Source organism: Terrapene carolina, unplaced genomic scaffold, assembly GCF_002925995.2.
Source record: "Terrapene carolina triunguis isolate 2854851 unplaced genomic scaffold, T_m_triunguis-2.0 Scaffold130, whole genome shotgun sequence".
Lineage (NCBI taxonomy): Eukaryota > Metazoa > Chordata > Testudines > Emydidae > Terrapene > Terrapene triunguis.
In genome coordinates, this window is record NW_020664481.1 from 26,052,156 (window position 1) to 26,124,244 (window position 72,089).

The following is a 72,089-nucleotide window of genomic DNA, read 5'->3' on the forward strand; positions in this document are numbered from 1 at the left end:
AGGCTAGATAGCAGCGGCAAAGCCGCAGGCCCATGGCAGCGGAAGTGCAGAGGTGTTCATCCCAGCAGAGGTTCCTGCAGTGCCCGGGTGGGTCAGGTCAGTCCGCTCTGCTGGCTGGTGCAGAAAGGAATATGGGTAAGGCTTTGCCTTCACCCCCATCCTGCTTCCTGAGTAGGCTAACTCCACTGTCAGCACTTGCCTGGAGCAGCGCATGGGAATTCAGGAAATGCCAGATCAGTTTGATTGTGACTAAACCCCACCAGGGCACCTAGATGGGAAGGTTTCTTTGCTCCCTTACACTTCAGCCCCTGAACATGGCCTCGCTATAATTTAGCTCAGTGGAAATGAGCCATGTATGGTTGACCACAGAATAGATTTCAGGGATCATATTGATTGGTCGGGGATAATATATTTTTTTAATTTGTCAGCAATGCTACATAAAACTTATTGCTGCTCTGCTTTAATACAAACTCAGCTGTTTGCTGATCAGCAGTGACTATTTAAATTGACCAATCTACCTCTCACTGGCTCGAGATCAAGGGATCGGCACTTAATTTCATTCCTTGAATAAAGATTTTTTATATATATATCCGCATGGAAATATCAGAACATGAAAGGTTAAATCAATATGGAGTTTTACATTGCTTAAAGGGCATTTGCATCAAAGCAGCCATGAATGCAATTCACTTGTTTAATGAATTTTTTATGCTTATTTAATGAATTTCACAAAGGTTTGGTGTTTTTCATAAAATGGATAAGGACTTCCAGTTTTATGAAATAATAAAAATGGAACTGAAGTTATGAAATGAGCAATCTCATTAGTTAGGCATGATATATTCATATGAAAGTGTACATGTTTCTGAATTATTGCAGTGTGGTTCCCTTGCTATAACTGTAACTTGTTATAATAGTATTGCAAATATGCCTTTAGTTAAGATATCAAGAAGTGACAGAAGAAAATTAAATTTTTGATTGCTAATAATGATATAATTAATACTTACTGTATTTAACATAATTATAGGTGCATTGTTTCTTTAGAGGATGTGTGCTGGTACACTTTAACAGTAGTTGTTTAGTGAAGTAAAATGCTACTCCCTTTCACCTCCCTTTTCTTACAATTCTAGCTTAATTTTGTGCCTGGTGGCCTCTGTACCTTTCCAGTTTTATTATCTTGGTGAACAGAGGAAAATATTACATTCATCTGTCAATGCTAAGGACATGGCTTCTGTTATAACTTCCTTTGGTGCTTCTATAATTTAATTTACTCTTTCAGAATAGTCTTCGCACTGTTAAAAATTCTCCAAATTTGGTGACACTTCAGGAATGAAAAGAAGTTGTGTGAGCATCTCTTCAATTTAAGTAACTTTTCTGGGTCACTAGTTTCATTGTTGCAATGTCACTTGCTTGTGGGAAGTTCCGATCGGTTTCCTTGTTCTTTGACTTCTTGAGTCCATGTGCTGGCTCAGAGTTTAGGAACGTGTCTTTCTGCTCCTACACTGCTGTTTGCTCTTCCAGGAACAGCAGGAAGAAGGTTTTTTCTTTCCTGTTTAAAGGAAGGACATATGGATTCATTCACATAAACATACGTTTCTCTTTCTGACGTCGCACACAGGAATAGTCCCATTGGGTGCAGTGGCACTACTCTGCTTAAAGTTATCCATGTGTACGTGTGTGCAGGTGGCTCTGGATTGACTGCCCTTGACTTCTGTGAAGTTCTGCATGGTCATGAGGGACCATTATTGACTGGATCTTAAATTGACTGGTTTGAAAATGTACCAGTTATATTAATCAGCCAGATCATGGGGAACTTAATGAGAATTTTGACTGAGTAAAGGCTGTAGACCATACCCTATTTTATCCGCCCACTCCCTGCAATGTATTACAAACAAATCCACTTCTTTCCATTTCCTCTTAGACATTTTGGGGTGTTCTGTGACCACTATATTCAAAATACAAAATAGCTTTTAACACGTCATATCAAGAATGCTATAAATACTCTAAAATCAATAAAGCACCTCACAAAGGACCAAATTCATCTCATCTTCCCGACCCTGTTAGTTTACATTCTGCATGCTCTGCCAAGGCAGCATGTGATGATATTGCCGTAATAAAAGATAAAGTGGGACTTTCAAAATTAATGATCTCGCCTCATTAGGGAGCCACTGTGCTGTGCTTTTATAACTAATCTTGTTAAGTATACGCATTAAGATACAACAAGGCATGCAACATGGTGGGATAATGGTCCATCGCCAATGGTTATTAGAGGAAAAGAACACACTAAGGCCTTTTCACCTATGAAGTGTCACCGTCCCACTGTTAAATGTGCTCCGAAGCGTCCACTGTGATCATGAAATTACCCAAATATGATACATTATTTACAGAAACAAACAGGATTTGCAAAGACTGCTGATATATCGCCTCAGGGTGGATTCTAAAAACAGACATAAAAAGTGCATTGGGGTCATAATTATTAATTTATTTATCAATATATGTATTGACCAGGGATGAAATTGAGTCCAATGCAGAGGGCCCTTTGCAGCAATGCAACCCTAAAGGGTGCTTAGGGCCTTGTATAGTTTCTTTGCATTGGGAACAATTTTATTTTGGGTGAGCAGCAACCACAATAATGGGGTCTCAAGGAGTCTGAGTGTGTGGCCAGGGGGCTGCAGGGGCGGGTGGGGTGGACGAGAAATGGGGTAGGTACATGGCTATTTTGGACTATGGGGATCATGGGGTAGCTTGGAGACTAGAATTAATGTCATTGGCACTGAAGGATAACACCATGTTTGGCCACACAATTCCAGAGCTTACAGAGAACGGGCAATCTATTTTTTAGTGAGATTTGCTCATGTGAACCGATGCTGTTCTATTGAGTTCCCAGGCAGGATTATTTATTTATTGGCTTTCCCAGGGTGCTCTTTACCATGGTATCTGACCACCTCACACAGACCAATCGACACCCTTGTGAGGTCAGGTAGTATTGTTATTTCTATTTTACAGATAGAAAGTTGAGGCATAGAGAGATTGATTGACCCAGTGTCACATATGGAATCTGTGGAAAAGATGGGAAGAGAGCTCAGGTTTTCCGAGTCCCAGTCTTTTGAGACCCATGATTGCATGCATGATTGTGTGTGTAAATTGGGTAAATGCCCAGAAGGGGGCTACATACATGCACACAGATTGTGAGGTGCTTAGCATAAGCATTGTGCTAATTGCACCCACAATTGTCACACACATTTTTTGCCTGGAGACATCTGACTTTAAGTTTTGTAAATTTGATCCTGATTACGTAAGTCCCTTGTGAGCGAGAGAAGAATTTTGCAGAATAGGCAACTGAGGCATGGAAAAATTAAGTGATGTGCCTCCACTCACACAGCAATTTGTGAGCCAGATAAAGTACCAAGGACTCCTGAAGCTATAACAAATGACTGATGGACCAATGTTGGGGGTTAAGTTCAGATAAACATTCCAAAGTTTAGATGCTTATCCAGGCTTGAACCTCTGAACCCATGAGATAATCAGCATTTATTGTAGGTACTATGGCTATCTGAGATAGCTACTAACTGTCAGAATAGGTTTAATAACTAGCTGGTATTTAATTTGAAGTATAGAGTAACTGCCTTATTATATCTAGTATCAATATTTATTTGAGAGGTTCAAATGAAAATATTTGCCAGCCTTCAAAGCCTATCAATTCCTGATCCAGGTCTGACAAAGGAAGCTTTAAGTGATTAAATTCATTTCTAGAAATAAAATTGCAATTTTCAACACTAAGGGTACTGTGATTCCAAACACTTTTCCTTTTCCTTTTATTGTGTTTGACAGCAACTAGCCTCTCAAGGTAAGTGGTGGAATATACTCTTATGTAAAGGTAAGGCAAAAAATGAAAAGCGGAGGAAAGAAAAACATTTAAAGTAGGAAATTAGAACAGTTATTGAGTTCCACACCATGGTTAATGAGTGTGCAGAAAGAAAACATCTCCTTGGCCCAGTGAGCTGGAGCATTACAACTGTTGCAACACTTCTTCTGTTTTTGGAAGGAAATAAGTAATAACCTCGACACAGGGGAAGTCTTCAGTTTGCATTTTTTAATGCCTCAGGGGAGTGCAGTATTTCTGGTTTAAAATCTGTTAAAATTTTCTTTAAAAGGCTGGTTTTGTTCTGAAATAAAAACAAAAATTAACATATTAAGAATATAAGTAGGTCAGGAGTGTAATGGAGAGTGTTCAACTGCTTTACTGGGACATTTTTGAAGAGTTAGAGAGAAGGTGAAAATTACTGTCATCTACTGAACTGGGTTCATGTCAATCAGGATTTATGTTTTGTTGTCCTGGACATAATTAGAGCCAGGTTGTAAGTGCACAAGTGGGAAAGGATTACCCATAAGGAACTCTCCCCTGCCATTGAGCACCTACAATGGTGCTGGGCATGGTTATCCACCTTGTACTCTTGATATAAGGATTTAAGAGGGGCTAACACTGCTAATGGTGCAAGACTCTCCAGACGGCCATCACTCACCCCCTTTGTCCTGGCCAGCAGATCTGGTTTTGCTTGGTAAGGGAAGTATACACTACGTCCTCTTCAATGTGCACCTGAGGGTTTTCTGGAAGGCCTATGCCTGTTTTCCGATACCTGGGCCTGATTCATCACTGCATTCTCCAGTCTTAGCTGGTGACTGCAGTGAAGTTGCACCAGCATAAGACTGGAGTAATGCGAGAGTAACCTCCGCCTATGTTTATGGCCTGTAGAAATCACTCCATTTTAAAAATCAAATAGTTTCTTGGTGTGTATTGAATTTATTTATATAATGACTTTTAACACTAGTTTACAGTTTCCTTATGAATGAATAAAAATAGTCATCAAGAGAACAGTAGTAGTTACTTAGAGCTGAAAACCACAGCCTTGTATCCTGTGGTTCCTAACAGTAGACCAGCCAGCTAGCTAAGCTGAACTTGGGCCTGCAGTCCTTCTGCACTTTGACGTCCATGGGGGTTTGTGCATGGAATTACTGAAGGACAGGGCTGATATACACTTCACTAAAGAGACCATCTTCCACTGATTTCAATCTATAGCCAGCAAAGACCATGGATATTGATCTTGCTTCTGCAAATAGAAGGGGAAGGGGCATGTCTCGAACTCATTTGATGTGAGTTCTGGAATCCAGTTCAAGTTCCTTTTCTAAGTTACTGATGGGCATACTCTGTCACTAGTGCATACTGTGTTAACCAGGACATTTCACCTGCAAGCGTCAGTAGAGCATGTGTTGTAAAATGGTCTAGGACGAGCACTGAGACAAGGAGAGGAAAAGTATAATCAGGAGTCACCTCTTTATTATTTAGATGCTTCAGTAGTAGTACTTTAGATCCCTTGTCATGGGAAGATATAAGTATTTTCCTTTGAAATCAACCCCAGATGCATTTGGTAAGCAAGCTGACAAAGGGCACCTTCGAGTGAGTAGTTCCGGTTTTACTTTTGCTTGGATAAGCTCCATAGCATACTGCGGCTCCTCCATCACCCTGAAAAGTGTCAGTTCCAAATCCCTTTACAACCCAGTCTCTCCTATTAACTATATTCTGTTTTCCTGCTGTGTAGGCTATTCCAGACTAGGGTGATGAAACAGCAAATGTGAAAAATCGGAACGGGGGTGGGGGGTAATAGGCGCCTATATAAGAAAAAGACTCCAAAATCGGGACTGTCCCTATAAAATCAGGACATCTGGTCACCCTATTCCAGACAGTTCAAAAATATTGAAATAATTGTGCATATGTACAACCCTTGACAGCTCACAAACACCAAGGCTATTTTAAAGTTTACATCATTCTTGTTTCCAGGTTTAGCTTAAAGTTGAACAGTTCAAATCTGGATAGCATTTAAGTAACGTGAGTTTAGGTGATAGCCCCTGTGATGTCCGTAGGAAACACATCCTTGTGATTAACCTAATCAGCAGTTGCATGCTACTGCTGTTCCACACAATTCAGCTGAAACAGCATTTTTTCAGCAGTAGGAAATCTGAGTCCTAATAAGAGGTGGGCTGCATTTGAACTGCTCTTGAGAATGGTTTTAGCTCTGGTGTTTAGACAGATTTAAAACCAGAAGCCAGGTTTACTTTCATTCAACACTGAAAGAGAGCAGTAAAGTTGGTTACTATCCTGTACCATAATTTGTCAGTTTTTAAGTATTGTGAAGTTCCTTGATGCAGATCATATATAAGCGTGGCAATAAATGAAATAGCACAGAAAGAGCAAACCCACAAACATTAGTCAAAAACTGAAATCAAACCCATATGAAAGCTTTACCTCTTTTCAGGGAAGTTTGGTTAATTTTCTCTTTGTGTATCTCTGCACTTCCAGATTTCCAAACCACAGAGATCTGAGCATTTTCGATATGATTTAGATAAGCCCGTCTTTTGTGTTGTTTGTACAATGCCCAGCACAATGAGGTCCTGATCCAGGACCTACTTGCTATGGTAATACAATTAAATAAATATTCATCATCATCATAATTAATAAGCTGCCAAACTTCTGGATGTTTATTAAAAAATGAACGTCTGGAGGTTAACCCACAGGGAGCAAATTAAAAAAATGAAAAGTCAACACTCTGCCAAACGCTGCCCACAAACAAAACCTTGCCAACTCGAGACACAAAAACAATACCCACCACTCTCGGTAAATGGTGCAGATTTGCATATTGGGTCAGACTCTCCACTACTTCGCATCATTTTAACGGGAGTGTAATACCACTGACTGAAATAATGCAGTGGAGAATCAGTCCCATTGCCGTGCCCTTCTTCTTTCTTGTGTGCTTTGATCAGCAGTGACAGGATTAATAATACTGATAAATAAACTGTATGAGTATTAGGCTCCCAAAGGTACCCACCACGTTCACATGGACAAGGATAGGTCAAACCTTTCAGAACTGTTGTTTCAGGCTGCCTGCAGACTCAGGCAGATGTCACTGCCCTGGTTTACACTTAGTTCACATTTGTAAGATTATTTTTGTAACCACAAGGACTGGAAATGTTTTTTAGAAAACCTAAAATTTTAGATTCTTCTGTACAAGACAGCAGCACCCCTAAAACTACTGCTTGCCAAACTGTCACAGACTGACCCAGTTAGATTCTTGTTTACTCATCATTACTAATCATAATTAGCTATTGAAATTAGAAAAGGGCCTGTTCACCAAACTTAGCATCTGGATGTATCAATAATTCTACATAGTGCCCACAAATATCAGAGCCCTGAGCGATAAACAACCACCAAGAGCAGCAGCCACAAATATTAGACAAATGATACAAATTAACAGCAAATGAAGTGAGAAATTACCGTCTTGTTGGTTTAAATGCAAATAACATGAAGGAGTCAATTGCACAGATATTTGCAGGGAATGAGTTCAACTAAACTGGGGCAACATGAACAAGAAATCAATATTCAGAATTAGAGGATGACAAAATATGGGCATGTTAACAAAGGGCAAAAAGAAAAGAGAGAAGGGACAGGGACCCAAAACATATCCTGCTTGTGTGATATTCTAGTACAAACTCTTAGTCAGGAACCATCTTTTTGTGCCATTTTTGTACGGGGCCTAGTACAATGACATGTTTTCACATATAAACCTAAAAACTGCTGTGTCCTGCAGTAATGTGGTATGTTGCATGAACCCAAATGGAATTTGGGGGGGCAGGGTGGATTTTTAGTTCATGAAAATTTTTACATTTTTTGTCCCAATTCAAGACAGGAAAATATTTCAAAATCTGGAAAACTATCTTAGGATAGGAAAACTGTTTCCTGCCAAGCTCTAATTTTCTCTTTCCCTGTTCAGAGTGTGCAGAATAAGGCTCTGACTCCACACCCACGGAAGTCAATAAGAATCTTTCCATTGATTTCAGTAGGCATTCAGACTGTCAAGCTCTGAGGGCTGGTATGTGTTTGCTTGATGGTGGGGCCAATAGTTTGCAACGTTAGAATGTAAAATATAAAGGCATTTGGATGTCACATAACATTAGCTGTTTAAAGCATGAAATCTCAGGAAAGGCTTCATCTTAATCCCCAATATGAAGAAATCTGAAGTGAACTTGAAACTGGCTGTTCAGTTTGGATATTACATTACAGGGGTCAGATCATGAACTCAAAGGGAATTGTACCTACCTTCTAATTAGTTTAAACTACACTGTGATGGTACAAATTTTGAAAAATCAACTTTTGAGTTTTTGGTTTTTTTTCTAAACAAACCTATTAAACCTATAAAAAATGAAAGAAGAGAGAACATAACATAAGAACATAAGAGGACAAAGCTTATTCACATTTCTGTGCTCTTGCTGCTTTCCCTGAGACATCTTCTGCTCAGCAGCCAGACTGTTAGTTTAGCTTTATCAATCTGCTTGAATTTGCCTTTCCTCTTCCTGTAGACAGATGAGTAATGGGTAAAGCTAAGTTTAAAAGTAGATGGTGTAGTTGAATTCATGGGCCTTTGCCGCTGCATCTTGTCATATTTCACTCTGGGCAAAATAAAAGTTTAAAACATATTATTTTATAGATGGGGGAAATGTTTTAATATGTATGGTTTTTTTTCTGGGTGGTATTTTAGACTTTCTGCAATACTAAGTTATACGACAGAAGAAATGTACAGTAGATGAGGGTTAGCAGGCATGGCTCATTGATCCAGCCAAAGAAAACAGCTTTGTTGGCTGTTATCCCCAGTACAGATCTGTTTTCACATTCTCATTAGCTGATCCATAGAGAGACAGGAATTACATAGCGCTGTATGGAATAGAGTTTATTCAATTGAGACGTTAAAAGGTGCTTTTAAACTGTCAACTTTGCCTGCTTTATCCTTGAATTTGGTCTGTCAAAACTAAAGATGGTTTTAGTTCTTGTAATGCCAAACCCTTCCATACTGGTCTCTTCCTGTAGGTAGGCTAACGCCTTCTGATAGGACCTACTATTTCAAGATGTCATGCTAGTGGCTGGACTCTTGTCAAAAGTTCCAAATTCACTGATTTTCATGTTTGTTGGGTTTTAAATATCATAGTCCATATTCATCCCGAGTGTAACTCCAGAGGCGTCAAAACCAGGATTGATTTGCCTCTGACTTCTGACAGTGAGGGTTTGTGGAGGGATGGTTGGCTTGATGGCTAGAGAGAGTTGCATAAACGTCATCGACAGCTCCAAGTTAGCTCCTGGATGGCAGTCTCTGAGAATAAGAATTTGGTGACAATACTGGTGGTGAAAGCATACCCAATAATGGATTCCTCATGAGTGTTTAATTTAAATTAATGGAGGTGTTAGTAGTAAAAAGGCATGTATAAACACTGGAGGTCTGGGATGGGTTTTAAGAAGATCAGTTCAGCGGAGAACTGTTCCCTGGTGTCATAGCACATGCACCCATCTTTTTTTATTTGGTAGCAAAATGGAAAAATACTGGTTATTTAATTTACAAAAAATTCCAATGATTTCTGTCTCATTTCCATGACATTTCTGTGACTCTTTTCCTTTCCATTTTCAACATAATCACCTCGTGATGTTTCTCTAAAATTTGTTATGCAGGCAGTATATTCCTCCTCATGATGCATCAACTCTATTTGGGGCAGATAATAATTCTTTTGCTGGAAGATGATCCTGCTCTAAGGTTTTTAAGGGGGTTGACGGGGCACTAAGGGGTTTAACAGATGGTAAATCTGTCTTAGTAAAAGGAATTGGGACAAAACTCAGAGTTCTGATTCTGCCACACTTACTCAGGTTTGCTAGTACTTTACTCCTTGAGTTATCCCAGTGAAATCAGTGGAGCTACCTACAGATTAAGGTACTACTAATTGTGAAGAAGGGAGATGGAATCTGGCCCTTGAGTTGTACACTGTTCCTCCTTTACTCATGCTGAGTAAATCTTTAGTACAGAATAAAGTCCTATTCTGTGGAAGGGTGTCAAAATCTGTCCCATAATTAGTTAAATCTGTAAAAAGGCAACTCTATATCCTGTGATACCATTAATTGCTGTAAGTGATGTATAATGGAGGCAACTGTATGAATATTTAAACTTGCAAAACCAAGGGACGGGCAGGGGGATAAAGGCAACTATGGATTGTTAAGTGTGTGCCTCAAAAAATTTGTCAATCCCTTGTACAACATCTGCATGTTGTTTTGCTTCCTTCCCTGCCACTTTACTGAATGCCGGATCAGTGAAGGACAGATAGCTCAGTTCATAAAACAGCGCTTCTGTAAACTGTACACAGTTGGGGAATGTGCTTCTGGTGGAATTGTTCCATGAAATGCAAGGGAAGGATTCATGAGTACATAAAATAACAGCCTAATCAAAGAAATAAACAAGAACAAGTCTGTAATCTTCACAAAATTGGGGGAAAAAAGTGCTTCTGATGGACTTGCTCCTACTGTTTTCTTTGTAGCTGATTCCAGAGCTCAGACCATCTGTTCCTTGTTGTAGGTTGTTAAGTGAAATGTGCTGCCAATACAAATAGCTCCGCTTGATGTTTGTTTGCATAAATTGTTTTGAAAGCTTCATGACGAATTTTAAGTATTACTTGCAGGGGTAGGACTCTGTGGAGGAGGAAATATAAATTTGATGATGCATGTTGGAATCCATTAATTTGTTTGGAATTTATTATAAAAGAGAACACCCTATGCAATTGTTGAGGAAAAACAATTTCATCTTGAGCCCAGAAGGTCTTTAGGTTTTGGTGTTGATATGCTAACTTGGCCACGTCAGAGGAAAAAAGATAGCACTGCTAACTGTGATCAGTCTGCTTTCGCATTTTCTGAAGTTTAATTGCCTTTACTTATTCAACCAAACTAGGTTCAGTTACTTCAAAACCCATATATTTTCAAAGCAGTAATAGCCATTTGTTTTCTGCATGCATTAGGAGTACGAGAATCAGTTTCTTCCAGTCTGTAGGAAATGTAAGCATAGATGCTGGAACTAGGGGTGCTGCCACACCCCTTGACTTGAAGTGCTTTCCATCATATCCAGAGTTTACAGTTTGGTTCAATGACTCTCAGCACCCCCACTATACACCCCTGAATGTAAGACTACTGTATGCGAATATTGACCTTAATATTAATGACAGAGATAAGAAACTAGGTGACTGGAGTGTGATTAATACATGTAATAAATAAAAATGTTTCCAGTAATTTGTAGAAGCCCCAACTGAGATCAGGGCCCCACTGTGTTTGGCACGGTATAAATACACAGGTAGAAATAGTCCCTAGCCCAAATAACATACAATCTAAATGGACAAGACAGACAAGAGGTGGGAGGAGAAACGGAAGTACAGAGAGGTGAAGTGATTTGCCCAAGGTCATGCAGCAGGTCAGTGGCAGAGGCCAATCAAGTGCCCTATCTAGATCATACTGCCTCAAAGGTAAACTATTTGCAAATAGTGGATTTAATACAGCTTATACAGTGCCCTTGCTTCCCACTCCATTTTATGCAGAATGATATGTCAGCTTTGGGCACCATCCCCTGCCATTTTTTTTTGAGTGTGCTTAGTCATCTAGCCAAGCGATGGCATCTTCAGTGGCGTGATGCAGTTCTTCTAGGCCACCGCTGAACCTCGTCAGCAGGCATTCCTCGACAATGTGTGTCATCATCTGTGTCACGCCGCAGCTGCACAAAGGGCTGCCACGAAGGTCCCAGCGATACTGGTTGGCTGCACAGAGACCTTGCCCAGTCCAGAACCTGTTCAACAGGGACCATTGGCGATGGGGCAGGTCAAAACCAGGCAAATTGTGGGGTTGGTGACGACGGACTGGTTGGGGATTATAACAGATCCATTCCTCTCACCAGAGTGTTTTCACCCTAACATCCTGGCGTGGCGGATGAGACCATAATGGGCGACGTGACCTGCCATTGATCTAGTTCCGAAGGATACATGTGAAACCATCTTGTCTGAAAGGGACAAAGAAAGTTTGACTAAGCTAACAAAAGATGGTTAAGTGCCTTGCACATTCCCCTTTGTATAAACACTAGATTTCAAATGACCAACCATTCAGATGTTGCTCCCTTCTTGTCTTCTAGAATATGGATCTGTCTGTTTAATATATATATAAAAAAGCCTCAACACAATTGCTGATCATCATTGCTTAGCAGTGGTAATTCTTTGGTTTTAAGTGAATTGACCTGGCTGCTTTTATCTTCAGGTAATACAGCCCCTGTTTATAATTCAGACCAGGAGCTTATGGAGATTTAGAAAGAGGCCCAGAACTTTGCTTTACTGTGCCAGTTAAAGCATTTATACTGATGACAGTTAAATTGTTGAGGGCTCTGTTATTCATTTACATCACAGACACTAAGGTCCTCTGACGACCTAGTGCAAATGTAAGCCAGATGTACCTAAACATATCTATTGTACATTTTACTTCATTTCAAACACTTCTCCTGACTTTCAACTCAAACCTTCTGTCTGTCTTGTCATGCTACAGTGTTTAATGATATTTTATTGCTTTAGTTCACAAAACCCTTGAGTTTTTCAGTTGTCCTAAGCTAATGGACTGGATCTGTACCCATTTGCTAATACAAGATCTTTTTTAGTAGGTAGCAGAGCTATTAAACATAAATCAAGGTTTCCGATAAAATATTAGGTTTCACTGCATCTTATAAAAGGAGAGTCTGCAGTTTTACCTGATTATTATGTCTTACAAGCTATAGTTAAAGCTTGTTTGGGGATTTACTGCATTCCATACCTAGTCATTTCATACAAACCCGTAATGATCATTTTGTATGTTCCTTTCATTTAGCTCATAAAAGAAACCACAGAGTTTGCTAGCAGTAGGAACTGGAGCCCCCTCCTCCTATTCACTTTGGAAGGATACACCAGGATATACCAGAGGATGGTGGTTGTTGGGGGGGAATATCACAGTGATTCTTCATCATCTGACCTGTGAAACAAGAGTTGGATAAACTATAATAGGATATTATGGTGTAAAGGGACAACACACTATTGATTGGCTACAAACTTGCAAACAACATTCTGCAACCTACATTCAAACGTCCCTATCCTTTCGTGTGTGGGAGGAGGAAAAGCCAAAAATAATACTAAAAATCAGGTAGCATTAGGGCCCAATCCTGCATCAGTAAAGTAGATAATTTTCTGTTGACTTCAATGCAAGCAGAATAGAGGCCTTTCAGAACTAAAAATGGATAGTTTGTGTTTTGCATACAGTCTAATCCTAAATCAGGAAAACATCTCTATTTTGGGCAGAACTTAAGCACATACTTAAGTCCCATTGAAGTCAATATGACATCAGTCAGACATGCTTAAGGGCTGTCCTGAATAGGGATGGATTTAAGCATGTGCCTAAGTGCTTTCCTGAATAAGGGCCTAAAATGCCAGCCATGCTAACCATCAATTGGATAAGTCAGTATAATAATAGCATAAGAAATGATGAATAAGAATCCAATCTCAGTTACATTGATGTAAATCTGGAGAAACCCTATTAAAGTCAAATGGAAACTCAAATCAGAATTTGGCCCATGCTTTCCAAGACTGAATGTAAATATAATGGACAAGAGGCAGCTGGGAATTTTTTGACTAATTTTTTTTTCCATTGGAAAATACAGATTTGTTGAAACCAGATGTCTGTTTCACAGAAAGATGTCCCAGGTCCAGGATGGAATTTCTGGAGAAAGGGAAGGAGAGAGAGAGAGAGGCCCACCCACTCTGTAGTATACAAGAGCCTGGTGGGCAGGGTACTTACCTGGGATATGGGAGAGCCACGTTCAAGTTCATGCTCTGAATCATGACTTGGTTTTGTTCCACTGTGGAATGAAAGCAAACTTTGAAAGCAAACTTTGAAATATTTTGTGAAACAGAATTCTTGTTTTCTGGCCAGCCTTACAACTGACTCTGTGTTCTGAAGTAATCCTATCATCCTTGTAATTCTATTGCAGTATCTAGTGTACTCGTAAACAATGTGGTGTAGCTAAAATTAAAGCAATTCATAAAAAAAACACAACTATTTTATTAAACATGAGCAAGAATCTGTGTGTGAAAGTCAAGTACATTTTCAAGCAAGTTACGTGAACATTTTCTTGAAAATAGGCTCCGTGTTCTGTTGTGTAGATTAATGGAGTTATCATTAAGGAAATTCATATGTACGTCTACAGAGTGCATGGAGACATAATATGGTGATATCAGTTTCCTTTATGCTTGGTGATGACACAATATGACCTTAGAAAGAGCCTTATTTTCCAATGAAAACAAAGTTAATTGTTAACTGTTGTGGTTTACTGTAGATGATCAGTTGAAATACTATACTATCCAAACACATGGGATGTATCATCTTGTATCACTGAAGAAAGAGAAGCAAAGTATGGTATATTTGCTAATCAGTGGATACAAGTGGGTTATGTTTCAGCATGTCCTGAACTAAAAAACACATCTAGGCTTCACAAGTAAACCACCAGAAATAACAAGTGATCATTGTAATGAGAATTTAACAGGCAAAATAACTATGCTATAACCCCAGGTCATATGGTAACAACTTCATGGGCTCCTTTTTTTGAAGTTTGCTATTCTCTGAATGATAAAAAATAATAGTGTGTATTTATAATTCAAGGTATGTTCATGTTATTATCTATCTGACTACTGGAGCTCTTCTCTTTCAGTAGAAAAGCTTATATGGGATCAATTTCCTTGACTCTGTAAGGGGAATTCACCCCACTATTGACCCCAACTCACCACTGGATGGCAGTGTTCCACAGGAATGCAGCTGACAGAACATTTATCTGGCAGTAAGAAAAAAAGAAAAAGAAAAACCCTTGACTCTTAAAGAAAGCAGTTTAGAAATGACAGTTTTGTAATTGTTTAAATCAGCCTTAATTATAATGCGAACCTCGGCAGAAAGATTGTTTACAATGAAAGACATCGTACATGACTTCCAGTCTCACATGCCAAAAGAAGTTGGATTTAGTTTCAGAAAAAACAAATGAACATTCTTCACTCATCTCCCCATAGTCTAGGAAAGTGACTCAGTTTTTGTTTCTGACAGTTTTTCTTTTTCTAGTGGCCACAAAAAAATATTTTTTCAAATCAGCGAAAACATGAACATGTCACTAAATGATTGATTGCTTGCTGGGTTTCAGCCTTTGATAATTAAGCTTAACACAATGTCTCTTCTGCACTGGAAAATAATATTGTGCCAGATCCAAACGACACATGAAAAATTGAAATCAGAAAATAAAATCCTTTTTTAAAAACCAAATGCTCCCCTCTGCTGCTCAGTGAAGAGAAGAATGTAACAGTACCAAAAAACAAAAAAATAAAAAAAGTGCAGAGGGCCTGAAAACAAAGGGGGAGGAGGGAGTGGTGGGTTCCACAGCAAGCTACTCCTCCTCCTAAAGTCATGGAAACACCTTTGTGTAAACAGTGCGTCAAAACTTGATGGCCCTACTCAGTTTTTGTTCAAAGATAATGAATGGGGATCCCAGCACACGCACAGGTTTATTAGGTTCTAGCTGAGGACATGTTGGGCGTGGGGACGGGGAAGTTCTGGATTCACTTTTGGATGTGTGATGCTTCCCTTGCAAAGAGGCAGCTTTCCAAGTGGAAATCCACAAAGAGATTTTTGCTGCTCTTTTGTCCCCTCCATTGGGGACAGTGATTAACTACGAAGGAAGAACCAGTGAGAACAGGGTCTTGAAATGGGTCTGTCTGACCCGTACACTAATTAGATACCTTCCAGGATGGAGATGAGGGAGGGGGTCAGGGAGCAATACCGAGGAAGCAAGAACACCGCATGGATACTACAGGATAGAGTTGGGAACTGATTTCCCCACAGATTTCTAGAATTCCAAGCACGTACCTCTGCACACAGTGGGCTTGATTCACCATTGTGCTACTCCAGCTCTATACTGGTGTAACTTCTATTGATCTCAGTGAAGTTAATCACTCTGGAGAAACACAGTGGTGAATTGTGACTACAAACCCTCCCTTTGGGAGCTGCGTGTGTTCGGTTCTCAAACCAGTCACTGAGTGAGGAGCTCTGTTTCCTCTCCCACTAGTTTCTTCTGCAGGAGAGCAGAGCATTTGGGCCCTAACTAACCGCATTTGTATTGTATAGGATCATGTCACGAGAAAAAACCTCTGTATCTGAAATAGCCATAGAATTTTTTAATGTTTTTTTTTAAAAAAAGCCCTACAACAGGCAGATTTCAGGGGTTGTTACCCCCAAATAACTGAAATATCCTTTCTAGCCTATATTAAGTCTTTTCTCCCCATGAATGTGGGTTTAGGGTGTGATTTGAAGAGGTGCTGAGTGCTCTAAGCTCCCATGGATTTGAGCTGGAGTGCTGGGTGATCCACACCTCTGAAAATCAAACAGTTAATCTTTGGGCTTCTGTAGCTGTTTGATTACAAAAGGCCTCAACCTTGTCCAGTGTTATTGTTTTTAAATCTCTTATCTTAAGACTCCTGAAGGACTGAAACTGTGTCAGTTCTGTGTTTTCCCGCTATTCTAGATGCTACCCTATACTCTGCTGCTTGCAATACTGCTCTAACACAGCTGTGTGACTGCTGGCCCGCTGGAATCTGTCTCTCAAGCAAGCGTCTGTACTTGCAAGCAAAACTTTGAATAATTAAGGAAGTATTTCAGGCTGGTTTTGATCAAATAGATTAAAACAAGTTGCGCAAACGTGACCTATGAAGAATTTGACCAGAGCTCAAGGTGCTAAAACTAAGATCATAGCATACAAAATGGAGTTGCCGTCAGAGCAGGCAGACGATGCAGTTTGAACTGTATTAAGGAATGGGGAGCCCTAATAGACTCAGATAAGATGTGAAGTTGCTTGACTTTGTTCTTCTTAGGCTTCTGGGTAAATTTTCACCTGGAAGGAAAATAAAGCAATGAGCAAACAGCATAAAATACAAGAAGTGGAACACAAAGCCAGGGGTTGTCAAACTGACATCTAGGCAAATTATTCAGATTGTTAAAATATTTTCTGAGTTGGATACAACTGGGGAAACTGTCTGAAATGATGCTTCAAACTGAGCTATCCACATGTCTGTAGTCTAATGTGCTGAGAAAAACAAACGAACAAAGACAACACAACAACATTTTGGAGGTGTGAAATACCTGCACAGCTATGAACATGACAGATTCTGATCCCACTTAAATCAATGTAAACCAAGGTAACTGCATTTTAGTTACTGGTATCTAACAAAAATTGCAGGGCCAGATCCTCCATTGGTTAGTTTGCCATGGCTCCATTGTCTTCAACAGATCTATGCCAATTTCCACCAGCTGAGGATCTGGTCCAAAGTGAATAGTCACTTCAGATTTATACCAGTGTAAGTGAGATCAGAATCTGACCTTTTATTTTCAGCATCAGCCCATGTACAATGCAATCCTTACCATTTATTCTTTCTAGTTATATTTCCTTTGTGACTACCACATGGCCATATACTTGCTCATATTGAGAATTCAAGTCTTTTGAAAGAGATACTGATAGGAGATAGAGATACAATTGATAAACATTTCCCTGTGCACGGTTAGTCGTAGCTGAATATTAAAGTCCCACTTACTGCAGCAACCTTTACGCTGTGAAATTGAAATTTTGTATAATCTTTACTGGAGCTGCCTTTTTTTTTCTCTCCCCCCAAGAAAGATATTCAAGTTCCCCCACTGGGAAATTGATGAAGTTTGTAGAGTGCATACATGAATTAGAAACAAATAGGCTTCATTTCCTAAGGTCTTAAAGGACTGTTAATGGTTAAGCCTTCCTGCGGGATTGTGCTTTCTTCCCTTTGTCTAGAAGAACAACATTTTTGCTTCATACAGTCTTTTGGGGGGCGGGGGGGGGGAATAAATAAATAATGTTACTTTGTGAATGACCCTTGACTGTATTGGCTCTCTCTGTTGACCCTGGGTTAAAGGATAGCAAGATAGCTCAAGCCTGCTTTCTGTCAGAGTTTCCTTTCTACAGGAACTCCTGTAGATGGCTTGGTGGGAATCCAGTGATAAAAACTGGAACTCATTTCTCACTTACAGAAAGGAAAACAAAACCGAGGAAAGAATGTTTCCTGCTACTCTTCGGTCAGTCGATAAGCTTAATTGGCTAGGTCTGTCTGCTGTACATTGATTGTACCTACTAATAAAAGAGCTATTGATTGGCACTTTGTTTAACAGTGGCTTGCATGGACTATAGTTCCTGCTAATGTTATTACTACATCAACCTTTTCCTGTTCCCTAGCTCTTTAGTGGTATAAATTATGTCAAATGCCAACAACATTTTCACTATTCTCGGACTTTTGGACACTTTCCTTTATAAGTTTTTGACCTCCTTAGTGCACACTGTGTCATCTTAATAGGTGTAAAAGATGCTTAATAGGATGCAGGAAGAGTGTAGCTGCTAAGTTCTTATTAAAAAGTACTATAATTGTTATGGCTACATTTTATGTTTTAATTGGACCTCAGAAATCAAATAAATTGATATTACTTGACATCTATTTAATGTGACTGTGATTAGTGGGCAGTGGTGGCAGATTAATGAAGATGAATACCTATATCTGGAAACTTGCAACATCTTTGTAACCTTGCTAATGCCAGTAGAGGTCACTGCACAGAAATCCTGGTGGATGTAGGAGTCCAACGTGATGTAAAGAAGTGGTTGGCTAAGGAATGGAGATAAACTTGAGAAAAGAACACTACAACCAAAGAGGTAGTCACCTCTGGATTCTGTAGTTTTAGGGTGTTCAGCGTAGTATAATAAGCTGCTTTGTAACCAATCCGACAGCCTGAGATGCTGAAACAATTTTTATAGTGGGGGTGCTGATGATGGAAGCCATGTATTTGGTGGTTTTTATTATTACTTCAAGACGGGGAGTGGCAGCACCGCTGCCTACAGCTGTCCAGGCAGGTTTAACTTTAATTTGGATGGTACCAATCTTGCTTCTCTTGAAGTCAGTAGCAAAAGTCCAATTGACTTTACTGGGGGTAGAAGCAGGGCTCTCTTATTAATACCAGAAGGGCCAGTCTTGTGGTTTAGGCACTGGACTGGCACTCAGAAAATGGTTTCAGTTCCCAGCTCTACTACAGTGTTCCTATGTCACCTCAGATAAGTCACTTGACTTCTTTATACCTCAGTTCTTGATCTGTAAAATGGGGATAATATTCTTTCCTTTCCCCTTTCTTTGGCTTTTTATTAGATTATTAATTATTTCGTGTACACGTTGACTCATACTATGTGTGTGCACAGTGCCTAGCACAATAGGGCCAATCTCCATTGAGTCCTATAGGTGCTACTGTAATACAAATAATAAACAACATAATAATATGTTCACTTAGTAAACTTTATAAAGAAAATGTGTCAGAAATATATGTAGAAATTTACTGGAAACAGACAAGAACAATGGGTGCACATTAGCACATTGTTCCTCTTTTTCAGTGGGCAGTAGCAAACGAATAATAAAACAAAACCGCAAAATGCCAATTTCTGTAGCAAAAGATGTCAGTATTTGAATTTAGAGGGAGTTGGCCATTGAAATGGATTTATCAGTCATGTTTCACCTTTCATTGGGGATTTATCAGTTTATATGTTTATAGATTTCGGGGCCAGAAGGGACCATTGTGATCATCTAGTCTGACCTCCTATGTAACACAAGCCATAGAACTTCCCCAAAATAATTCCTAGAGCAGATCTTTTAGTAAAAAAAATCCCATCTTGATTGGGATTTTAAAATGGTCAGTGATGGATAATCCATCGGTAAATTGTGCCAATGATTATTTTCTCTCACTGTTAAAAGTGTGTCTAGCTTTAACTTCCAGCCATTGGATCATGTTATACCTTTCTTTTCTAGAATGAAGAGGTCATTATTGAATATTTGTTCCCCAACTAGTATTTATACACTGTAATTAAGTCATCCCAAATTGAGGTCCTTGAGTCTATCGCTATAAGGCATGTTTTCTAATCCTTTAATCATTCTCTTAGCTCTTCTCTGAACCTTCTCCAATTTATCAGCATCCTTGAATTGTGGGTACCAAAACTGGACACAGATTCCAGCAGCAGTTGCCACAGTGTCAAATACAGAGGTAAAATAACCTCTCTGTTCCTACTCAAGATTCCCCTGATCATACAGCCAGGATTGCATTAGTCACACTAGGAGCTGATATTTAACTGATTATTCACCACGATCCCCAAATCTTTTTCAGAATCACTGCTTCCTAGGATAGAGAGGTTGCTATTTGTTGTTTAAACCTTTCATGTAATTTCAACTAAGGGACTAATTCTACAGCTCTCACTCACGCAAAACGTACATTGAATCCTATGATCACATGATGGGACCCCAAGTGGTTGAATGGAGGTAGCTATAAGGAATCATTACTGAATTACTCATCTGTAGTGCATGGAATACTCTTTGCAGTGTCATTGACTAGCAATTCTGATGTTATTTCTAAGAGCTGGATTCTACAGTCCATAGCCAGGCACAAACTCCACTGAGCCCCATAGAGTATTGTGACTGTAGGAGGACTGTACAATTAGGCTGGTTGGCCAGATGTTCAAAATGCTCAGCTGCTATTTAGGCATTGAAATAAGTGACCGGATTGGGATTGCGCTCTCTTGAAAATCTGGCCATAAGTGTCACAGTGGGAGCTGCAACATACTGAGCTCTTGGAAAACTGGTCCTGTGCTCTATTGGGAATAAATAAACAAAAGCGTCCCCCCACTGGACCAGGACAACAATGCAGGAATTGTGTGCTTCATTTATTTTTTTATACTCCTACCCTCTCACAAACTCACTTTGTAGTAGCACTTGCAGGACTCTTACCTGTGGCAAATTAATCTAGTAAGTGTCTCACTCTGGAACTACTCTTGAAGCATGTGTGCTAGTAAGGAGTTTGCAACTGCATTCACTTTTCAGTTTGAAAGGTATCAGAAGTATATATGTTGGCAACACTTTGCTAATAAGATCACCAATCCCCATTAAAAAACCCATAAGCTCCTTTCACCAGCAATTTCAGCAGGAAATTTCAATAATTTGTCTTTAAAGCCACATTTTAGAAGGGCAGGAATGGAGTCTTCTAATTCCCATACTGGTAGAATACATGGTAAGAAAACAATTTTACAGTTTAAAACAAACCAAAACCCTACTACTTTGTGACTAAAAAACAGTCCCAACAAATTATTTTGCATCTCTCTGTTGTTTCAGATTGTAAACCTATTGGAACCTAAATGTTGCTTAAAGGGGAGAAATGTTGAAATCTAAATGTAAATATACAGAGAGATCCACAGTATGTCAAGATGAGTAATGAACAGGCAAAGAGAGAGAAACAAAACAATGCTTTTTTGCATTCAGATCCTTTATCTCTGCACCCTTGTTTATGTTCTCTTGCTCTTGACATAAGGGCATTCACATTAATGCACACTGTAGGAGAGTCTCGTGTCTAGCCAAGAAATTGCACTCACCAAAGGGAACAAGATGTTACCATGCTGGTTACCCTAAACAGCTTCCATTCAAACACCAACTCCTTCCGAAAACTGTCGATTAGTGGGGATTCCATATATTTTTAACATCAGTGAGACACAGGGTATGGCTGGTACTTAAAGATGCTCAACATTTTTCCATCAAAAGAGTTTTTAGATGGAAAATTAATTTGCAGTCAAAACATTTCTGGTTTTTTTTTTCATTTAAAAATAAGAAACCAAATAAAATAATTTTTATTTTTTTTATTTTATTTTTATTTTTTTACAAAAAAGAACAAAGAAAAAGCAATTCACTTTTCAGTAAAAAAAAAATTTGGTTTTTGAAAACTGAAAATTTTTTGTTCAGTTTTTTTTTTTTTTTTTTTTTTTGGTCAAAAAACCCCAAAATTTTGCAGGAAATTGAAAAAATAATAATTAGATTTCCCCACAGAAAACAACGGGCATTTTTTGACCAGCTGTACTGACATTATCCTGTTAAAGTTAGCACATGAGGAGTACGACTGTAGCCATAAAGGACCAGATCATCAGTTGGTGTAAATTGGTGTAGTTCCATTGAAGTCAATGTAAATAATGAACTCAATAGACCTGTGCTGATTTATACCAGCTCAGGCTCTGGCTCAAAGTGTCTTAGGCAAAGAGAACATCCATTATAGCTCTTTTATAATGCAGGGTTTTTAAGTTATATTTTTATTAGAGTTACCAGGAATAATACAATTTTATTTTTAGTTTACTTCCTTGTATTCCTCTCTACTACTCATTTCAATTTGCTCATTGTAATGCATGACCAAAACAATTTGAAAGTATCTTTCTGCTTCACTGTGTCTGAGATCTCTGAGGGTGGATTGCACAGTACTGAAGTTATTGTGCTTTTAGGAAGCTTTAAGAATAGGAAGTAAAAGTTTTCACAAGGCCTTTTATTGTGCGGAGTCCATCTATTATTAGAACATCTTCAATATAAAACCGCTACACTTTGTTTTACAACAACTGAACATTAAATCACAATATAATTACCCTCCTAACAACATTTGTCTATAAATCTTTAAATACTTGCCATCTGATGATAATGTAATAAAAAGGCTGTGATGTAAATTGATGTACTTTATTACATTTATTGTTGTTTAAATGACAGTGGGCGGGAGGGGGAATTCATAAAAGATTTAAATGTTCTTTCCACCCCTGGGGTTTGACTATAGCTGCTAGGAATTAGAAGGATTTTCCAAGGTGTTCACTAATGTCAGACAATCTAGGATGCACCCAAAATGCAAATACACATTCTTTATAGAAAGTGATGAATGTTTTTCTGGCTGTGTATGTCATGTACACAAAACTTCTCATGTTGTGGGTATGGTTTTCAGTGTCTAAGGGTCCAAATCTGACCTCTGGTTACATGGGAGTAAGGATTTCTGCATTAAGACACAATGACTGATCTTTGACAGCATCTTTGCAGTCACTCTATTGCTTAGTGGCAGAGAGCTACTTGGTGGGGAGAGTATTTGGGGGTTTATTCCAGTGGGTTCCTTGTCCCTAATGTATGGAACTGTTTAGCAGGAGAAGTAGCCTCTATTTTAAAGAAAAAAAGAAAACAATAAATTTAATCATATTGCATCTGTTTGCTAGACAGCAGTAGAAAGCTGTGAATTAGGATTCCTGACTAGGGGAGAAGAGTGTTGTCTGTATAATGGTTAGAGAGGGGACAGAGAGCTGGGACCCCTAGATGTTTTTTGTTTTATAATGGAGTTTCCCCACTGTCCCCTTCTCCCCCGCCAAAGCTTTTCCCGTTGCCAGAGTCTTTCACGGCCGTGGGGAAAGGTTCCGGCAGTGGGAGGCAGCAGGACACTACCCTGCCAAAAATAGCAATGTATACTTGGTAGGCACTGCTTAGACACATAGAGAGCCAGGTAGGGTATACAGCCTAGGGTTCTGGCATGTCTATACTCTACTAGCCTTGCCACCTATGCTGCTGTTTATACCTGTGCTAGCTGGGCATGCAGTGTCTGCACTCTGCTATTAATATAGACCTGCCCTAAGTGGTGTGATTTGGTTCTACTGTATTAGAGACGTGAGTTCTAGTTACAGCTCTGTCAGAAGTGACCTTGTCCAATCTCTGTGGTTATCAGCCTGTAAAATGGAGGGAATGATTTTTGCTTCCCTTCTAGAGTTTGGCAATTTGCTCAGCAGTAAGGGCTGGGAAAGGCTGAGAATTATTAAGGCCATTTAGTGGGAATCTAACTTATGCTCTCCTGGCTTCCAGGCCAGTGCTCTTTCCCCTACTATTATGATTTGTATTTCGGTAGAGGCACTAAACAAGTCCTTGCTCACATATATAGGAAAACATGGTTCATGCCGTAAAGAGCTTACAGTGTAAATACAAAACTGGGGAAGGAAATACAGGGTGATAGTGATATGAACATGTCTAGTATATACTAGCTGTGTGCACAAATCATAGGTATAATAATAAGACCAGTAGTGGCAATTTCAGCTTGCCACCAGCTTAGCCGTTACTTAGGTCAAAGGATATAGTGGTGGGAGTGGTGTCAGCAACAGGCATTTTGTTCATGTTCCTATAGCTCCACAGGGCTGTTCTGAAACACTGGAGACCCAGGAGCACATGTGGTACGGCATGGCATGGCCAGAAACTTAAACAGTTGTAAAAGTTCTACGCTTGTGCAGTGTGATTTTCAGGGGCTTATACATCAGTCAAATCTTGGCAGGTTTTCATGGTGCCAGGGAAAGGCCCCTCTCTGACCCTAGGACCACCCCACTCCGAATTGCAGCTGCCTCTCAGTGTAGAGCTGGGCAAAATTTTTCAGCCGACACTTTTTTTGACAAATAATACAGATGCTGGATGACTGAACCATTTTTCAAATTCGTGTCGGGGAATAGTTTTCATTAAAATTTTTTTTTTAATGTTCAGAAAAAATCAGAAGGTTTCTACATCTAAATAAAATGTTTTGATTTTTTTAAAATGTGAAACACCTTTTTTGTTCTACATGAAACAGTTGTGGGTTTGGGGTTTTCCCCCCAACGTTTTGGTTTGCTGAACATGTTGATCACATTTCGTTTCAGGTTGACCTGAAATGAAACATGTTTTCAATTTTTCAGATGTGCCAGAAAACCCAAATTCAATTATTTGTACAGCTCAGCCTCTAAGCACTAGCCCACCAGTATGTACAGCAACCTTAACAGAACTGTCACATCTAATAAACCAGGGGTTACCATCGTCAACCTCATCCTCAGCACCTCATTTACATAGATGACGACGCGCATACCCTTGGGAAATGTTCCCACTATGGGAGAAGTACTGTTGACAATGGTAGTTGAGTGGGCGGGCTATTGAATAAGATTCAAAGCAGAAAGGCTGGAGAACAGTGGGGCATATCCAGCAAGTTGAACACTTGAAAACAACAAAATGCTAAAATAAATACTTAGTTAAAAGAGTGGTGCCGGTCTCCTCTCTAACATACTTTTTTCCCTCCTGTCCCTTCATTCTGACCTAGCCTCTCCAGTGAAAATGCAGTTATATAGTCACTGATAATGAAAAACAGAATCAACTAATTCCCAAATTACTTTTAAGAACCCAAATTGTTCTTCAACAGCACTGGGACACACCAGGGTGTGTTTTATAGGGCTTCCTACCTCACAGCACCCAAGGCAAGTATTAATTGCCCCATAAAACATGCCCTGTCATGTCTTGCAGTTCAACACGTTACCTGTCTGTGCAAACTTGATTTATCTCCTTAACAGCCCTGTACTACTTCTGAGAAATGTTTTTAGAAAAAACAGTAAGAGATATTAAAATGGTGACATGGAAGAAAGATAACACTATAGAATTTCCATTAGCCAGGAAAACCTATTTCCAGATTAAGCACCTGTTATAAATGTGTATTATTTTTTTTACTTCCAAGTAGTTTTATTTGTAAAGAATGTTCCTATTTTCTCTAATTTCAGGTGTCAATAGTGTATATATTCCAAAGCACTCTATATGCTGACACTGTATACTCTATAAACTTATTGCACATACTTCTTTCCAGGCCTGCTCATCGCTGTGATATGATTGTTATGCATCTTTGATGTTTTCCACAGTAATCCCAGCTATTGAAAACAACACAGCTCACCTGTTGACTATTAAGAATTTTAATTATACTTCCAAAACCTCTCAGGTCCCAACCCCACCACTGCTGGAGTGTAAACGAATGAACAAGCAAGCAAATCAAGGCCCCAGTCTTGAAAATATTTGCTCATGAAAGTAACCTCATTGAAGTCAATAGGATTTCCCACAGAGTGCGTACAGATAAGCACATGTCTGAGTCTGTGCAGGATTAGGGCCCAAATAAAAGAGAGAGTTTCAGCCACGTAGTAATGTGTATTGTCACTAGGTGCAACTCAAGTAGTTCTGTAGTTTGGTTCAGCTAAGATTACCCTTTGGCCCCCAATGATCTGTCCACACTTTATCTGTTTTCTGAGTTCTTCTCCTTCCTTCAAATCCTAACCTTCTCCGTTCCTGCTTCAGACCTAACCAGATCTTGTCTCCCTTTTCTTGCTCTAGCTTTCCATTCCTTTCACCAATTAGTAAAACTGATTCTCTGGCTGATCCCTGTGACTGGGGCTAGGTAAGTGCTACTCTCCGTTCCCATTCTTTCCTCCTCTGAACTTCCACTCAGGGGGAGTTCTCAGTCACTGGCTCTAGGAAGCATAAGGTTATCCTTTTCCCTATTGTGTTTTGAACTATCTTTAGCCAGTTTGTCCCCTATGCAGAGAGGAGTTAATGTAACCCTTTGTCTCTTTTTAGTTAACATGTCAGAAGCCTGATTCTCAATCTCTAGACATTTACACCTGTACAATATGAATGCAAAATGCTCCCTTGACGATATTACAGCATTTTATACCCTGCTTTCACTCCTATCAATGGCAATCAATTCCCTAGGAGTTGGGCAGTGGACAGTTAGGACCCACAAATTATGTAGTATAACCATGCAGGTAAGCTGTTTTTTCAGCCTTCACCAGTTCAGTTATTGCTAAATCTGACAGATTTTTTATGCTTTTACCAAAAGAATGAGGAAAGATCCAAAAATTTACCAGTGACAAAACCATGAGAGGGCGATCTACGAGAGTTTTGTTGTTTAAAAAGCAGCAAACATAACTTTCTGTAACCCATTACAGAGACTTCACTTCTGCATTTGAATTTTGGGCAAGAATATTCCAATTGCCATACTTAGCTATATACTTGCAGGCTCTTTAGAGGATATTCTTGGTTCCATCACAAACTTGGTTTTGTCTGGTTGGTTCCTGAGCAGGAAGTTGTTTTGATTCACAAGTAATGTGATGCTAAGTTAAGGTATACTTTGAATTTATGAATAAGTTAGTCTATTTCTTTCAGTTACAAGAGTTAATTCCCATTATGTAAAAATGGTATTCATTTTACAGCTGTAAAATCAGGTGGAACTTAAGAGTTTAATTCATAAACAAACGTATGAAAGATTTATGAAGTGCTCACTTTGTGTTTTCCTCAACACAAACAAGGAACTCACTTTTTTTCCTATGTAAATTATCCATAGTGAAATCCATTTTTGTGATTTATCAATCCTTTCCACCCTTGCTTTCAGGCTAATGTATCTGAGAGCTACAGTGCATGACCCAGAGTCAACTAAATCAAGGAAAATAAGGAGGTTTGCCAAAGTAGATTAAAAAATTAGTTTAAAGTGGCAATTCTACAAACCACTACTCATGGCAGATGAAAATCAGTGTTGATAAATGCATAGTAATGCACATTGGAAAAATAATCCCAACTATATATACAAATGATGGGGTCTAAATTAGCTGCTACCACTCAGGAAAGAGATCTTGGAGTTATTGTGGATAGTTCTCTGAAAACATCCTCTCACTGTGTTGGGGCACTCAAAAAGCTCACAGTGTTAGGAATAATTAGGAAAGGGATAGATAATAAAATAGGAAATATCATAATGCCAAGATATAAATCTATGGTGCACCCACATGTTGAATACTGCGTGCAGTTCTGGTTACCCCATCTCAAAGCAGATATATTAGAATTGAAAAGAGGTACAGAGAAAGGCAACAAAAATGATTGAGTGTGGAACAGCCATGGGCAGCATGACTAGTCCACCACTCCACCCCTTGCACCTGAGACCCCGCCCCCACTCTGCCCATGCCAACTCCCCCTCCCCCGCTCTCACCTGCCAGTGCAGCCACGAACCCCGGCCCGCACCCGGTGCAGTGCTGAGCCTCGGCCATCCTGCCCGTGCCCGGAACAGTCCAGAGGAGCCCCGAGCCCAGACCATCCAGAAGACCTCTGAGCCCCGTCACGGCCCGGCCCTGTGGGCTGTGGCAGGGAGCATTAGCTGGGGGCTTAGTCTCCCCCAGCCTCCATTACCTGCTGCCCATGGGAACAGCTTCCATACAAGGAGAGATTAAAAAGACTGTGACTATTGGGCTGAAAAAAGAAACAATTAACGGGGGATATGATAGAGGTCTATAAAATCATGAATGGTGTGGAGAAAGTGAACATGGAAGTGTTATTTACCCCTTTACATAACAAAAGAACTACGGGGTCACATGATAAAGTGAATAAGCAGCAGATTTAAAACAAACAATAGGAAGGAATTCAGTCAACCTGTGGAACTTATTGCCAGGGGATGTTGTGAAGGCCAAAACCATAACCGTATTGAAAAAAGAATTAGATACATTCCTGGAAGATAAGTCCATCAATAGCTATTAGCCAAGATGGTTCTGGGTGTCCACAAACCTCCAACTGCCAGAAGCTGGGACTGGATGACAGGGGACGGATCACTCGAAATTGCCTTGTTCTGTTCATTCCCTGTGAAACATCTGGCACTGGTGGCCACTGCCAGAAAACAGGATATTGGGCTAGATGGACAATTGGTTTGATCCATTCTTAAGTCAGCAGCCGCCCTGTGCTTCACAGCCCCGCTATCAGCAGTAGCTTCATAGAGGTCTGAGTTGGGGTTTTGGATTCAGTCTATTGCTATTCAGGTTAGCAAAGACAGCCATCGTAAGATTCAATGCAGAGGATAAGGGGAAGAAAGTGAACTTGTTTGGCCAGTCCTAGAGGGGTATGGACTGAAATGGTTGAAACAAAAAGCTGGACCAGCGCAGGATCTTTGGGGATGAAAGAAGGGGAAGGTGGGGAATATTAAAAGGCACTGTCTTTTCCAAAAATAAATTAAAAGGCACTATTCATTTCAAAAAATGAATGAATGAATTAATAAAAATACTAGGTGCTAGATGCTGCAATCTGATCTGCAAATTCTCAGTGATTTCAGTGTGATTCCATGCAGGCAGAAGGGTGGGACAGACTGTATAGGAGAAATATGATGTACAATGCAATCTACCACACAATAATTTCTAACGTTAAGTGACAGCTAATTACTTGATTCTAGATCATTTTGCTTAAGCCTCAGCTTCGTTGCTGGATCTCCTGAGAACTTTCACCAGTTTTACTCATTTATTGTAACCACTGAGGCTGCCTCTCTGTGTCAGAGCTGTGCAAGGGACAACAGCTCCAAGACAACACTGTGGACAAATCTTTGAGATCTGTGTTCAGTGTTCTTCATTTTTAATAAAGTATCTAAAAGTAAGGGCTTGTCTCCACTTACCGTGGATTGACGCTGCGGCTATCGATCCACCGGAGGTCGATTTAGCGAGTCTAGTGAAGACCCACTAAATTGACCGCCAATCGCTCACCCGTCGACTCTGGTACTCCACCGTAATGAGAAGCATAAGGTAAGTTGACGGGAGAGAGTCTCCCGTTGACCCAGCGTGGTATAGATACCGCAATAAGTTGACCTAAGGTACATTGACTCCAGCTATGTTATTCATGGAGTTGCATAACTGGAGTAGCGTAGTCCTGCCCTAACATTCCCAAGAGTAATTAGTTTGGTTTTGCCAGTCCCTATGATTCAGCTGATCACCATAGACTGTAAAAAGACGCAACCTCCTAGTTTGAAGGCATATATTGTGGCACCACATTTTCCTTGGCATTGGAGTTTTGGCACATCTTGCAGATGCAAATTTGGTGACATGATGCACGATAACTGACTTGCAGCCACTGCTTTCACAGCCGCAGTTCAAATATGGGTATAGAATTTACAGGCACAAACTGTACCTGCAAGCAGGAAGGCAGGGCCTGGTGAACATCTGGCTGGTATTGTATTACAAAAGTTGCATTACGGGGATAGACAAGAAATGAATTCCTCCTGTGAATGTCAATGGGAATAGCAGGTGTTGATCACTTCTCAAGATTCAGGTGTAAAGTGGGGATATATTTTTTTTATCTCCTTGAAGGCTCATATCACTCATTAACAATGACAGGAGCTATGTAGGTGTGGCAAGAGGAAAGTAGCCTGCTCAACTTATATGTTTCCTGTCTAACTCTGTACAGAAGCAAATACAGGTGGAGCAAATGTAGGTGATTTAATATAGATTTCCAAGCAAAGGAGATGAATTCTTACATTGGTGAGTTAGCAGGTTCATTTAAAATTCATATTGGTATGGATTTTGTGACTATACATACCATCGTGGTAAATGCATGTGCTAATTAGGCATGCAAATGCATATGCATTTATGTGGGAACAAATGAATGTAAAAAAGATGTAAAAATATGTTCCAATACTTCTGAAAATTATTCACACTCCTGAGTGACATAAGTTTTGCCGACGTAGGCTGTAGTGTAGACATAGCCTTACTCTTTGTTAATAAAAATGTACTTTTGAATGTAATTAGAGATAAGACTAGACAAGAAGGCAACATTTTGCTGCAGTAATTCATTTGTTGGGGGAGAATGGGAAATGAGTGGCTCACAGATAAACATATGTTTATGAATAGGCTTGGAAGGACTAGATTTTTATCAGTAAACGTTGATTACATCATACACACTCAAACCAACCGAAAAAAAATTCCATAGATAATAACCAAAATTTACAGATAGAGGTAAAATGCCATTTGAGAATTTATCAGAGTTTGATTTAAGGGTATTTACTTTGTATATTTTGACATGGGTTGACTATTTGTGTTTTAATGATTATAAAAATTAAACTTTTTGAATCTCGGTGTCTACTGTCATTGAATAATTATTTTCTGACACGCCGCTCCCCTCCCCATAATTCCTGCAACTGTGAAAATTTAAATTGATAAAAATTGGGGGGGAAATGCTTAAACATCATCATCATCATCAATATTATCTGTTGAAATTATATATTAAAAAAACACAACAACCCAAAATCCAGTTCTGCCAAGCCTACTTATGAATGAAAGCAATTATTGACTGGAATGTTTAAGACACGTACAGATTTAAATCACTGTGGTGGTCTTTTAATATTGATTAGAGGAAATACTTCACTGATCGTATTGGTCAATATAAATGTATAAATCATGAACGTGTGATGTTTTTACTATATGCTTAATGTTTCTGTCTTTAATTGAGTTATGCTCCCCCATTTCTAAAACGACGGACTGGAAGCTGGAAATCATTTTGGTCCTGACAAAAGTGGTGCCTTTCTTAAAACATTTACATTTAAGGTAATTGGTAGCAGCACCTTACAGCACCACCATAGTCTAATTGAAGCCATGTCTCAGCATTTCCACCTTAAACCACATTTTTCAGGAGTTCAGAACTGGGGCAAATAAAAAAAAAATTTAAAGTTGCAATTTGATATATAAGGGCTCAGTAACTGGATCATTTTTAATACATCTATTTAAATAAATCAGGTCACGTGCAGGGCTGTAGGAGATGTTTGGCTAGAACCCTGAACCCAACCCAACACAGCGTGGCTTGGGGTCTGAGTCAAATTCATGAACCTCAGTGGTCTTGTGCTAATAGAATTCACATGGATCCCTTCTGCCAACCATGATAGCTGTTCCTACAGTCTGGCCCAGAGCATAGGCACTTCCAAAATGGATATTTATCATAAAGACTTCTGCTCTGTATTACACAAACATGTGACCCGATGGTGGGGCAGTTTTAGTTGCTAAGGGAAAAGTTCACCGTTGCAGAGAGTGGGTTAGATTAAGTTCTCACCTCAGTTTTGCCCATGCCTACTCAAGTGCCTAGATCTTTGAATCTTGTGACTTTGAAGGAAAGAGGGATTTGCCCCAGAGCTGTATGACTTTTCTGCTATTGATTCCTTTAAGGCGAGTCTCTGATAATACATGCCCAATAATGTGAGTTGTGGTTTTCTTGGAAATCACCAGGAATGTTCCTTTTTCATTTTGCAATCTTCGTTTGAGGTAATATCCCTTTGGAATAAAAAATAAATTTTTTTTAAACCCTTGCCAATCCAGAGTCTCTTGCTAGTCATCGTTTTTACGATTAAAATCTTTCAGTGTTCAGTGGCATATTCATCTGTTGATCTATATCTCCATGAAATTTTACTTTGATGGAATTAATAAAGACAAAAAGAATACTTTTTGAGTGGAAAAAGTAATGCAGCCAGTTTTACCAGTAGCACAAGTGGAACTGTGCTTTAAAAAGTAACAATGGTTGAAGTGTCTTAGGAAGAATTAAGCAGCAGATTTTTTCTGAGCTTCATGCGGTTAAAAATAAATAAATAAATAAATATGGAAGAAAACACAAAAACGGAGGCTATCGCCACTGGTGAGGGTTAAAATTAGGGCTGTCAAGCGATTAAAAAATTAATCGCGTTGTTAAACAATAATGGAATGCCATGTATGTTTGGACGTTTTCTACATTTTCAAATATATTGATTTCAATTACAATACAGAATATAAAGTGTATAGTGCTCACTTCATATTTATTTTTGATTACAAATATTTGCACTGTAAAAAACAAAAGAAATAGTATTTTTCAATTCACCTCATACAAGTACTGTCGTGCAATCGCTTTATCATGAAAGTTGAACTTACAAATGTAGAATTATTTACAAAAAAACCTGCATTGAAAAATAAAACAATGTAAAACTTTAGACTCTACAAATCCACTCAGTCCTACCTCAGCCAGTCACTCAGACAAATAAATTTGGTTACAATTTGCAGGAGATAATGCTTCCCACTTCTTGTTTACAATGTCACCTGAAAGTGAGAACAGGCGTTTGCATGGCACTATTGTAGCCAACGTCACAAGATATTTACATGCCAGATGTGCTAAAGTTTCATATGTATTTCATCTTCATCCACCATTCCACAGGACATGAGTCCATGCTGCTGATGGATTCTGCTAGATAATGATCCAAACCAGAGTGGACCAATGCATGTTCATTTTCATCATCTGAATCAGATGTCACCAGCAGAAGGTTGATTTTCTTTTTTGGTGGTTTGGATTCTATAGTTTCCGCATCTAAGTGTTGCTCTTTTAAGACTTCTGAAAGCATGTGCCACACCTCATCGCTCTCAGATTTTGGAAGGCACTTCAGATTCTTAAACCTTGGGTTGAGTGCTGTAGCTATTTTTAGAAATCTCACATTGGTATCTTCTTTTCGGTTTGTCAAATTTCTGTGAAAGTGTTCTTAAAATGAACATGTGCTGGGTCATCATCCGAGATTGCTATAACATGAAATACATGGCAGAATGCAGGTAAAACAGAGCCAAAGACAAACAGTTCTTCCCCAAGGAGTTCAGTCACAAATTTAATTAACACATTATTTTTTTAACAAGCATCATCAGCATGGAAGCATAGCCTCTGGAATGGTGGCTGAAGCATGAAGGGGCATACGAATGTTTAGTATATCTGGCACGTAAATACCTTGCAATGCTGGCTACAAAAGTGACATGTGAATGCCTGTTCTCACTTTTAGGTGACATTGTAAATAAGAAGCAGGCAGCAGTATCTCCCATAAATGTAAACAAACTTGTTTGTCTTAGCGATTGGCTGAACAAGAAGTAGGACTGAGTGGACTTGTAAGGTCTAAAGTTTTACATTGTTTTGTTTTTGAGTGCAATTATGTAACAACAACAAAAAAACATTTGTAAGTTGCATTTTCATGATGAAGAGATTTCACTACACTACCTGTATGAGGTGAATTGAAAAATACTATTTCTTTTTTTTGCCATTTGTACAGTGCAAATATTTGTAATCAAAATAATATAAAGTGAGCAGTGTACACTTTGTTGTGTTGTAATTGAAATTGATATATTTGAAAATGTAGAAAAACATCCAAAATATTTTATAAATTTCAATTGATATTCTATTGTTTAACAGTGCGATTAATCGCAACTAATTTTTTTAATCTTGATTAATTTTTTTGAGTTAACTGCGATTAATTAACAGCCCTAGTTAAAATATAAGACGCTGCATCAGTTGCAGTCCTTGGAAAGCCTGTGGAAACCTCAGGCACCATATCACAAACATTTCAGGCAAGTAAATGACAAAAAGCAAAAAATATCTTAGGCCATCGCCTGGAGAGAGGCTTAAGAATATTAAGATGGATGACAAGCGCAATAGCACAGTCTTCCCCGGAGCAGGAGCAGGAGCAGGAAGAATGTCATGAATGGTGTTTTAAATCCGGGAACTTCTAGGCATGAATTGGCTTAGTCAGGTGATGTTTCTGTGGCACCCATCAAAGCATAACTTCTATGTGTTAATTTGCCTGAGACATTTTTAAAGTCTCCGTAGGATAGTTCCCCTGTTGTTATCAGTTAAACGCGAGAGCCCTAATTATATTACGTATGAAATTTGATGACCTGTGTTATGCAGGAGGTCGGATTAGATCAAAATGATCCCTTCTGGCCTCAGTATCTATGAATTTAACAAGTGAAAGGCCTGATCCTGCAAACAACTATGTATCTGAGCATACTCATGTACAGTAAGCCGTTTCATTTACTGTAATGGAAGGTTGTATGTGTAAGTATATATAAGACTGGGCCCTAAATGTCTGTCACCAGATTTTTTTTTATCTGCTGAATGAAATCTTTTGATGATTTTTTTTTTCAGGCTCCTTGTAAGAGATAGATTTAAGTTACTGTTTTGATTTTTCTGATCATATCAGTTATTTCCACACTGTCAGGGTATGAAAATTTCCTTTGTTTTAGAAAACATTCATTTTCTTATAAGTAGGTGTGATCAGCTGTGTTCCTTATGTTTCATAGTATCTCACCATATGTGGCTGTGCTGTGAGTCATCTCACAATGTTGTAAATTCAACTTATTTATAACTTTTATGAAAAGTTTTTCAGCACAAAAATATGTAACAAACTGACATTTCACTTCTAAAACCCCCTGCAAAATCCATAAAACTTCAAGACTTGGTCTAACATGGACATCACAGTAAACTCACATATTTTGATTCTGCTCTGTTTAAGATTGTGAAATAACGTTAGCTTTCTCCATCCTCTTAAGTTGTTGCCAAAGACTGGGAGAACTTAAAACATATCTTCCCTTTGGTGCCTGTTCTAAATTATTAACTTCTTTGATGCATCAATGTCAGGAAATAATGGTATAAAAATCTTCTTCAAGATGTGGATATTTTAGTTTAGAAACCAATTTTAAATATTGGAAAGGAAATTGAGAACCAGGGCAATGTGGAAACCTTGAAAGTGAAAATCCTACATCTTCTAATTTAGTATTCATCCACCACTAATCTGATGTCTTCTGTGCTCATACACACATGAGGTATCAGTTTTCACTCATGAAGATGAATTTCATACTAGAGAAAAACCATATTACATTCTCTGCTTAGAAATCCTTGATAGCTAAGTATGTTTCAGCCTTTCCTATTTGCGCAGTTAATAATTGGTCAGGGTTGGTAATTCCTAGTAGTAGCCTTGTATGGTAATTCCCATCAGATCTCACAAGTTATCAGAATATTAGACCTGCAAGGAAAATCTGCATGGTTCAGGAAATGGTACTGATAGTTTAGCAGGTGCCATGCTTCCTCTGGAACCAGTGCATGTTGGCTGGGCACTTGTTGGCATTAAAAATTCATTGGCACTGTTTGAATATAGATGTGTAAATCTGGTTGTCTTGGGCAAATTCTGAGGTAATCACTTCTTGTCTACCTATTTCCATCTTCATTTTTAATGGGGTATAGGATTTTTCTTCAATGCCTTTCTCCAAACTATCAAATATTTTGCTTTGAATTATCATACAGCTGATATACTTTGTCCATCAGGCAGCTATGTTTAATTGATAATAGGTACGTTGGCATAGATTTTCAGATGTGACTAGTAATTCTGGATGCTTCCATTTTAGATGCCCAACCTGAGACACTTATAAGGATCCTGATGCTTCAGAGGGTAGTTGTCCACAAATGGCACCTAAAATTACCAATACCTGCTGAAAATCTTGGCCCAAGACCTAAAACAGATTAATAAATAGAACTAGTAAAAATTCCTAAATTAATATTTAGTTATAAATAAATAAACAGAACTAGTTTTAGACCAACCACTCTTCATTTGGGCTGGACAGTTTTCAACTTTTGAGATTTGTGTCATGGAAATGCAGATGTTTAATATTTTGAAAAATTACTTTAAAATTGCTGAGTGCTCTCTTAAAGTTCTTCCAAGCAGAGAGAATCTTTCCAAGGACATAGAGAATATATTGTATTTTATACATTTTATAATGTGTGTCTATTGTATTTTATGTGCAATTAGGGTGACCAGATGTCCCGATTTTATAGGGACAGTCCCGATTTTTGGGTCTTTTTCTTATATAGGCTCCTATTACCCCCCACCCCCCTCCATCCCTATTTTTCACATTTGCTGTCTGGTCACCCTATGTGCAATAGTGACAAATTTCATAGATAATTTTAGGCTGAACTAGTACATTTTCTGATTTATTTTTTTTAATGGTTTCAAAATTTATTTATTATCCTTCAGATTGTTACACTTGAATCACAGCATCAAAAATCAAACACGTCCCCTTAAGCTCAATAATAAAGTCAATAGAATAATCACTAATACCAACAATGTAACTAAAACATTAAAATTCATGTTAATTAAGGATACATGGTCAAGATGTTCAGCATGCTTAAAAGGTTTACAAGTGACCCAGTCCAACAATCCTTGAAGCCTGACTCAAAAGCAGTGTGTGTTTCATACATGGAGAAAGAAATGTACTAAATGTTTAAGACCATATTCCACTCACACTTATGCTCAAGGGACATTGAAAGAATATCAATTTATTTAAATTGGGAAGTCTGGATTTTCCCCATTTAGAATCTATTTCAACAGGAGTAAATTGTAACATCACAGGATCTTAACTCAAACTCCTCCTATCTCATCCATTTCTAAATAGGTATAAGTGTAAATAAGTGGGAACCTGAAAGAATCCACACAATTTGCAGATAATGCTGACACAGCCAAAATGGAGGGAAGAGAAGAGAAAAGAGGATGGAGAGTCAGTTGAAGGGACTGAGTGTCTGAGTGCCACAGTTGTAAGACTAAGCTCAAAGGCACTGCAAGGTCCTATGTATATAATAGGAGTGCTGGTCCTTTCTTGGTGATGGCTCAGGGTGTAAGAAGTTTTCTCCTTCCCTCTTTTCACTCTTCACTCACAGGACACAGTAGAAGTCCTTGTGCTTAGGGAAAGCGAGGGCTCCATGGGACCAAACCCAGTTGGGGCCTTAACTTGCACTAACAGGAAGGAGGCAGAGGTTTGGCATGGTGGGGAATGGATACTACCATCTCTTTAAGGGTGGCTAAGCAGCTACATTCTGAAAGAGCTCCCACTGGAATGGGTGGCTCAGAACTGCCTCCATCTCAGAGCTTTGGCTGGGTGCCACAATCCAGGCCTAAGTAATTTGTGACTGGATGACAAAAGCTCCTTTTGCTTTCATGCTACAATGTAGCTTCTGAATACAGGGTCCTGGCTGTATTATATGTAGATGGTTTTACATTTAATGAGAGGGTGATAATTTTCAGTTTAGTCTATTTCTTCTTCACTGTAAAGTGCAGAAGCAGCCATTAATTCCCCAGGAGACTCTCCATGTATGGTACCTGCACCCACCCTTATAAATGGTTCCCTGAACTAAAAGGAACTCTCAGTGTTCATTTATTTGCTTTTGGCAGATTTAAGTGGGAATATAAATCTGCATCTGCTTTTTGATTTACAAATGCATTTTATTCCATAAAGAATTCATGTGGCCACACATGAAAACTGCACCTCTGTTTCTGCTAAGCTATAGTCTCTCCCCTCTGTCAGATTGTTTCTTTCCACCACCCCTTTCACTTGCTAAATAAACGTAGTTTTAGTGCTGCCAGAAAAGAATATTCACTAGCAATTCTGAATTCTGACATCCCAAAGCCCTAGAGTCATATTTCAGGCCTGGATGGCACTTAAAGGCCCATAATCTTTTGCTGAATGGGTTTTGCAATATGCAAGCTGAGGCAAATTATTCAGTTTAAGGACCTGAGCTTCTCCGGGAATTCAGGTCTGGAACATGGTGCACACCATTGTTTTTAATTATTTATTTATTTATAAAATGTTTGAGCAGAAAAACCTACAGGGATGAAACATTTCACATATCATTAGTTCCTGGCAACTGTGGTATTATGCGTTTGCACAAGAAAAAGCAACCAGTGCTCCAATGTGGCTTTCAAGTCCAAATGTGGTGAGCAGAACTTACAAAAACATATAAATAAACAAACAAACATTTTCCCCCGCTCCCCCGACCCCATCCGAAAACCATGAGGCTAAGTCTCTCTAAAGAGGTGGGAAAGGGGGCAGAAGCTGACAAAAGATGATTCATTTAAAAAAATTTCCACAGTTTTCTGCTCAATACACATTGATTGGCTTGACATCTAAAACATTTTTTGAGGAAGATGAATATTAGAAACTTTGGACTTACTCAAAAGAGATGGAGGGTAGCAAGGAAAAATTTTAAATTGTCCATGAGAGGAAAATTGTGTTATCATATCTGCCACCAGGCTACCAATCTTGTCAGACCACCCAGGATTAGCAGGGTCGGGCTAACAATTTATATAATTATTAACGGACAATCCCCAAAGATGCTTCAATAAGTAGTTTTGGTGATTTACTTTAGTAGCTCTTTGCTCTCAGTATTGAACCAGTAACACTGCATAGTATTTGAATATCATATTGATGGAAGTTTGTCCTTCCCAATGAGACATAAAACTGAAGTCCTGACTAGGGCTAGCTGGAAAACAAGAATTTTATTTTGTGAAAAATTTGAAGTTTCAAAATTTGTTTTCATTCTTTATCAGAACAAAACTGAAACCTTTCCATTTTTTTCATGTAAAAATACGAGAGAGAAAAAGAGAACCACCCCAGAATAGTCAATAGTCTAGTGGTTCGGACAATCCTGTTGAATGTGGGAGACCATTTTTCAAATCCCTGTTCTGCCTGATTAGAATAGGGAATTGAACCTGGATCTGCCCCCATCCCAGGTGAGTGGGCTAAACACTGGGGTGTGGCTTTTCTGGGTTGTCTCTTTTTCACTCTTTATTTGCTGAGAAAGTTTTCTGCCAAATTTCCATTTTTTGTTGAAATCTTAAAAACAATCTCTATGACATTCTTAACAATTTCTCTACCCATTTTTGTTTGTTTTAGTCCTAACCATATTTATGTGATCATTAAATATCCTGTAGTTTGCACATGTATGTGTGTGTGTCTTTTACACCAGTGGTGAAGTCTCAGTCCCAGTATCCTGTCCAGTCCAAATTCTAATTTGGGTAGTGGGAACACATTCTCAACTGGTGTAGATTAGCACAGATCTCTTGACCTCAGTGGAATCCTACCAGGAATCTAGCCCTAAATTTCCCATGTAGCTTCAACTGGCTATAATATTCTCCTTTCCTAGAGATGGTGTGCAATGGTAAAGAGTTACCCTCACCTTTTGTATGGAATGTAGGATGTGAGGTGGATGAGTAAAGCACTTTTGTGCATTTCATTTTGAAAGGTCACAGTGAAATTAGATAATCTTACATATACTTTTCAATGTAATCATATACTGGCTTAATATGGAAGTAAAATTACAAACCAAGTACTGTAAGGTTACCAAATCTATGATACAAATCCTTCCCTTGTTCAGCTTCCATTGACTTTAACTGGAGATTAATGAGCCATGAATCAGAAGAGATTCTTTAGTGTTTTCAACAGAGTCTTTGGAGAAAAGATCGACACCTAAAATCAACATGAACAGAAGAGGATGGATGAAAATGTGTATTCAAATGACAACACACACTGAGTCATATTGGCCGAGAGCCTCAGCAGCTGTAAATATATATAGCTCCATTGAAGTTGATGAAGTGAAGCTGATTTACACCAGGTCAGGGTCTGGCTCAGAATTCACACCCATTTAACATGCATTTGCCTTGGCCTAGCAGTTCTGTTGCTGTTTAGTCAAACATCTATTTCCTACACTAAATTGTTTCCTGGTTTTCAGGAATTACCCAAAACTAAAAAAAAAAAAAAAAAAAGGAGCATTCTGTCTGGCTTATTACTCTTATTCCCATTGCCACATCTGCTCAACCGTGTCTCCCCCATACACACTAATATTGCTGACTATGTGCACTATATTCCACCAGCCTACCCAGGGACAGACTTCTTGGAACACTCTACTGCTATTTTTTTGGCAATGCCAATGTAGTTTAACTTCAACAACCTGGAGGGCCATTTCTGCCAGCAGTTTAAAGGCACCACTCTCATTAAACATGAAATGTTGAAATTAGTATGGCTTTCTACCCTCTGGTAAGAAAGGGTTGGCAGCATCCTCCACCTTGGAGCCCTGATGATCTACTCATTTCCCCTAACTTCACAGATTCTAGGCCGAGTATCAGAGGGGTAGCCGTGTTAGTCTGAATCTGTAAAAAGCAACAGAGGGTCCTGTGGCACCTTTAAGACTAACAGAAGTATTGGGAGCATAAGCTTTCGTGGGTAAGAACCTCACTTCTTCAGATGCAAGATTCCAGGCCATGGCAGACATGAGGCAGGGGGCTCCCTTTGGAGCTTGTCAAAGTCACTTCTTAATGGGCCCGCTGTTGTGAAACAAGAGGCGCGTCACTCCCTAATTGCCACACAACCTGCCTCGGCAGCAGTTCTCCCAATCTCTGGCAGACTGAGGAATGAGAGTCAAGGACCACCAGAGTTCAAACACTGCCCTCTTCAGTCTGTCCCCCCTTTTTTTTAAAAAAAAGGAGGGGGGTATTTATTTATTTAAAGAGTTCCATTTCTTTTGCTATTCTGTTATCACTTTGACTGAATTTAATACTTCATTAAGATGCGGGCTAGTAACGCTGCTCAGAGCCAGCCAGGATTTAAGCTAGTGCATGCAGGTAACATATGTGTTTGCCTTCACAGCTCAGCAAAGGCCTCAGTCATGGTCCACCATACCACTCTAAGCAGAGCGTGGCTTCTTTTGAACTGACCCTGTCAATCATGCCGAATTGTGTGGTAGTTTGCAGCTATGGTCAAACGTCCAGGAAGCACCATGTCAATGGAAAATAACATTGTGACCATCCGAGCTCTTTGCTCGGCTCCCACAGAGTGCTAAGCGTGTTAGATAACATACAGACAACTACAATGGACACACTTCGTGCCCTAGAGATCTTACACTCTAAGGGCCACTGCTAATCAGTAATAGACACTGGCTTGTACTGGGAGTGGAGATTCCAACACCAGCAGAGCAGCAGGCAGTGCACATGCAAATGCAAGCTGCTCCCCTCAGGGCCCATCCCATTCTGTGGGCTGGTGTGGAGGAGGACGCTTCCTGTTTTCAGCGTGCCTCTAGCAGTGTGAGAAGGAAGCAATCCCTGTCTTTCCCTGAGCCCAGGAACCATGGTTGTGACTGTTTCTTTCATGGGGTGTGCAAGGGAGTGGGAGGGGGAAACCCAGCCCTGACAGGAGACATAAAACAACAAGTGATACCAACAGGGTCAGTGGAAGCCAAGAGTTACAATAATTAGGTCACCTGCTTACTTAGGTCACTCTAGTTTTTAAGTGGGAGACTGATTGACCAGCTCAGCCAATCCGGATGTCGCCAATATAAGGAGATAAGTAGTCTTAGGCCCTGATCCTGCAATTAAATGGGGCTTTGTGCAGAGGGAACCGTCAATCCCCAGGCAGTGAATTGCAGGATTGCGTAAGTTAGCCAGGGCTCAGGCTAGTTTGGGCTCATGAGTTCATGGTGACCCTTTATGTATGGCTCACCTCAGAGCTTGTCTTTCCTTACTGCCAGACATTCCACTCAGATGAACTGCACGATCAAAGTACAAACATCAAGGCCTCTAACTAGTCTCCTTATGCTTTAGAATAGCTAGTGTTGGTGGCACTGGCTTAGAAATACAAATGTGTCTTTCAGGGGCTGTGCTGTCTCCATAAAAATTCAATATGTGTATTATTCTTGGCATTTTGGAATAGGCCTCCAGGAATATTTGGTACATTTAATATGCTTTTATATTGCTGAGCAAAATTATTTTTCCTGTATTTGTTTTGGCCTAAATTGATTGAATATAGCTAAACGCTTGGATTTTGTTCACATTTCTGGTAGAATTTTATTTGTATTGTATTGCCAGTTGTGCACAAAGCTTTGGAAAATAGAGAGTTTGGTTAGAGAAATCAATCGTTTGTTTGCTTTTGGCATCCCAAAAGGAGCACAATGTTATGGGGCTTTTAAAATGGCTTAGCCCTAAAGCCATAACATTTCTGCAACACAGAGTGTTGCATGTCCTGTAAGCCAGAAATGAATTCAACCCCAGTCCCATAATGAGCACCACATATGCACCCCCTGCACCCATCTGAGTCAATGGCACAGGGCTTATTGCAGGATTGGGGCCTTCTGGGCAGTAGCAAGTGCTTGCTGCTACTCTCTTTTTTCAGACTGTCCATCAAGCGTATTGATTAAACTGTACCACAGTTCATATCTTGACACGGTCATAGAATTATAGAGTTAGAAGGGACCTCAAGGGTCATCTAATCTAACCCCCCCTGCCAAGATGCACAGATGGCTCCAGCTTCCTTTTGAAAACCTCCAGCAAAGGAGCTTCTACAACCTCCCTAGGCAATCTTTTCCATTGTCATACAGTTCATACAGTGAGGATATTTTTCCTGAGATTTAATTTCACTCTGCCATGCTGTAGTTGGAACCCATTGCCTCTTGTCCTGCCCTCTGTGGCAAGAGAGAGCAACCTTTCTCCATTTTTTTTTATGGCAGCCTTTCAAGTATTTGAAGACCGCTATCATGCCCCCAGTTAATCTCTTTTCCAAACTAAACATACCCAGTTCCTTCAGCCTTTGTTCATATGGCTTGCATTCCATCCCTTTGATCATCTTTGTCACTTGCCTCTGGATCCTTTCTAGTTTCTCCACATTCTTGCTATACATTGGTGACCAAAATTGGACACAGTACTCTGGATGTGCCGAATAGAGTGCTCCTGTCACTTGTATGTTATGCCTCCGTTAATGCAACCTAAAATTGCATTTGCTTTTTTTGCAACAACAGCGCATTGCTGGCTCATGTTAAGGTTATGATTCAACATGAAGCATGATCCAAGTCACAATAACTTTGAGGAGTGAGACTGATAATAGCTTTTAGCCCTTCTGCCTCAGAAGACACTTCAAAATAAAAGAGAGAGGTTGGGAGTTGCATGAGAATATCCGAGAGCCTGTTGAGGAGAAGGGGGATCCTGAGGAACAGGTTCTCGAGGCTTGTTGAAGGTAGATTATACAGAGGAAAGGGATGGTTCTGGATGCCCTACTACCGTGCAAATCCTTTAAGAGGTCCATGCAAACATCTGACCCAGGCTGGTTAACCTGTGTTAGAGGTTCCTGAGAACCTTGTAGACATTTGCATTTTGCATGGAAACTCCAAAAGCAGGGTGAGTTTCAATGGGTTGAGACTATAATAATAATACCTAGTGCTTTTATATAGTGCTTTTCCCCTGCAGATCACAAAACACTTTAAAAAGGAAGGTAAATGACAACATTTTAAAGATGGAGAAACCAAGACATGGGGAGGTGCAGTGACTTGCTCCAGGTCACCCAGCAGGTCTGCAGCAGAACCAGGAACAGAATCCAGGTCTCCTGAGTCCCAGTCCTATGATGCAGCCACTAGCTACACTGTCTCCCATAAAGGCACTTCCTAGGGGTCCAATGAGATCATGGTAACTGTGACAGAGATGTGATGTGAAGAGTCTAGCTGAATCCTAGATTTGTTGGTCAGTGGTTTGTGTTTGAGTTCTTTGATGGATCACCCAGAGAGTTAGGAAGAAAAAGTTTATAACCATACACAAAGCAACTCTTCCGTTCAGAAGGCCTATCTTTTTTTTGGTAACATTTGACTCAACAAAGATTTGGTATTGGGATTTCACAAAGATTTGTGCCTGTGAAATTTCTTAATCAAATGATTTAATAATAATAATACCCCACCCCCCTTGCGCTCCCAGGAAATTAGCCAATTTTTGGACTTTCACAGATACTCGAGAGAGGTTATTGCAAGGTACCAAAATGCCAAAACAAAAAAGGAAACCTGCCTGCTAGAAGACTTTCCTTAGATCCAGAGTCTCCTCCCTGTCACATGAAGCAATGCCTTTCACTGCTAGAGAGGGTCTCACGGAATTGCCTGTGAGTTCTGAGGCTGCTGGCATGAGTATTCAAAATCACCAGATTTCTGCCTCATTGAAGACAATGAATTCTATGCTGAACTCCAAGTTTGATCAGCTGCTGAAGAAAGTGAAAACTATAGGAAATACAAACACAGGGAGTAGAAGCTTGAAAAATTGAAGGAGGAAGTACAGGCCAAAGCCAATAAGACAGAACGGTCGTGAGAGGTAAGTTCTGTTTTTTTTCCAAAGAAAACATATAGTAAATTAATGTAATGTCTTCCTTTCTCAAAAATGAAATGTTTTTACATTTTAAAGTAGGAGATGCATTGCTAAGCTAAACTTGTTAGCTCTATAACTGCCTTTACAGATAGTTGAAGAACACAGAAATATATGCATTAGTATAAACATGCTTTATGTCTTAGCTTCTGCTCCAAAATTCACTGAAGTAAATGAAAAGGCTCCCATTGACTTCAGTGGACTTTGGATCAGGCTGAAGGTGCCTTCCTTGGTAATGAAAATATGCTAGGCTTAAATGATTAAAAACAAAACTAGAAATGTTAAAAAATCTAAATTAAAAAAGAGAGAGAAGCAAGAATGAAGTGTTCTCTCTCTCTCTCTCTCTCTCTCTCTCTTTCCCCCTCCCTAGAACCAGGGAACTAGTGATGCTGCCACACATCATCTGTGGTGACCTTTAAGCAGACTATGATTAAAAGGGTATTATTGGAGAAAATATAAAGGGTCAAGCATGACGTATTTAACATAGTGTGCTTATATTTCCAAATGTTAAGTTCTACTTGGTATATATCTGAAAAGAGCCCCATATCTGTTCATACAGAGATCATTAGATCTTATAAAGTTAACTTTTTTCAAATGAGATTGTCTCCAACAGGGAGTTAATCCATTGTTCTGTACCCGGCTAAGATGTGTGTTTGTTCTGGTTTTGTTTTTGTTGGCAGTGTAGTTCTAAGGAATCACTTCCTTCAGATTTGATGTGTCACAATTATATGAGCTATTTCCCAAGATATAGTACAGTTGATTGAATGGAGTGAGATCTAACTTCAGTACAAAATTAATTCTCCCTAGGTTTTATCTTAGAAAAGAGTTGCTATCTTTCATTCCCAAAGCATGTCTATCAGTACTGGGAACACTTCCAGCAGCTTCCTGAGTAGATAGTACCCATTCTGTGAAGTCTAAACTGCGTCCAATATGAGAGTGAACCTGCAGAGGTCCCTCAAGCAGTGATGAATATGTTTTAGAACACAGTTTCATCTTTGAAATCATTCCTCCAAAATCCCCATAAATTTTGTCAGGTAGTTGCTCAATAATTTGTATGTTTTAATGCTGCATGAATTTGTCTGATTTTTAATGTCTGATTATATTAAAATCTTTTTGTCAAATGTTTAATGTTTTTGGAAGTTAGTTTTTATATGCAGTGTTGCTGTAGCTATGTTGATATTAGAGAGACAACATGGGTGAGGTAATATATTTTATTGGACCAACTTCTGTTGGTGAGAGACAAGCTTTCAAGCTTACACAGAGCTCTTCTTCAGATATGGGAAACATACTCAGTGTTACAACCAGGGCCGGCTCCAGGGTTTTGACTGCCCCAAGCAGCCAAACAAAAAACAAAACAAAACAAAAAAAAGCTGCGATCGCGATCTGCGGCGGCAATTCGGCTGGAGGTCCTTCGCTCCAAGCAGGAGTGAGGGACCATCCACCGAATTGCCGCCGAACAGCTGGACGTGCCGCCCCTCTCCGAAGTGGCCGCCCCAAGCACCTGCTTGGTAAGCTGGTGCCTGGAGCCGGCCCTGGTCACAGCTATATACAACATGGAACAGATTGTTTAGCAGAAATAGTTTACATATATTTCAAGGGACCATTCAAGGTGAAGTGAAATGGATGAGTTTGGCGTAGGTGGATATCTGAGGGACCCATCACATAGACACTACAGGGCACTGCATCACTCATCCATTTAATCCTCACCCATAACAATTTTATATTCAACAAGAAACACTTTGTTCAAGCCATGAGAACAGCCACAGATACTAGGGTGACTCCCCAATATGCCAACCTCTTCATGGGCCACCTTGAACAAGAATTTCTGGACAAATGCAGCACAAAACCAATGATATACCTGAGATACATCAAAAATACTTTCATCCTTTGGACAGACAACCTAAACTCTCTCAGATTTCCACCACAGCTTCAGTAACCACCACCCTTCCATTAAAAGTGCCTGGGGGTTTGTCTAGCCAATTTTTAAGCTTTTTGGATCACAGTGAATATAAATGTACTAGCAGATGCCTTTTTTTCATTTTTAGCCAACTAAAATATATTAATACAGACAGCAAAAATGAGTTGCGTGTGTAACCCAGTGGTGTGACTTTGCCAAAGATCCTCCTAGTATCCCATCCACAGAGGGTAGGAGTTGTCATAGTCCCCAGTTACAGAGCTTGGACTCTTCATCTCATGCGCTGTGTTCATGCTTTTAGTTCTAGATGTTTCTGGTTCAGCCCCTGATGTGTCAGCCAAAATGGTGGCCATCACACATGCATGTGGGAAATGAACCTTACACAAGACAGATCATCTATATTATCCAAGTGTAGTTACTAATTGAGTATCTAATATGCTAGTTATAATCTAAAATTCTAATTCTTATACAGCATAAACAAAAGATAAAGCACTTCAATGAACAGTTTGATTCATAGTTAAGTGCTTCTTGGTGTTGTAATGATGTAGCCTAGTGTCAGTTTAATTTAATTTATGACCCAGTTTAACAGCTGTCTGGAATTCTTTTTGGAAATCCACGAAATTCTTGAATCTTCACCCCAGTGGGAAATATTTCTAACTAAAAGATGAGTAAGGGTTTCCGGATTTAGCCTGGGGAGAGAGGCTATGCACTGTTAGAAAATTGTGAGTGGAAGTAGTTTGCTACAGTGGAGCTCCAGAAGGAATTTCTATAATCAGATTCATGTTTCCACTGCAAAGGTTGTTTTAAATTAACTAGCTGTTTGATTAATATGTATGTGTGTTAATTTGGATCCTATGTTGAAGTCTCCTCCTAGATTATTAAGCTTTGATTAGTTAATATTTTGGGGAGATCAGGAAGAAAAGTGCACATTGAAGGGTTTTGAAGAGATTATAGTAAGCTTGAGAACAAAGTTCAAGTAGACTGTGTTGTCACTGGAACCCAGAAAGATGGAGAGCCCGTTGAGTCTGAGCCTTTATCTCATTGTACAGAGAGATAGAAATAGGCATTGCTATGGAGAACCTAAAATTGCTAGGATCAAAATTCTCTTTGGAAGGTGTGTGGTTGTAGTGACTTGTCTTAAAATGGTAGATTCTCTTGATTTCTCTGTAAGGTATGGGACTATGGATCCACCTCACTTTTCAATTTTTCAGGCTTTGCAGGCCTCAGATTGATTTCTTGTAATATGGGTAGGTCCACTTTTTGCACTGTTGAGAAATAAGAGAATGATTTTCTTTTAACTGGGTTGTTCAGTCCATGTGTATTCTATGCTATGAGCTTTATACCCAAGGAAGTTAGATTTTATCATATAAATATTTTAGTTTTGAGGCGTAGTTTTAGGCTTCAGGGTATGTGGGATAGAGGGTCTGTGCACCTGAGGTACCAGGTGGCCAGGAAAGCTAATTGCCACCACCAAAAATCATGATTTTGTTATTGGAGACAGAGTTGTTCCATAGCATAGATGTACAGTGATCCCATGGTGGATCATCACTGTGTGTGTGCATGGCATTATCCCCTCAGTCTGTGTATTAGTGTGTGCAGGAGCACTGGCTATTTTGTCACACAAGACAAAAAATAACATGAAGGGCTTTAATAAAAGGAAAATACAACTGAGGTACTTTGTTCTGTTAGTGATGAACAAGTTGTCTAAATGCCTGATTGCTTCTTAATCTTCTACCATGCTAAGTATAAAGATGCATTATTTATATCTACACCATAGCATTAGGTTGCCATTGTCAATACTGGATGGGATTATTATCCAATAAATGTTGTATATGTTGTTCTTTTACAGGGCAGGTTATCAGGACTGGTAACAAGAATGAAGCAGAGGATGTTGCCATCACAACGGCAAAGGAACACATGTGAAACTCGTCAATTGACTATAATGGCAGGCATTTGAATAAAAACACCATGAAACCCTAGTGATGAAAACTTTTCAGAACCACCTCCAAAAAGCTGGGGCACTCTCCCGTTTTTATGACATACAGCCCTTCTAATGGGATTATAACAGTAGTAACTCAGGGTGCAAATAACAAGAAACAGAAAACGATTATATTTTCTGCCACTTATTTGTTGTCCCAGTCTCCAGATTCATTAGGCAAATCACTTAGGTTCACTGTGCCTCAGTTTCTCCATTAGTAAAGTGAGTATAACGGTGATAAATTGTTCATAGTGGTATTTCCAGGCTGAACAAAAATTTAAAAGAACAGTTTTGAGAACCTCAGTTGTTAGGTGCAGTTTAAATGCAAATTATTATTTTTATAGTTTTCATTATTATGATCTAATATATCAGATTCACAAAAACACTCTATTTAAATAGTGCCGTGCTATTAAGTAATATTATAAAGTCTCCACAATAATTTCATATACCATTAATATAGGACTTTATAACTCAAATGTGTCTGTCTTTCTGTTTCTCACATGTGCGCGTGCACACACACACAAATACACATGCACACACACGTATAATCAACCATCAGAAGAGAGCCAAATTAATTTACAAGCTACATTTCCTTTTTATGAATAGTAATTTAAATACAGGACTTCTTTCAGGGCTCTCTTAATAATGCCACTGAATCCGTTTTGATCTGGATTCTTTATAGCCGACAAAAGGGTTAACTGTCTGGGAGAGGATGGGCACTGCAAAGCCCATTTTGCATATGAGATAAAGATCATATGAAAATTTACATGTTAATGGAACATTTAAGAAAAAAATTGCTCTTTGTCAATTGATTGTATAAATATTTTATCTAGTGTAATATTAGAAGAAGGCAAGCGTGAAGTCATTCAGCATGAACAGTTTTTTGAGGAGGAAATTAGGACATTATTGTTGAAGAAATAATATAAAATAGGGAGTTACAAGCACTTGATCTAAACTGTAAAAACCTTTCATGCACTCTGGCAGAAAGAGCAGATTAAATCCATAATGAAATGGGTAACTTTAGGCCTGCATAAATTTCCAAGCAGTCTCAGTTTCCCAGGAATCTCTCTCAGCTAGATTAATGGCCAGCAGCCTGCCACATAATGAAGTAGTTTGCCTTGGCAATGTGCTCATGAATTTATTATGGTGTCCACAAGTGTGCTATATGGCCTAGACATCTTTATAAATCCTGGATTTAGAGCTGCAGCGATGAGCCATTTCAGTCCTAATGGTGAGGTTGATTTATCACCGTGGTCCCTCACTCCACCCTCCCACCCCTCCCTGACAGTTATAAAAGGAAAATGCAGGTCATATCATTGATGGAAATGAAATGTGAAGGTAATTAGATAATGCCGAATGGATATGGGAAAGGGTGCACTGCTGAAATTTTAAATATGTTGGTAATTTTTTCCTTAGAGCAATTATATCAGGTTGATTTATTTTTACAGTTTATAATCACTTAACTACCTGTGGCTGATTTTTACCAGATCTTGTGCCTTTGGAGACAAGAAGTAGAGCTTTTCACTCCATGATTGTTTATTGTAAATTCATTTATCTCAAAATACCTAATTTATTATGCAATTTACACAAGTCACAGCTCATTGCTGATGGGGAATAATGATTAGCCATTTGGTTCCTTGTAAACTCCTTTCTCTGTGGCTTTATAAAATAATCAGCCGCCAAGGCTGCCAGGATCTAAAGAAATCTGTATGTTGGAACAAAAAACTAGAATTTTTAAAAGGTATTGGAGAAGAGTGGATTAATCAACCAAACAAATTTTATTAAAATCAATGTGTGAGTGGTTCTTTATTTAGTCTGATGGATATTTACTATTTGAATTTGTTCTAAAGATTGCTCAGGCTTTCTTAACAGAATTTTGAACATTTCAAAGACAACAAAAACTCTGAAGTTGTCAGTAAGCCAAGGCTGCACAGTATCAAAAACAAAGGCATTGACATAGTGTATGAGCATATAATTGACCCAAAAGAAGGCTGGGATTTTCAAAGGAGCTATGGGAGTTGGGTGCCCAACTCCCATAGATTTTTCAAAAGAAGAAAGATTCATTTGGAAATCTCAGGCCAAAACTCTGAATTGAAGCATACAATCAACTCACTATCCATCATGTAGAAGTGCTATGGAGTAGCCTTTATAGTCCCGTCTCCCCTCTCTTCTTCTCTGTCCACCTCAGATTTGATTGTATTGATTGAAGTTCAGATATGGAAAGGAGTACGTGATTGGGCTAGTAAACTCTGGATTTCAAATTAGCTTGGGCAGTCATAATGATGTGTGGTTGTTGAAGGTAAAATACAGCCGTATTAAGATGTGAATCTCAATGGTCCTGTTTTGGTGTTAATAAGTATCTAAAAGTTAAAGTGCTCAGTTAGGGCCTTGATTGAAAGCTCATTCAGGTCAGCAGGAATCTTTCAATTTACTTCAGTAGTCTTTGGTTCAGGACCCTGGAGCTATCCAAACTGTCCAGAGCTCTTGAGTCAGTTCTCAGGGCACGAGATTTGACACTTCTACTTCCCATCCTGGACTGAAATGATGTGATAACAGCTCATCTCATGGGTGGGTGTTTTGGCAATTCTGGTGGTGACTGCCACCTGGAAGTACAAAGGCATAAACAAGAGGACAAGCTTTGTGAATATCCCAGAGAAGTTTAACCTTGGGTTCTGGGGCAGAAGATGACAATGTTATTGGTACTAGTTTGTTCTTGAAGTGCTTGTAGTTGTGCAGCATAACTGTTTCTTTTTTGTAATGAGACACAACATTCCATAGCTTCAGTGAACTTATGAAAACAAATATTTCATAGGCTTCAAGATTTCTGCCAATTGGCTGCTACAGCCCCACTTCCTGGCACATCTGATTTGGGTCCATTGGACTCAGAAAACCAAGAGAGTTAAAACTGAACGGCTGAACCTACAGCAAATCAGTGGAGCTGCACATACGCAGCTGCTGAAATGTACCATTGCCTTCAGAACTAGATCATTTGAGCTGAGGTTAGACTAGTGATGGGTGTAAAAGTGGAAGGAGAAGAGAGCATAGCCTGGCCAATCAAAAAAGTCTTTTAAAAATATCTTGTAATCCAAAAGCAATGTAGAGAGTGATGGACAGACTAAAAGTGGAACCTAAATGAATCTAAAGGAGCCCTAAGCTGCTCTAACATACTTTTCTTCCAACCCCCTTGGCACTCAATTAGATTTTCTTACATTCAGTGCTGAATTTGGTCCTGAGAGGGAAAGAGAAAAGGAGAGTAAGAAACGATTGCCAAGGTATCATTCTTAGGCATATTTAATAGCAATGAGAAAATATAGAGGAAAGAATGCCCCAAAAAGGCGCTTGTAAAGCTTCCAGAATAGAACATTTTGGCTTTGTGTCCTAGGCGGAGGGAAGAATCCACAGCCTCGTCTTGAGAGCCTCTCCTTTTCATTACTATAATTTATTCATACTGTGGTAGAGTCTAGGCAACCCAGTCATACACATTTCCTGCAAGATGCGTACAACGGCTATGTTGAGCTACTCTGAGGAACTACTAGTAGCACAATCAGCATTTATGAGGCAATGAGAATTTTGCCCCAGAAAAATGAGCTTCTAAAATGGTTTTGGAGTTCTCTGCCCACAAAACATAGATTAAAGCAGTCTGATTTACAATATTCTTAGTCAAGGTGGGGGAGGCAATATCTTTTATTAGACCAACTTCTGTTGGTGAGAGACAGAAGCTTTCACAAAGCTCTTCAGGTTTGGGAAATATACTGAGTGTCACAGCTAAATACAAGGTAGAATAGATTGTTTAGCATAAGTAAACACATATTTCAAGGGCCATTAACACCCCTCCATTCACAGGGGGAAGGCAACTGGCTGGGGGTTGGTGGGTTATAGATTGTTGTTATAAGCCAGGGGCAGGCAAACTTTTTGTCCCGAGGGCTGCATCGGGTTTCGTAAATTGTATGGAGGGCGGGTTAGGGGAGGGGGCTGTGGCCTGGCCCCCCACCTCCTATCTGCCCCCCCTGGACTCCTGCCCCACTCAACCCCCCCGTTCCCTGATCCCCCCCGCCACCCCTGCCCCATCAACACCTCCCCCCACTCCCTGTCCCCTGACTGCCCCCTGCCGCCCCATCCAACCCCCCCTCCATCCTGACTGCCCCCCTGGGGACCCCTGCCCCCATTCAACCCCCTGTTCCCCCCCCAACCTCCCCAATCCCTATCCACACCCCCACCCTCTGACAACCACCCCGAACTCCCCTGCCCTCTATCCACCCCCCCCCCCTCCCTGCCTCCTTACCACACTGCCTGGAGCACCGGTGGCTGGCGGCGCTACAGCCATGCCACCTGGCTGGAGCTGGGCCATGCCACCGCTGCCGCCACCGCACATCACAGAGCACTGGGTCAGGCTGGGTTCTGCAGCTGCGCTGCCCCAGGAGCTCACAGCCCCGCCTCCCAGAGCATTGTGCCGGCGGTAGAGCGAGCGAGCTGAGGCTGTGGGGGAGGAGGGACAGCAGGGCAGAGGCCGGGGGTGAGCCTCCTGGGCCAGGAGCTCGGGGGCCAGGCAGGACGGTCCTGCGGGCCGGATGTGGCCCGCTGGCCGTAGTTTGCCCACCTCTATTATAAGCCATAGTTCCAAGTCTCTATTCAGTACATGATTTTTAGTGTCTAGCAAAGTTATGAATTTAAGCTTCTAAACTCATCTTTTGAAAGTGTAGTGCGGGTTTCCTTTGAGGATGAGGACTGAGAGGTCCAATATAGAGTGATCGCTTTCTGAATAGTGTTTACCCACAGGTGATATGCCTCATATGGGGGTGAAACCGGATACTCACTATGCTCTCGAATGAACTCACACAGGAAAATGATAAAAGGCAAAAACATCATATCACCTGTGGGTTAACGCTTTTTGCAAAGTGATCATTTTATATCTGCCTTTCCCGTTTATGCCAGAGGGGTGTTAACAGGCCACTTCACCTTGAATGGTGCCTTGAAATATGTGTTATTTCTGCTAAACAGTCTGTTCCACCTTGTATTTAGCTGTGACTCTGAGCACATTTTCCAGACCCGAAGAAGAGCTCTGTGTAAGCTTGAAAGCTTGTCTCTCTCTCACCAATAGAAGTTGGTCCAATAAAGGATATTACCTCATCCACCTTTTCTCTCCCATACCCTGAGACCAACATGGCTTCAACACTGCATACAATATTAGTCTATAGTAGCTGCTGTTGTATTTCTTGAATGCAACATCCATAATAGAGATGGATGCTCCAGATCTGAACAAGCCTGAATGTGAAAGAGCTCATATCCAGAGCCCAATCTGTACCTGAACGTTGGGGCTTGGATACAACTGTAATCCTTATGCAATAAATACTGAAAATTAAGTCATTCCACTTCAGTCTTACAAAATCCACTCCAGAGAGTGGGCAATTATTTTTTGATGGTTGAAGAATAAATATATAAAGTTTGGATTCAGATTGGCACTGGATCTGAGCACTTTCACATTCAGGCTTGTTCAGATCCGGATCATTATATACGAATCATGAAATTTCATGACAAAAAGTGGGGTATTCGGAAGGCGGCTTTAATAACCAGGAATGTGATTTTGGCACCCAACTCCTTTTGATCTTTCAGTGGGAGCTGGGTGATTTAACTGCCTATTGTGACATTAACAATTCCCCCTCCCGCCCTATTTTTCCCCAGCCGGGTTGGTACAACTTCAGGATGGTACTACAAGACTTGCTCACTCTGTATTGTAGCCTCATGAAAATGCTATTAAAATGGAACAAAAGTTCTTGAGCTTGGGGTTTGTTTTCATTGCCAAATAACTTTTAAGGTAGGAAGATTGTAAATGTTACTTTCAGACCCATGACTTAAGGTATTGTTATTTTCCTTCCCAGAGGAGGAGGAACTTTGTTAAAATCCTATTTGAAGGTGCAGGTGGCAGTGTTATAAAAGATGAGAATATGAGAATGTAATTGTTATGGTGTTCTAGTGTGGCAATGGGGATTAGATTCCTGACTCTGTAGTTTCAAATATGAAACTTTTGAAGTATTTATGAAGTTTTAAAATACAAGTTTTCAGTGTGGGTTGAAAAATTTGAATACATAGGAGCTCTTATCAAAATACCTTTTTCTCCCCCTTAAAAAAAAAAGTTCTGCATGTTTTGTTGTGTAAATGAGTCGCTTGCAAATTCTCAGCATCAAACATTCTAGGCTAGAAGTAGAAATTCTGCACATTCCTGGGGAAAATTTGATAATGATGCATATTTGATCAAATATTTGTTTTATAACTTTCCAAACCTCTCGCATATCCCTTTGAGCATGATTGTGGTTGGCACTATTCCATACTTTGCCTTAGGTAAGCCTCAAAAATTATTTGCTCTTAGCCCATAAATAAATTCTCACCTTTCGGAGTATCCATTCCTGGCTCTTTGTAAGTGCTTTTTGTGCTTTGTAGAATTAACTGATAAGTGTTATACATTTATATATGTTCTGCAAATACTGGACTCAATCCTCTGCTGCCCTTACTTACATCCTATGGAAGTCACATGAGTCAAAAGTATGCAATCATACCCGCTATAATTTATGGATAGAATCCTCCTGCGGCAGTGGATATTGGCAGTATCCATAATATACTTGTGGTATATTATTCAGCCACAAGATGCTGCTGTGTGAGATAGAGATTTCCTGGCCGAGCATGGTCCATGGTAAACAAAGGAAATAAAGCTGGAACTGAAGTGTGGAAGCCCGATTGTGTCAATAGTTGCAGTTTTCTTTAATAAATGCCTCCTGTGATTCCACATATTCTCTCAGTTTCCAGCCTCATTAAGTCCATTTCAGTTGACACTTCTCAACTAATGTATTACATATTGGTACGAAGACAGCTAAATAACTCTTTAGCGCATATGCTGCAAGCATCTTCGTTTTCCTGGAGCTACGGTAATAGTATGTCTAAATTTTCATTTAGCTCAAGTTTAAGATTTAAAAGATAAGTACTGTTCAGTTGACTAATCAAATAGTCATAAAAGCTCTTTTCTGAACTATAATTACATTTATGCAGTTCTGGGTTTGATTTATTTTTTATTTTAATTGTCAGCCCTGCTACACCATGATGCTAATAGAAATGTTATTGCAGCAAGGATGGGCTAAAATGATGTCTGATGATTATTAATGAGAGCAATAAGAAGGTATCTTCGTATAAAGTCAGCATTAAAGGAGTAATTCATTTTACCTGATATAATTGGATTGTAGCATTTAAATAGCCTGGGACTTCCTCTTAATTGTGATTACTTGTAGCTTCTTCCTTTTAGTATAGCATTTAACTCTTCCTATACTACTTCAGTTTCTTTTATGAAGTAATTAAACATGAATTGCTTGGTGTCTCTTAATAAATATATCCAAGGATTTAGTAGCTGTTAAATGCAATAGTTGTGTGTTAAAAATATTTATGTGCATCACCCATAGTTAACAGTGAAAAAGCTATTCCTTGGTTATAATGTGCTATATTGAGCCTAATTTCAGAAATACCTCAATTGTTGTTGTGGTTGCAAGATCCACTCTGTCCCCTATGAGAGTTATTGCAAAGCAGAAGTTTAAAAGGGTGAAAAGAAAACAAAAAGGAGGATAATCATTATCTCTGTTTACTGATGGGTCAACTGAGACCCCAAAAGTTTGATGTAACCAAGTGAACTGAGATGAAATTCCAGAAAACTGAATCTTAGTGTCCCACTTTATTCACTAAGCTATACTCCCGTGAAAGACTGCACAATATTTCACAGTATATATGTGGATATTTGTCACTGCAGTACATCCTTTGAAGCGGCACTATTTTGCTATTTCTTTAGAGCCAAATTTTCCAAGTGGCCTCAGTCTGGCCACCGAATGCCATTTTTGGTAAACAAATTTAGATTGAAAATGTGGCCCTACATTGAAAAACCCATAGCGATTGTACAATGAAAACATGAAGAATAAGGAAAACAATTCTGCATTTTTCAGAGTAGCAGCCTTGTTAGTCTGTATCCGCAAAAAGAACAGGAGCACTTGTGGCACCTTAGAGACTAACATGCATCCGAAGAAGTGGGCTGTAGCCCACGAAAGCTTATGCTCTAATAAATTTGTTAGTCTCTAAGGTGCCACAAGTACTCCAATTCTGCATTTGTCATCCCCAAAATCTACTGGTTTTGAGGAGATGAAACAGAACTCTGTTTCCCCCTCCATTAATTTATCTGTGTTTGAAGGGCTCAAAGGCTTCACAGTTCAAAACGCTGGTCACCTGGGAGCTATGATATGAAAGTTAGCCTGTACTTGTGTCATACCACTGTACTTTCACATATCAAGAGAATAGTAATGCTGATATGTAGGAGGGCTCTCTAAGGACAAGTTAGAACTATTTATCCCTTACTGAGAAATGCACACATTTCTCACTTACACCTACCAGAACAGTCAGAGATATCCTCAAGTCTGGCTGCTGCTGGTAGCTCCCAGCTAATTACATTTATCTACTTTTATTCTAGAGTACCTGGTAGATAAGAATCTGCCAGTCTATCTTATATGCTCTTACCTATGCCCGATTTAACCATCAGTGTATCTCAGGAGCGTACATAACATAAAAACATACGTAATTCCTCTTTTTGCCTTTGCATCTCATTTGCCTATATGCCAGATGAAAAGGATGCAACTGGATATATCTCTACCTTGATGAATGTGTGTGTGTGTGTGTGTAGCTAGCTAGCTATAATATGTGTATGTATTTCATTATTTTCTTGTAAGTTCTTTTGACACTTTAGAAATAAAAATAATGGTCCGTTGTCTTTATTAATATGATAGGGGGACCGAAGAGGTTATCACACAGTTAAGAGCGTTACCTGGTACTTTAACTATTTTATTCTGATGCATCTCTTTTAGGCCACATTATTTAGCAGTCATGAGATCTGGATGAGGCAGCTGGTGTGCCCACATCATGGACAAAAGAGGAGGTTTCCTTAGCAACATGAATCATATGAAATCTGTCAGGAGAGCTCTTTCCTTAAACTCACTCCTTCAGTGGTTTGCACCATACACTGGCTCTCCATGGACTACTGGACAACAAGGGTCTGATTCGTCATGCACCTCGTATGGTAATGGCTACCTTTCAAAAGTGAGTGTAAAATGCTATCATTACTTTTTAGTGCGGTTTACACCCATTTTGCACTGGTGTAAGCAACTGCACAAGGTGCAAGGTGATGGCAAATCAAGGCCCCTATTGTGTCTGAGTTTTTCATACAAATTGAGGTGCATCAGTCTTATGAAGACTGTTGAGTGGGGTTTCATGTTGTTGCACCCTTCCCCAAGCTTGCATTTTTGGTGTGTCCATGCATAAAGTGATAATAATTAGTGGACTCTAAACAAGGGCAGGCCAGATCAAGGAATTAGATCAGGCTACCAGTGATCTATTTTAAAGATTATAATAAAACAAAAGACCAAGCAGCTATGAGACTAACTTGCATTTTAGAGAAACAAGGTGGGTGTGGTAATATCTTTTATTGGACCAGCTTCTGTTCGTGAGCGAGACAAGCTTTCAAGCCACACACAACTCTTCCCCAGGTCTGGGAAAGGTATTCCCAGGGTCACAGAAAAATGCAAGGTGGAACAGATTGTTTAGCATGAATAGTTAACACATAATCTGTTCCGCCTTGCATTTTGCTGTGGCCCTGGGAGTATGTTTCCCAGTCCGGAAGAAGAGCTCTGTTGTGGCTTGAAAGCTTGTCTCTCTCACCAATAGAAGTTGGTCCAATAGAAGATATTTACCTCATCCACCTTGTCTCTCTAACATTCTGGGACCAACACAACTATGACTACATGGGATATAAACTTGTATTTTGTAATACTGGCTCTACAAAGGCTATTACTATTAACAACACTATTACACGCCACCAGGAATTTTTGGGAGGTATAAGAAGGAAGTAGAATGAGGTTAATAAATGTTACTATTGATCAGAAACTGAGAATGGTGGCTAGAAAACCAGGCATAATGCAGACATGGGCTAGGCAAGCTTCTCCACCCAGCCTTGCCAATGTGCCCTAATCCTGATTTGCAAATCCTGGACCATGGGCCTCTAGAAAGTAAAAAAAAATTGCTAATCATGCTGATGCACACCAAGTTATGTAGCGGTTTTGTTTTGTTTTGTTTTTCTTTCTTATGTAGATAAATGTCCAACAGGGATTAGGTTGAAACCACCAAACTCATTTACACGTGTGACCCCAAGGCATGTTTGGACCGGTTTCTTGAGCCAGAAAAACATAATGTATCAAACCACTCAGCATATTCCATTCAACTCGTAAACAACCGTAAAAACCATCTTAAATTAAATACAATTGGACCAAATTAAAGCACTGTACAATTTCCAGTTTTTGTGAGCACTTCTCGTAGTAGTGGATGAAATGATAAGAAATATTTTACAATTCCTATTAAAAAGGCAGATAGCATGAAGAAATCATTGTGGTGGTATTTTCTGGATTATTACTGCAATAACACGTTAATATGAATGAATAAACTGGAATGTAAACCAAAAAATGTTTTTAGCCCTATGCAAACATTGCAAGGAGTCATGACTAAAATATGCGAGAAAGTAATGGATAGCTTTAAAAACTTATATCTACTGGCTTGGATAAATAAGTCAGGAAAACTGAGGTAATCTTATTTATTTATCAAAGTCAAAATTGGCATGTTTTTAAGACTGATCATGGTATAATGCATGAAAAATCCAATTTTTCCAAAACTTTTGAATGAATTTATATCATGAATGTTTTTCAAAGATAGACTGGAAAGCACCATTTAAGAGTAAAGCAGTAGTATTACTCAAATGGGCAGATTAGAAAGGATTAATCTGATTCTAAATTCTCAAGTGCCAACAGTTCAACAGCACAGAGAATCATAAAGTTACCAAATAGAGGTGTCAGTTCTGCAAGGGCTACATGCATCGAATTCCTCCATTGAAGATACTGGTAATTCTGTACTTTCAGCACTGGACTCTTTATATGGGAAAAAAATTATAAAACGCTTAAGATGAAACCCCCGGTTATCACTGAGGGGAAAATACATGGGTAACTTTTTTTTTTAAAATGGCCACGCGTTTTGGATGCCTCCATATTCAAATGTCCAACTTGGCACACATAGAGTCAGATTTTTAAAGGTATTTAGGAGCCTAACACCAATTGTTTTCAATGGGAGGCAGGTACCAAATACCTTGAAAAATCTGGCCATGGCCATCTCAAGTTGGGCTCCCCAAATCTGAGTCACCTCAAAACAATGGCCACGTTTGAAAATTTTAACCTTTGCTTTTATGTTACGTCTCAAAATGCACTCATGGAATAAGGATCTCTTCCCAAACTGCGTATCTTGATATGTGTTCTTTCTTGCATATTAAAGCTATTTTTTTTAAGTGGCCTCCAGTTTTCAATGCTTTGGTTTCTGGGTGCCCAATTTTAGACACCTGGGGTGAAGTGTTGTCCCTCCCCACCTGCCCACTGAAGTCAAGTGTCATTTTGCCATTGATCTCAATGGGGTCAGGAATCAGGATTTCACCCCTTCGGGCTTTATTTTCTGAGGAAATGACCATCTGCAATTCCACTTTAAGTTAATAAGGGTTGTGTATGCTCAGCACTTCTGAAATTAAGACCCAACGTGTCCCAAATGAGGCATTCAAAATTAAAGGTCACTTTTGAAAATGTGGATCTAAATTGTTACATCACATCTCTATAAGATACCGGGCTTATGCTTATGTATAGGTAGAATTAGCTTTTCTATTATCTTGTACAAACATATAACTTTCAACCAATACCTTACATTACTGTGAAAAACCTTTTTGTTGATTTCTTTTAATTTTTTGTATTGAGTTTTTTTAAATTCTTAACAAAGTAGTTAAAGGTAAAATAGGTGTTCTACGTTATTTTTCAAAATACCACATTTGTGCAGCATCTGATCTCTCTCTCTCTCTCTCTCTCTCTCTCTCTCTTTCTTTTAACCCTTATTTTGAGTAAGATGCTCATGCATTTAACTTGTGCCACTTTTTTGTTCTACTGCATAACAAATGGTGATGTAGACAGGATTTTGCATCACAAAAGAAAACATGTTCCATGAAAGAGAGGGGGAGAGAGAGAGTGTATAATATATTCATCAGAACGTGATTATATATTTTCTTTCTTCCCTCCTTGTATTTTGTCAAACATACATTGTGTATTAATGTAATGCTTCAAAAATAATAGATTGTTTCTCATTCATTTAGCTGTGCATGTGTTATCTCATTTTATGAAGCATATGCATGTCTTTTAATCTTCTATTAACATTTTATTCAACTTTGGCCCCTCTGTGTTTTATCTCTGTGGTAGACGAGTGAGGTTTGTTTATCCTGCTCCCATTCTGGGACATTTTCATCTTTAATTGTAGGTCAGGGAGCGGAGACCTCTCATACATTTTTGTTTTCACCGGCTATGTAAATGAGAGTTTGCCTGCTGCACTGGGGGGACTTCCTTTCCCTTCAGGGTTACTTATGCAGCAGATGCATTGCCAATCCTCTTATTGTACAGATATTGATCCCACCTCTCCATAATGAACTGTAACAACAACTCTATTACTCTGAGCTACCTGATTGGCTGAGGATAATATGAAATTAGCTGGCGTGCATCGGGCCTGTCAGTATCGATTTCCCTACCCAGATTACTTGTTACAAAAGAATAGAGCTGTCTGCACTGTAATTGAACAAGTTAACTCCTTGTCTCATAAAATGTAAGCCCATATTGATTGCCTACTGTAGTATGCAGAAGGAGGAAAGTTGTAATGGTATTTAATCGCCATGGTGCTGAGAGGCCCTTTTTTTGAGAACCAAGTGACAGCTGCTGAGAAAAGGCTTGAGGCTTCTTTGCAAACAGAGAAAACAGCAGGATTTCTCTGAGTGATACATAATGAGTGGCTGTGGCAAATAAAAAGAGCCTCTTGCTGCTGCTACGTTGCTCCTAGCATTGTCTTCCATTGCTAAATGTATTAATTTTTATTTTGCTTAATTTATTTGCAAATGAATGGCAAGAAATATTCAAGTGCATGTTGTTTAGCATCCTCAAGTACAGTCATTTAAAAAAAATGATTTCGGGTTTGCTTTGACTTTGGGTATCAAGAGATACTTCCAAAATATCTTGGTGATAATATTTTTACCAGGTATTGAGGTTCCTAGTGACCCTTTCAGCTTCAATGGCAGAGAATAAGCCCTTGGCCCCTCGTTGGAACTGTTGAGTATCCCACAGGATTAGGCCCTTAAAATGAAGACACATTGAGACTGAAACATCACTCGACAGATTGAGAGAGCCTAACTTAAAAGTACCTAATGTAGTTCTGCAGTAACACAAGATGTTATCTGAATCTATAGTAGTGGAGGTCTGTGTGCAGTGACATTTTAGAAAAGAACTAATTACTTTTTTGGGTTTCCATAAGTGTCTCTTATTTAAATGTCATTGGGCGTCAATGTGAGGTTTGTGAACAAATTATTAAAACTTCAAATGAATGAAAGGCGAATTTCTCACAATTCCGCTTTTTTTGTTTGTTTCAATGGAACTATGCCAATTTGCACCAGCTGAGGATCTGGCTCAAGGGCTTTACAGATTGGCAAGTGCCTCAAAGAAAACAACGTGATCTCTTGATGTTCTGTATGTCTTCGTATATGAAGGGGATAAAGAGGAGCCCTTACCCTTTCTAGGCCATTCATTATTTTATACGCCTCTATTATGGCACCTTTTTTCCATCTGCTTCCTAAATGATCCTTTCCCCATGCAGATATATTTGTTGCCTTTCATATTACTGTTATGTCCTTTTTCCCAGATGAGGTGACAAGACCTAGCCATTGTGTACTGGGTGGAAATGTTCCATTGATTTATACAATGGCAGTATGATATTTTCATTTTTCTTTATCATTGTCTTAGTACAATGTAACTTGTCTGCTTTTTTTTATCACCACCCCATCAGAATCAGGTGATTTTCTTTCTTGCTCACAAAGACATTAAGCTGTTTGTCCTGAGTAGTAACAGTTAAATTCGAACCAATCAGCCTGTATAGGTTCATGGTCTGCATCACCTTGCATTTGGCAGCATTATATTCCCTCTGTCCATCATGATCCCCAACTTGCCTAGCTCTGTTAGGTTTTTCAGAAGTTCCTTGCAAACCTCTCTAGTCTTGACTAGCCTAAATATTTTGGGATTTATTCAAAATGTAAAAATGCATAGAAGTGGAGGTGTAAATTTCTGTGAGTAGAAACACCTAAATTTCCCAGTGTTATTTTTTTGTAGCTATCAGCCACTAAAAGGTTTAGGAAGGGTCATGTGCCCTGAAGATGGCCCATTGTCTCCCACAATCTGGGAGGCCAGAGCAAGATCCCAAACAGAAGTCAAAAGACAGATGACAGGAGAATAGTCTCTACTCTATAGTGCAGTGGTTCTCAACCAGGGGTTACGTAGAGGTCTTCCAGGGGTACATCAACTCATCTAGATATTTGCCTAGTTTTACAACAAGCTACATAAAAAGCACTAGCAAAGTCAATACAAACTAAAATTTCACACAGACAATGACTTGTTTATACTGCTCTATAGACTGTACACTGAAATGTAAGTGCAATATTTATATTCCAATTGATTTATTTTATAATTACATGGTAAAAATGAGAAAGCAAGCAGTTTCTCAGTAATAGTGTGAAGTGCCACTTTTGTATTTTTATGTCTGATTTTGTAAGCAAGTAGTTTTTAAATGAGGTGAAACTTGGGGGTACGCAAGACAAATCAGACTCCTGACAGAGGTACAGTAGTCGGGAAAGGTTGAGAGCCACTGAGTGGATCAGAGAGCTGGGTGGGCCATAAGATTCTCTCTGAAGAAACCCAAGTGCATTTTTAAAAAAAGGTTTTGCCATGTCATTTGGAGTCCAGACCAAGAATTGATTCATCACCCTGCATTAGGCCATGCATAATAGAGCAGGCATTCCAGATCTAGGACTGTAGAGATTCCCATGGTCGGCAGAGCCTTCTGTGACAAACCTAGCAAGGGAATAAGGAATAGAAGGAATTAGAAGGACCTTGCCAACTTAAAAATCACACTTCAGACAGAAAAAAAATTATTCTGACAAGTAATGTCTGAAGGTCTCTATAACTGAAAGAGATTGAAGAAAACAAATTAATTTGTTCACTTTGTGTATTTGAAAGAACATTGTGTATAATCTTTTCCATGGTTTCCTATGGCCATATGGAATAAACTGGAGAAATGTATTCAGCAAACAAACAGCCTTCCACATAACTTTAGTTCCAGCTCTGTCTCTCATTTTTACCAGGGACCACAGCCTATCAGGAATTTGGTGCGGTACGCAGAGACATCTAGTAGTTGAGTACTATATAACAAGTATATTATCTACATGCTCTCTAGATAGTCAGTCACTATGTGTCTCCAGCAACAGGGATGATAAAAACATTTAAACTACCTTTAACTTACTGTTCAATTAGTCCAGATTTCAAGCTGTTGTCATTCCTTTACCTAGGAGCTCCATTCATTTGAATTAACTCCCATTCTCAAGGAGGGTTGTCCAGCTCCCCAGGATGGAGAACAGGTGGACTGGGCTTGTTCAGCTGATACAGGAGGCTAGCCTTTATTCTTTGAGTAGGCTGATCTGCTGCAGATGCACTTCTGGCACTTACATGCTTCACACTACATGGTGAATATTTTCATCTGGATCAAGGCCCAGTCCATCCATCCACTCATCCACCCAGATGTATAGTTTGACACTGAATAAGTGTTCAGTTTATACAAGGTGTCTGTTTCAATGTAAATTATTTTAACAGCATTTGAAAGAGAGCTGGCTTTATGTTCTCAAGTATATATATAATATTTACTAGTCTGGAGTGCTTTCTCATGCACTCCTAAATGGCAAAACAGCTTTACTTACTTAAAAGGAGACTTTGTAGGCCATGAATTTTTAGCTAGGGCCACACAGTGGTTTTTCATAACCTTTAAAATATGTGGACTCTAGTGATACTTTAACAGCTGCCTACTAGATGTAATAGTCGCCTTTCCATTTCCTGGAGCACAGGAGAGCCAAACCAAACTGATTCCATGCACTGCTGATTGACTGCTTTATGCCTTATGTAGTTACTTACACCAGTGCAGAATGGTATTGTTTTGCATGGGTGTAACTGATTGCACATGGTGTAGGGCAATAGAGAGTGAGGTCCAAGGAGTGCAGAAGGTTGGGGTATGAGGGAAACAACATCTCTATGGGACTCACTTCCACTTTGTGGGACTAGAGGAAGCGTCTCTGTGCTCAGAGCTTAATGAAAATTGAAGATTGGGGCACGGGAGGAGGTGGAGCCAGGGATCAGCAGCTCTTTGTGGCATGCTGCTCCCACAATCTGGAGATCAGCTTCTAACACTAGAGATGGTTGAAAAATTAAAAAAGATTCACGAGTAACTGCTAATGTTTCCATTTCTCAGGGATCAAATGGCTCCATTGGTTTTTCTTTTCTTTTTTTTTCTTCAAAATTTGTCAAAACATTGTAATGGAAATGTTTTGCAAACAAGCTTGAAAGCATTACGGTTTATAACAAACAATTTTTGTGCTTCTGTCCCCAAAGCCTGTGTTTTGGTCACCCAAAAATGTCAATAATGGTTTTGTTAACTCTTTTTTCTTAATTTTTTTTTCCAAAACCTGAAACATTTCCAAACAGGCAGCAGTTTTCTGGTGATCTTTTGGTTTGGTTTTGTTTCCAAAAAGTCTTGGTTCTCTCTATTTAACATCCAGGGAGCCACCTTCATAGCTGCTATTATACGGCTCTGGAGCATGGGGAGTCACATGTCCATGAAGGTGTTCAGCTACTATTGTGGGGATTGCAGTATAAATAGCTTGATAGATGGACAGGATCAGGGTGACTATGTAGATGCAGTACAGGGTCTCTGCCCACCCCCACCCACCTGTTCCTAGGAGAAATAAATCTCTGAATGAGCAGGAAACTCGGTGAATCAAAGCTTGCAAAGTTTCCTGCCCCTTCCATGAGAAACTTGCATATATAGGTTTTAATCTGGTTGGGGCGGCAACTTTTTCTCCTGTGTTTTGTACAGCGCCTAGCATATTGGAGTCCAGGTCCATCACTAGGGCACCTAGCCACTACTGCGAAACAAATAATAATAAATAGGAAAAACCCACAGTGGCTCAAGTATGGCCTTAGTGTAACTTAATAATATTTAAACGATCTCCTAATGAGGAAAAATCTATAGTGTGTGATGTCTATTTGGACTATAGAATTTACTCATAGCTCACACCAGTTTTACACGGGTGCAACTCCCCCGAGTGCAGTGCATTGTTTCTGCTTTGCACCGGGATAGATAAGATCAGGAGCAGTTCCTATGTTGTCTTTTTGGTTGTTGTTATTATACTTTATGCTGAAATTAAGTGTGTGCATATACAGAGATATTACAATGCAAAGATATGTTATATATAAGAACTAAGGCATGAGGGCAGTATGCAAAAAGCGAATTAATTTGTTGTTATCCTAAGACAATATATTTTCTGATATTGCCCCCGGAAGGCAGTTTGTCTATTTTATTATCCTCTCAGGTTGTTTTTATACACAGACATCTCTGTCCATATGGGCTTGGGTACATAAAGATTTCTCCGTGAAAAACCTTATGTTTTGGCTGCAAAAAAGACGCTGGAAGTCTCCTGATACCTTGATGGGCTTGTCCCGATATGCAGGTGCTGCCAGAAGTCCTTTGGGGATATACCACTGAGAATAAACTCCTCAACTGAGAGACTCTGACCAAAGGAGGAGGAGAAGAAGATACAAAGGAGTAGGGGTTGTGACTTGGATTACACTGCACTAGTGCTTCTGATGCTTTAAGAAAAGCTCAGCCTGATGGCACGCAGCTTGGTTTGATGGGAGCGCTGTAGCTCAGTGAATCCAGAGAGTTCATGGACTGATCTGAGAATGAAATTGCTCCTGTTGTGTGAAACTATATTTGTCTGGCTAGTCACTGTTGTGCATTATTTTGATTTAGTTTTTTCTCCTTCCCCAATAATTTTGCTTTTTTTTGATCACTGCACTCCTGATGCAAACTTTGTTCCCGATACCATAGTACTCTGCGTCTGCTGCATTCCCATAAGCTATTCACTTTGCAGTTTTATTCTCCCCAACCTCTCCCCAAAACAGTCAGATGTATCTAGCGAGATTTGTTTTTTGTAAACCCACCCCTTCCCACCCTTGAAATAGGAATGTATTCTTTTTTTCTTTTTTTTGGTAAGTGAAGCTAAGTAAGTGCTTGCATTCTCTCTGTTTGGTTTGGCTTTTGGGGGTGACTAGAATGAGTAAGGGTGGAAGGAAGGCAAATAGACCTTGGAGGGGTAGATAGATATTGAATATGAATATTAAGGAAGCACTGAAGAGAGGATCTAGCAGCCAAACAACTTGATTCAAGAGGAGATACAGAGCTGAAGACCCCTGAGGGTAGCAGCTGTTATTCACTCACTTGTATGTTATATCCCTCTCCATTGCATTTTGTCTGTTTTGTGTCCGTTAGATTGTAAGCCCTCAGGGACAGGGATTGTCTCTTATCTGTGTTTGTACAGTGCCCGGCACAATGAGGATCCCAACTGGGATCTATAGGAGCTACTCTAATATAAATGTAAACTACTACTGCTTCTAATTGTAGAGAAGAGTCTTTCTTCATTGTTAATATTAATATATCCATTGCAGTTTTCATCCTGCATCATTAATGTCAATGGGACCTTAGCTAGTGACTTCAGTGGCAGCAGGATCTGGCCCATAGTTGCTGATGAGAAATGATCTTCAAAATTAAGGATGCTTCCCATAACTGGAACAAAACCTGAGCTAGATGAGAAATATTCAATTTTTTAAAAAAAGTGTTGACTTTTTTAATGGCCTCTGCACGGTGGTGAAGTCTCAAAAGAGGCACTAACAAAGGGTGCAGCAGTGATAACTTGAAGAAGAAAGTATCAGCAACCATTGTGATATTTCTGTAGGAGTGAGACATCCTGATCATTGGGATTAAGCTCAGCTAAGCATCTAGTTGTTTGCACACTTATCTACACCAAACCCCTGAATCATCTGAACTTCACCCACCTCTACAGAGATAAAGTTCGACATCTCACTGCTCTACCAGCAGGATATGAAGATGTTTCCCCTGTCCACATCTTACCATGCATCAAGGGAAGAATGGAGACCTAAAGTTTGGCCGTTGCTGCTGTTGAAATGTTGCAGAATGTCCTTGTAAACATGGCTCTGTTCTAGTCAGGATTTTTTAGGTGCGTTGGGGGTTGGGCTACACCATTGCCAGACAGGTGGGAGGCAGCAGAGAGAGAGAGAAAAGACAGAGAATGAGAAGAATTCAGTGAAAAAAGTAGTTTAGGTGGGCCAAGCCCCATAAGCATCAGAGAAGCTCAGGGTTTGATCCATTGAAGTGAATGGGAAGACTTCTATTGACTTCATTGAGCACTGCATCAGGCCCTGAGAGAGGAAGAGTGGAAGTTTAGCAGGCCATGAGCAATGAAATGTGCCCACAATAACTAAACAGTGCACATTTTGATATGCTAGCGTTGTTTCAAGGTCCAGCTAGTATAAAAGATCCAATTGAAATAGGTTGCTCTCTGAGGCTCCTCCTGTACAGATATTATGATTTATTTACATTTTTCTAGCCCTGAAACAGCCATTTCAAATGTTTATATATTTTTTAATTGTTCCTTAAACTTGCCCTGCCCTTGCAGACCCTAATAAACATGGAGAATCATTTTAAAAGAGCGTTCTCTGATCACTAGCAAGATTTCCCATGCTCACCCAGATCTAATTTTATGCAAAGGGGGGGTTCCAGTTCCTATGTGAGTCAAGGCAAACTCCCTATTAGTCTGACTATTTGTGAATGTTCAGATCTACGTGCAATTGTATAGCTAATAACCTTGCCCCTAAGCAGATGAGTATTTATTTCAGTCAGTTACCCCTTATAATTACTATATTGAACCTAGTTGTCTATAAAATGGATGGTTTGCTTATACAGTTTACCAAAATAGTTCTTTAGGGGTTAAACAAAATGAAATCCCATTTGCAAAGAGTATAATAAATTGTTTCATCTGTGAATTTAGCTGTTCTCCCTAATGCAGACATGGATGTTACAGTGGTTCTCCCTTGATAGGGTTATGGGTTAATGAAATGCTTTTTCTGTTGCTTATTTTCCTCTCTTCTGTGCTGAGTGATAAGTAGCTAACCAACGAAGCTTGTAATTACAATCTTACAGAAACCGGGCCGATCTGTATATAAATCTCACCATCCAATTACAAGATGTAATAATTTTGCACTCAAGCTGGTAATGAGGTCTAATACTTGTGCATGTGATAATCCCCTCTGGATGCCGACTTGATCAGATGTTGGCTTTGTAATTAGACGGGCAGAAAATCATTATTTCATGTTCAGGAAAAAATTAGGTTGGTGGGAAGTTAATTTTCTCTCCGCTCTCTGAAGCGTAGACAAGAATTTAATGATTTAATCATGATTGTTAGCTCTTTTGCAATCAATTTGTAATGATTGTGTAGCAACTCTCTTCAAGGGAAGCTGCATCAGGGAGGAGTATGCAAACAACTGTCTAGGAGGGCTGATTATAAATACTATCACATGTCTCTGAAGCCCATTAAAATCTTCTTAATGGTGACGTACTGATTCTTGCACCATAGCTGGGCAGATCTGAGAAGGGACTTCAGTTAGGTTGGCTTTGCAGTATGTATCAGTGTCCAAATTGTTTAGCAGTCCTACAGTGCTGTTGGAAAATGGAACATGCTGATCATTCCATTAATGCTGTTATATTGGGGATGGAATTAGATCCTATAGCATCTACTGCTGCAAACACACACACACCCACACACACTCACCCTTCAGGTTTCTTTATCCAAATGGTGAACAGGTCCCTGCAAAATAAAAAAGGGCACTTAAGATGTTTAAATTGATAATACAACTAAACAATTACATGTTTTTCATAAAGGAAAGGGAACTTTAGCTTTTATTGTGGATATATGTGGCTTGGACTTGTCCCTATAAAGTTTGATACATAGATACTGTTGATATCCACAAGCACAGAGTTGAGCTCAATGGGTTTATTCAAGTGACTGATTAATCTTAATAAAAATGGCTTGTTTATTATTGGGAAGTTCAGTAATTTATATAGTACATATTGCTATATTGCTGTGTTGTGGGATGTAATCCATAGCAACAAGGGCTTTTGTCACTGCCTGTTCTGTAACCCTTGGTGCCTTAAATGCACTGCTGCCGTGGCTGACAGCCTGGACATTAACAGTCAGCAGACAAGCATGCGGTATCCCGAGTGTCTATGTGCTGTGCAGCCTTAATTCAACACTTCTGACCTCAGCAGCCTGTCACAACACAACAGCTCTACCCTGGTTTCCAACAGCTTTGGTTACACCTGGCAAGATGGCCCCAACACACTGCCAATCCTGAATTTCCCCAAAACCATCTGCCCCAAAATGTCCAGCCCTCTCCTAGAACACAGAGAAAAAATAAGGTCAGTTTGCTCCTTTAAAGAGACAACACCCATCGGCTTGCCGTATTAACTGGAGTTTTCCATTACTTCAATTCAGACACAGCACTGGATTGGTTGAGATTAAAATAAAACAAGTTTATTAACAACAGGACATAGGTTAAGTGATTCCAAGTAAAAGGGAAAAAAGGTAGAGATGGTTACAAGCAAATAAAGTGAAAATATGTATCTAAAACGTATTTAGCAAGGCACAGTCTTTGTTTAAGATGCTTTTGCTCACCAATTACTCTTGGTCGAGCATGGCTGACTGTCTCTCAGCCAGGACCTTCCACAGAAGTATCAGGTGCTGGTTTCCTTTACCTGAGGTGAAAGATAAAGATGGAGAGTCTCTCTGTTCCTTATACTCCCAAAGAACTGTAATTGCTCTCAAAGTTAGGAAGAGGGGCTCAGTCTCCTGTGTCTCACTGGGATGCAGGAGCCATGCTAATTCTCTGTCTCTCATGTTCAAGCTCAAGACCAGGGCCGACGAGAGGGGGGGGGGAAGCTGGTACAAATTACTGGGGCCCGGCGGCCTGGAAGGGGTCCCGGGGCCCGGCTTCCCCTCCCTCTTGTCGGCCCTATTTAGCCAGTCCACCCTTGCTGAGGAGCCCGAAAATTTTTTTTCACCAGGGCTTGAACCCGCTCTCGGCAGCCCTGCTCAAGACAACCCCTGTTGGGTTGCTTGATACCTTTGTTTATGGCTAATATGTAAGCTGAGATAAACCTACATTCCTTTGTGTAGGACAGACCTGTTTATCACCTTTAGCTAGGCCAGGCTGTCTTCTTAAAGATGTTCAGAGGGAATTCATAACTTCACATAAGAGGTTAACACATGAATTTGACAATTATATTGACCAGTGTGCTATTAGTTTTCAAATGATACTTTACGAGGCATATTTTGGACAAACATCATTGCATTTGTGTGTGGAGTGTGAATACAGCTACCCTTTCTCAAAATGTCATTGGTGTAGTGTTCATGGGTGGCAACATGGATAGTTACAGATATGAAAAGTGTTCAGTCAAAATCCTCTATTTCAGTTTCATCAAAGATCTTTCTGAAAAATTCTGCTTGGGCTGACATGTTCCATGCTTGGCATCCAATTTTACTTTTATCAAATACTGTACTTTGAAGGGAAGGACACTCCATATTGGCCAAGTAATTGTTAATTCCATGATGTTGGTACATGATGATATCTCTTTGTCATAGTTATTCTGGGACTGAATACTTTTACGATGACATCATTACTGTTTTAGCTGTATGTCAGCAAGGCTAAAAGGCTGCTGCCAGTCTACATACAGGCTTTTGCAAAGAAACACCCAACATTTGCCTGAACAATTCAGCCCCATTCTAATTGTTATTGCTACTCTATTCAGCTGATATCCATGTAAATCCCTCAGGGGTCTATGGCAATGATTTCCATGCCTGGACATTTTGGCCAGTCCTTGCCCAACGTGTCTGTGTAAATTCTTGGTTACTTTTTAACATGGTCTTTTTGAAAAAGAGCAAAAAAGAAATGGGCACTTCCATGCAAATCCAGCTCCTAAATATAAATGGCATAATGTCTCAGGGGTGTGCATAAATGTTCCCATGCTATCAGTTGAAATTATAGCATGGAAACCAAAGTATGGTCTTCAAAGACATTGTGCAATTAAGTTAATTTTGTGAGGTGAACCTTCCATTAGATCAGTAGAACAATAGTCTGATACTTTCAGGGTTTTCAAAACAGAAATTTCTTTGAAAAGAGAGAATTAAAGGAGGATTATATTTATTATGATATCTGAGTAATGTAATTAATATAAAACCTCTTTTTACCATTATTTTGTTTCTAAGACTGGTGTGTTGGGAAGAGGAAAGGGGTGGGGGAAAAGCAGATAGTGCTTACCTCATGAAATATACAAACTCTTGAGCTTCTAGAACTGCCTCTGTGAATCTGTTTACAGCTTTTTTTTTTTGACTGGCTAAATTATAGTTTCACTGTTTTAAGTCCCTGAGGACTTTTCCAGAGATGATGTAACTAAAGCTGTGCACTTGCTGAAGAACCTCCTATCTATCACTGTTAACTGCAGGTAGCACTAATTTACATATTTTTGGATGGCCTCTCAGAGAACAATATAATTATCTTTATAAAAATGTGCAGCGCAATTGTCACCAGGGAATTAATATTGTGCCTTCAGAAACGTCTCATTGGCAAACATATGTTTGTTTTAAACTTGAGATTTTCTCCAGTGGTATCTGCATGGTCTTTGAGCAGCTTTGTTGTTGAAAGTGGATTTCAACAAAGAGATTTTCCTTTCTTTTAAACAATTCTGCAGAATTCTTGATGTGAAGTGGCCTTCAGTAGCATTCAGCAAAAACTCTACTGTGGAAGAAATTCAGTGGGGACTTCAGGCAGCATTGGCGGATGATGGGAACAGGTAGCTATGTTCTGTTGTGAGTAGTGGGG